Here is a 72,089-nt window from a genome sequence, read left to right as displayed (position 1 = left end):
ACACCATCAATTCATTCAAAAAAATAATTGAAAGTGAGAGTTGCAGCACTCTCTTAAAAGTAGTTAAAACTTTCTTCAAGACTCCAGTTTGTCATCCTGTTGAGCTCCCAACTCATGCACCGCTTCTTACTCGTCTTTAAGCGGTTTGGTTTTTCTCCCCCGCATTCTTTGAGTATTATATTGTTCTCTAATCTTTCAATCAGAGCGGTTCAGAGACTGTAAGTGCAAAAAATGCTCCCAAGACTGAAAGGAAAACTAATTATTCAACAAAGTGGAATATACGGGACATTTGGTGGCTGATCTTTAGATATGGGAAAGGACATAATTGGATGTTTGGTATGTTTAAGGCCAACCCCCTCCATTGTTCATTAACTGTTGCATGCAAGATACTTAAAAATGAGTATGCAGCAGGAGCAGTGACCCGAGAAGAATGTGTACATCTAAGTACAGTTCAGGACACGCTGTACTGCTCTTGCTGTTTACGAGCAGCACACTGTGGTTGGTAGAAATCCCAGACGTGGCGAGTTTTAACCCTTCATTTCCTGTTTATCGTGCATGTCCTCTCTGCTCAGATGATCTGCGCTGATTCTCGTCAGTGTTGTGTCTTCTCGCATCACAAGGTGCCACATGTATTCGGCTTCGAAAACTTTCACATGCAAATAAATGCACAATCTAATCACAGGTTGAGTCAAACTTTGACAAGTTTGTTTATTTTTGACTTCCTAACCTACAGACCATACGCAGTCATTCAGCCACTTGCTTTTTGTTGTTGTTAAATTCTCTCCTTTGTAACTTTGGCAGAGATCTGATTGGCAGGAGTGATCAGTTACAGCCTCTGTATTATTTGGCATGAATCCATATTCTTGCAAAGATGCACTGTATCCAATATCAATAATAAATATTAAAATAATATGGTGATCACAATTGGAAGTTCTCTTCTACTTAGGCGTTTAAGTCAGCGAGAACATTGTTTATTTATATATAGTTATTCTTTATGCCTGTCATCATAGTCATACCTGCACAAAAGGTCACAGTGACATTTATTTTTCTACTACTTTTATGGTCCTTCACAATAAGTTATCCTATTGCAAGGTACCGCAAAACATATTACAAGGGAAAAAAAGAATGGTCCGAATTTCACGCAGTGACCTTTCAGGGATTCTTTTGAATGGTACGACAAAAACATCCCCCAACAAAGTATATGGGTATACAGTAAAAAAAAAAGAAGAGATTTTTGCATCCAGTGAGCATTATCATTGATTCTTGGCATTTATGTGTGTTTGCAGAAGCTGGAGGAGCAGGACAAGAAAGCTTTAACCACAAAGGAACAGCTGCAGAGAGAGCACCGCTACCTCAAACGCCGCCTGGAGCAGCTTTCGGTGTCCGGATCCGTTGAGCGCATCCGCACCGACAGCTTGGGCTCCACCATCTCCACCGACTCTGAGCAAGGTACGGCGGTTTCAACCAGCAGCACGACAGCAGGGATCAACTCACTATAAATCTTTGTTTGTCCAAAATCTGGACAATCGTTTTTTCTGGGTATTTGCATTCTCCCATCAGTGATGTCCCCTGATGAACTCTGAGCCACTAGACGATAAGCCCTGGCCTTGTTTGCAGACGATGCCCCTGGGGTCAAAGGTTAACGCCTCAGAACACAGATAAAGATATCTAGCCTTCTTCTTAAGCTACCGTTGGTGGGACATGTCATGACATGTGGTCTGCCGAGTACTGGTGCAGGTTGCAGGAGCGCAACCGATTTGTCACGTTTCATCTGTCGAAATTACAAAAATACAAAGTAATGCTCCCCTCCGATGTGAGGGACAGACAAGTATACTTCATTAGAAGTTGAATTAGGGGGGGGTCTGCATTAAAAACAATTTTATAACTGACTGCCCGACAATTATGCCCAAGCGACTGGCCAAGTGTGCAGAGCTATTTGTCATGAAAAGGTGTGCCGTCACGATCCATCGGGTTACCTCTCTTTAATGGTCGTACAGAACAGCTAAAAACACGTTTTCCTTTTAAAGTCGTATTATCTCATTCTTTTCAAGCACAACCTGAGTTTAAAAGGTGCAATCTGCTGCTCACCAGTGCCACAGACTCCCCTAAAATGCTTAGTTTGGACTGTTACAGTTTATTAATCCTGGGTGAGGTAAACACACGTGCAGTTGTTTATCAATGGACGGGGATTAGCTGTGGGAGCACAAAGATCTGCCTGTTTGCTCAGAGTTTAACGGCTGCCTAAATCTGGGTTTAATCCACAGGCGCTGCAGGCTCCCTAATAAATATGCCCACAGTTGGGTGGAAATAAACAGTTTCCCCTCACTTTTTCTATTTGTGAACAGCGCCAAAAATAACCATGTGTATTTTTCTTCTTTTTTTTTGCGTGCAGAGGTGGACATCGAGGGTATGGAGTTCACTCCTGTCGAGGCAGACAGCGTGGACAGCATCAGCGACGGCGAGGAGGAGGACCAGTACAGCCTCCAGAGCAGCTCCAGCGACACCAGCTACACAGCCACACATTCCCACAGAATGCAGCCGCACCACTGTTAAACAGCGCGCGGCCATCGATCTCCCAACCAGCTTCCTCGGCCGCGCCTCCCTCCCATCACCTTTACCTTCCTCGACTATTTGCAATCGTCGACGCCGCCCGCTTCCAGCATCCGACCGGTCCACGACGGTGGTACACCCTGAACATGTTCCTCCTTTCCCGGCCCCGGCTCTCCAGGAAGTACATGGGGCTGAAATGCCACTCGAGCCTTCCTGACCCCCTCCTGACCACTGACCCTACCTCACCCTACTGTATCCTGCCTGAACCTGCCCCTCCAGACGCGCCCCGCCTTCCCACTGCCCTCACAACCCCCTACTTAGTGTTGCCGCAGGCTCATAGAGCAGAGCAGAGTTTGTAGTTTTAATGGGGAATTTCTGTAGTGTGGTGGACAGCTTTGACTTGGTAATCAGGATGTGTGCATTCATGTTTGTGTGTGTGTGTGTGTGTGTGTGTGTGTGTGTGTGTGTGTGTGTGTGTGTGTGTGTGTGTGTGTGTGTGTGTTTGAAAGAGAGAAAGAACAAGCGAGGGAGTTTAAGAGAGGTCAAAAACAAAAGCTTCATGTCTTCTCTATGAGACAATAATACGCGGACGAGGCTTTGCACCAAGTTTGCGAAGTAAAAGGTAAAGCACTTCTGTTGGTTCTGCAATATTTGCAACATTGAAAGTTATTTACATCACAGTATCTTCCCTTTACACAATAAGATTTACAGGATTAGCTATTGCAGAAGTCCTGCACTTTGCTTGGAACATTTGACTGCTGAAAAACGATGACGATTTAAGAAATATTTTTGATATTTGAGGAAATCTATTTATTTGCTTTTCGTGCCGAGCTGTTTCCAGCCGTGATGTTCTAACCGACCAGGCTGTAGCTTCACATTTAGCAGTTCAACAGCCGGGGCGTGATATCGGTCTTCTCATCTAACTCATCGCAAAGAAGCAAATAAGCTTTTTATCTCAAAACGTTAAACCAATTTCCAAAATGTTTCCACTTTTTAGGAAGTGCTTCTACAGCTGCGTTGACCTAAAACAGGACTTCTGTACACAAAGTCCCATCTTTATGACCAAATGACAAACTGAAAAAGTTGCAGAGCAGTAGCAGAGAAGAAAGAATGTATATAGATGTACAGTTACTGTCCAAACCCTCACGTCTCCCTCTGGTTGGGTTGCCTAACCACTACTCCACACTACTGACCACTACACTATACCACCCTATGGTGTGGATGGACTACTATGTCAATAAAAAAAATAAAAAAGGAGTTGCCTCATAACTAAAAACTCTATTCCTTAAAGATTGATTCATATCTTGTGATTCTTTCTCAGTAGCGAATTGATGTAGCAAAAAAATACGAGAGGCGGGTGCTTCCTCTGAGTGTTGAAATGATTCTGGTGGACCATGAGGTTTGGATGGAGACTTTTTCCTTTACCTTTTACCCTGTAAATGGCCAGTGGGTGCTTTCGGAGGGCGGACCTTCAGAAAAAGGGGCAGTTCTCCTTTTTCTTTTTCACTAATGGATCCTTCTCTTTGCTCACCAGGCTATTCAACCAGAATTAGCATTTCTCTACGGCTTTGTTACTTTTTCAAGCAGTGTTCGTGTGTGTCTGGATTTTTGTTTTGTTTGTTCTGATTAGCAAGTCAAAGTTGTAAATGTGAAGAAAATATGTTAAAAAAAGAAGAAAAAAAAGGGCCCACTCTAATGATTTGTACTCTTTAGAGGCCTTCATTTTAGCTAACTTTGCAAACTAATCACATTCAGTTAAACTTTTAATTTCTATAACAGGACTAATAATCATATTTTCTGCTATCTGCTACTTATTTCTGGAGCTTCTGAGCACTGCAGAAGACAAATGTAGATGACACGTCTTCTCTAACTTGTCTTCAATTTATGCGCAATAGTTACTATCGACGGAGGAGTCGCTTCTGTCGCTCTCTGACTATTTAATAATCAGTAGGCCTCAGTCTCTGGCGGTCTTTAGAGCTTGGTGTCCCGACACTTAAAAAAAAAATGAAATAGGGCCAGTCCACCATGGCAGGTCTGACCAAAAAAATTATAAACTACAAAAAGACTCATGAACACAAAAAACTTGCATACAAAAGAAGCTACTCGTCACTAAAAGTGATATTAGCCAGTGCAGTCTATATTTCTTGTATTACATTTTGTATTATATTTTCCTAAATGTTCTCTTGTAACAAAAAGACAAAAAAAGCGAGTATATCTATCAATATATAAATATAAATATATGAGAGACAGACATGAGGTCAGGCTTGTTGAAGGGAGAGTGGGGGGGCAGGGGAGCTGATACACTGGCCCCTCTCCCTTGGGTGACTCCTGCTGTCATTCTGTGCCTTTGTGAGCCTACGACCTCCCTCCTTCTCTTCCTCCCACCTCCTCGCCCTCGCTCCCTACTCAGGTCACACTCCCCTCCTCTCCTCTTGATCGCATCCTCCCTCTTCCTCTTCGTCTCTGGCGGGCTGAAAGCTTTGATTTCAACCCTTTACCATGCCAAAACACTTCCACGAGCAAGGGGCACTTGAAGAGAAGATCTCACTAGAAAATACATTGTTTAAAAAAAAAAAAAACCCTTTGGTCTCTACTGAGCAGCCGCTGTTGTTGTTGTTGTTGTTGTTGTGCACCCTGTCCAGGCACTCCCCACCCTCTTGACGCCCGATCGTCTGCCAGTGTCGCCTCTGTCACAGAAAAGTAAAAGAAACCACACACTGGTAAACTCCCATGGCAGCTTCCAGTCGCCCCGAATGGTCACCAATGGGGTTCAAAACTTCTGGGCTTGAAGCGTGTTGATCTTTTATTTTTTTGTTTGTTTGTCATTTTACTATTATTGTATGTTGACTATGTGTTTGTTCAATGGAGTCACTGGGATAAGAGCGATAAAAGAATAATACAATCAATGGCAGCTTATAGGTGTAATCCTCCGCGTTCCCAGTGGTCCGTCCCAAAAATAGTGTTACCCATTGACCAGAGGACCTCTTGAGACACAGCAATATTACCATCTTGTGCTTTCGGAGGGAGGGTGGGCGGGCAGGGTTTTAAAGACAAACAGGTGGTTTTGTTTTTTACTTTGTGGTGCATTTTTTTGGTGACCTCCTAACTGCACTCTCTCCATACACTGCAGGAGGACAAAAAAGAAACTAACTTTTTTTGGAAAAGCTGTTTTCTATTTTTCATCAAGAGTTTACATTAATGTCAGAGGATTTGTACATGACTGTATCAGAAATGTCCTTTTTCAGTTTGTTGGTCAAATGAACAGCCTGGCAAACCATATTAATGGCATAAAGTTATTCTCTTGCACAGAACCTCCCAGCAGAAAAGTGACAGAAGGAATGGAATCAGGACCAGATATGAGATTACAATTATTCAGTGGCGTCATTGAAAAATGTACATAGCACAAACTTATATTGGCTTTGAGCAGCTGACTGGATGCGGTAACATTTTGTTTGAATGCTGGATGGATAGTGTTTATGGAATACCTTTTCATGATGTGCCTTGGAAAACGTTATCTTCTCAACAAAAAAAAGCAGAGATTGTAGAAATTAATGAAGACTGTTAAATCAGTCATAGTTGCTCAAGTGTTTAAGCCCTAGGAGAGGAGAGAGAATATGTTACAGCCTTCTTCATCATTGCAAAAAGGTAAACATTCATGTTAAGCTCTTCATTGAAGTCCTATTGAGATTAAAGTGTAATTTAAGAGATCATCAGAGCAAGCACAGACAAGATGTGTGGTTTGCTTTGATGTTTCTGTTGCGCAGAGATTTAATTTGGTGTGTTGGGTTTTCTAAGAGCACAAAAGCACAGTGTGATATTTTGGGGAGTTCAGCAGACAGAGGGAGAAAAAGAAAAAGTCTGAAATCAGGCTGAAGCACAGACCAAGGACAGCCTGCACAGAGAGCAGGGTCAAAGCAAAGAAGTCTGCACACTCAGATGAAATCAGAAGCACAGAAGACGCCATCCTAAGCCTGCTGAATAACGGTGCTTATGTAAAACCAACACAATGACTTCCATGAAATGTCATTCCTGCCAAATAAGTCACTTTTAAACCTTCAATGCTGAATGACATGTGATTCCAGACAAGTAGCTTTAACTACATTTACGCTTTAGGTCAGAATCCCGCTTTCCGGACCCCCAGGCTTTATATTTTTTCTCCTCATTTTGCATCTCTATGTGCAGGGTGACGCTCCAGAGTCAAATGGGTGTCACACCAACATTGTGGTTCATATTTTATTCCCACAGGAGCCTCAAGCTGTAGAGGAGGCCGAGCTGGCTGGGTTGTATAGTCGAGAGGAGGATGGTGGGGAGCTTGTTTGGGCTGATATACTGTGCAGAGTAGGGAGAGTTCTGTGCCAGAGACCTGTGAATATGTTCCTTTTTAGCGGATGTGTAATATGCATTCAAAAGATGTTATATAAGTTCTTTTTTTTTGTTTTGTGTGTGCGAGTGTATGTACATGACTACCTGGTGCTGGCTACATTTTAGCAAACACTTGAAGGTATTGTGTATTGTACTCTCATTGTAATATAATTAAAATGTTTTATACATAAAGTGGCTGCAGCCTCATCATTGCCTGGTAAATTATTTTTAATACACTATATGGTACTACTATATATATATATATATATATATATATATATGACACTTATTGTGGGTGGGAAACTTCAACTGAAAAAGAGCAGCAGGAATATGCAGATACAGATGTTAATAGACTGTTTGGTTTGTGCTGTGAAACTGGTCTGTGGAACAGAATATTAACTAGTTTTTAAAAGGTCAGAGTTCACTTGTAGAACTGACCTTTAAAAACTAGTTCATATTATAGCAGAAAAAAAGGTTAACTGGAGAAATCAACAAATCAACTCAATAACTTATGACATTTTATTAAAGCTTAGTTTGACAATGCGCAAACACAAAACAACAAACATTGGACTTTAACTTTAATGGATTGGTTGAAAATGATTTTGAACAAAAAATAACATTCCAAAGTCCAATGTATCCTGTTCTTACGTATATTATTACCTGGTAAAAATATGTCTATGTACATAAAACATATCACAAATGTTTAATGGGTTTAAATATCACCGTTTTTGGGATAATAATTCAATAATTCTGTCAATATTCAAACTATAGTCTTCTTGAAGTAGATAAATCCAGACAATTCCATCTAAAAAGGAATGCCATCACGGAAATCTTTACAATAATATAGCATCTTTATCGCTACTTAAACTTTAAATCAACAGGCAGGCTGAAATAATCTATTTTAAATAAAATCTATCGTTAATAAATATTTCCACAAACGCACCTCAGTCACACAGTTTCAGAGTAAATCTGAGCACAGAGATGTGAAAACTTTGCTCAATCTGACTTTTTTTCCCAGAAGTCATTTGATTATCAAAGCTTCAGTGCAGGCCGTTCTGGCGATGACAAACCAGTAGCATTTCTTACAAAAGTGTATTTCATAATGTGCGCAATATTACAGAATGCATTGAGTGCCGATCCAGAGTACCACACACTTTATGATGATGCGTTTGAAAGTCGGAAAAATGTCAAACAAGGAAGAAATCATGAGGATATCGAGCAGTACAATTATACCGTTTATATATCCCCTGCGTGCAACCCTCAATTCATAATCCTTGTTCTTCCTTCTTCAAGATTAATTAAAACTTCACAGTATTATGATTTGGTCAAATGAGGAATTTAGGCAGGACCCATGATAATAATAATAATAATAATAATAATAATAATAATAATAATAATAAAATCACTGTTCAAGAGCTTTGTCATGTTGCATGAAAATATGCTTAGATAGATATATAAGCATGCTAAATAAATAACATATTTGGCAAAATATGAAAATGTGCATTTATATCCAACGTAGTTACAGCATTAAAAAGGTGCTGCTGGTCACAATCTGAACTTTATCACAAAGGCAACATGTTTTAGACAAAAGCTCAGCACCTGAGATTCAACGAGGACAGAGATGAGAACAGAGGGGGGGGGAAGACAGTCCAACCGTAGAGAGGAGAGGCTGCTTCATACGAAAGAAAAAACACGGCGAACGAACAGCGATCAGCTGGATCCCAGAAAACTTCCGTCCAGTCATCGCGGTGATCAAAAGGCATTGTGTTGAGTTCATGTCACCTGTACAGCGCTCCACGCACTGTCCCGTCAGACGTACTGCGAGGGCTTCTGTGGGACGGCAGCAGCTGAAGCCAGGCTCTTCGCCGTCTCCTTGGCCTTCTCCGATGCGCCCTTCACCGAGTCCCTGAGCAGCCGCTGGGGCGTCTCTCCTGTGAGAGCGGGGACGCACAAGACAGAATGAGGACAGTATGTTTTCTGTAGCCCTTTTAAGACATGGTATATGCAACATTGCTCTGGCTTCATCGAGCTGTTAAAGGGACGTCTTCTTGTTGTTCAGAAATAAAAGTTCCCCACGGCTTTGTTCAGACATGACATTTGCAGAAAAAGGGCCCTGTGGCAGAGTTTTGGTGCACAAGAACAAAACACACTACCGCTAGAGAACAGTTTTAAAGTATAATGATGAGGATTTCTCAAAGGAATTGAAGGAAGGGCACCACCAGGAGTGGAGCCTGCGGCTTAATTTGACTCAACACGGGAAACCTCACCCAGCCGGACACGGAAAGGATTGAAAGCTCTTTCTCGATTTGTATATATTTGGTCATTGAAGGCAAAATACACTTAACTCTGCCTATTTCATAGTGTCTAGCACACAAACACGCTGCAACTTGTTTTTGTTTTCTGCTGGATATTCATTGGTATGAAGGAAAGTTGAAAATGTAAAAATGGAGAAAGCTGGTCAGATTATTACTGTTTTATAGAGCCTAACCTCTTTTGTTGCGGGCACACTGCGAACAGAAAATGATCTTCAGAGAGTGAGCCGATCTCAAACTATTCATTGAATTGTCTGAGAGGGGACGTACTAGCAGCAGATTTCACTTGAGATCGTCAAACTGGTTTCAACATGTTCCCTTTTCCTCACTAAAGTTGAGTTGATTTCTTGTATATGATTTGATTCACGCACTGTGTCACAGTCTGGTGCAGAAGCCCCACTAACTCTGCTGAAAGGAAAAGACAACTGAATTCACCGCTTGAATGAAAGCACTTTTAAAAAGTTAAAATCGGCCCACGGGATCTTTCACAATATCTGAAAAATCTCAGCATAAACAAATACAATGTATTTTACCTGGTGCTAGAAGTAGGTCTATCAAAAGTATATAAAGTGGTTACTGGGATTTTAAAGTACACTGATTGGTGAAGTAAATGCGGCTATAGAAATGTTTAGTTGGTGATACTAGTTTCTTTTGCAGCTTTGTGAAGTAGGAATAGCAGGATTGCTTTGGATTGATCTCTGTAGCTCATTATAACAGTTAATAGGAATAAAGGGAGCTATATAGGGTGTCGTCAGGAACGCATACATTTAAATTTAAGAAAATGTGTGAACTGACATTTGTTCAACACACTTGTCTTCAAACTACAGCGTCAAACCTTTTAACTTCAAACTATAAACAATATTTTTTTTTTTTAAAAACAGACACAAGCATCATGGCCTGAATGGGACCGTGTGCAACAGAACTCAGACACTGTTGGATTCTACAAACTGCTGCTTTACTGGACTACACGTCATCATTAATATCAACTGGGAGAGATTTGTTCCAGCAAGCCGAGGACGGACGTTCAAAAGCTCGTGCTTGTGTCTGCAGCGATCTCTGTGTGCGCGCGCTGTGAGTGTCGTGTGAGCGCTGGAAGCCCCGCCCCCTCGAGCCCCGCTCTGCATGCAGGTGGACAACAGAGTGCCATATTGGCACCGGTTCTCGGTACCCAACCCTACTCTTAACTTGCAGTTTTCATCCCTCACTGCCCTCTTCTCTTCTCGCCCATGTTAACTTCCTGATAACATCAAGTGTTGATTATGAGGAAGAAGCGACTAACGAGCTGGGAGCTGCTGACATTTAACTATGACATGAACTGGAGAAGCCGAGTCTGTGATCAGAGAGGAAGTCAGCCAGCGACGTAGAAGTACCAACACACGGAATAACAACTACAAAGGCAGCTTGTAATTCTATTTAAGGATTGGGGTAATAGTTCCATATAATCAATTATTGTCTCAAAATAGTCTTATTAAAACAATATTCCCATATTAAGATTCATCATTCTTTGTTTTTGTATTTCTAAAATGCACACCAAAAAAACATGAGTTGGTTTTTTATTGTGAGTTTGAATAATGAGCACCAGTTTCTCCGAGTGAACATATTTCATAGTTTTGCATCAGCTCTTTCTCGAGGGCTTAATAGCAGTTGATGAGAGCAGCCATGCCAATTAACTGAATTAACGAAATGTATTCACAGCAAGAGATCAGGAGAAGGCTGCGTTGCTAAATGTGAAAAATACTTGACTTAAAAGATGAGCATTATCCATCCGACATGCAATTTCATCCATAAAGTCAGACCAAAAAAAGCACAAATTTTGTTCAACATCCAGTTTAGATGACAGAAGAGACACACAATCAGAAAGGATTGTTTTAAATTGGATGGTTCCAAATAAACTCTATGAAACCAAATAAATAAAGCCTTTGGGTTTTTTAAGCAACAACACTGGAGGTCCTCTCTGTTCTACAGCGCATATTATTGACTATACTGCCATACAATGGCTAAATGCAGTAATTGACACTACTTTCAAAGTCACAAAGGTTTGCCTCTATTGGATAATAAATGTAATTATGCAAAACACAAGGACGAATGCACAACTTTATGTTTCATACTGGTACCTGCATGAAAATAAATCGAAATTAACATTTTGATCAACAAACACAAAAAAAGGGGAGGGATTGTGATTTAAAACAATGTTAAACAACAAATACATTGTGATATTTGTTGTTTAACATTGTTTTAAATCACAATCACAAAATAGATGATCGTAAACGTCAGTTTATGACATTAGCTAAAACTAAACTAAACACTATCTACATACACGACACACGAGGGGAGCCGCTCACTACCTCAGCTACACAAGTCTACTGTGTGAGGCTCATAGAGCACCATGTGACAACTCTGGACATGGCCTGGGTTGGCAGATGGATGGCATCCATCTGCCAACCCAGGCACTGCTACCATACTTACCACAACGCTCAGCCTGATCCCAATCCCTGCAGTGCCATCAACAAAGGGGCAGTGGGACAGAATCACAACAATGGGAGAATGTCCTTTCAGACAACAGCACGCTGGATCAGCACAACACAGATATTGTAGCCAAACAAGGCACAACGTTCTCATCCAATCGCCTCATCTAGTTCACCTCTCTCATGGTTCAAATGGAGTTCGAACTTAAATGTTTTGTATTGCATTTGCCTTCTTAATAAAGTCTCTACAAGTCAAGTCAGCCAAACACTGTCTCTAAAGATTTTCATCAACAGGTGAATCAATAATGAGAAGAATCATTCATTTCAGCTGTAGTAGTAATGAAGGACACAGACTTTGTAGGTACTGTCGTCTGCCACTATTTGCTTCTGAAGACCCATATTTTACAGACTGCACCTTTAGGTTTTTTCATGTTTATGTTATCAGGTTATTAATGTTTTTCCCCTACAGGCTTATTTATGTGCCTCTCATGTGACCTAGTCCACAGTATTTTGTTTAGGTAACACTGCTTAAATTGTTCCAGCCTGAGTCTAAATTCAGAGGTCCAAGCTGTTTGTCACTGTGGTTACCATGGTTTCACATCCCTCTGCAGTCACATGGTATTTCTAAGCAAAAACAGGGACCTTTCGGCTGCTTAAATTAACCTGTTTCTACATGTAGGAGTACATTTCAAGGCAATGCTGATAACTTTCCAATGCCAGAGTAGTTACTGCTTCAAACTTAGGTCAGGGTAAATGGTAACATTTGACTGCCACTTCAGTTTTTACTTTCACCATGAAAACAGAGAAAAAAGTATAAATTAAACCATAAATAAGTCAAAAGAATTGCATAAAAAGTGTGGCAGTCTCACGTTTTGAGGAAAGAAAGCCCTACTTCTCAAAAAAGCTTCTCCTCTCCAGAAATAGCAACAGTTAAAAATAACCTGTTTTGTTTCCCTCTTCTCTTTCCCTTGCACTTTTCTCCCGTTTCTGCTGGAGAAGCGTACGTACCCTGTAAGTTGGACAGCGCGTATTCCAGCCCTTTCATGGACTTCACCTGATTGCTCTTGAATCGGGCCAATCCGAACTCCTGGGAAAAGACAGAACAGGAAATTACTTTAAATCAGGGAGACATGTGAAAAAAACAACACTTAGCCAACAGTCCTCCCTCTCCTTTTCTCTGGGGGTATCACAGTCTGGCATCTTCCACATCTAACAATAACAATTATTAGTTGACATATTTTTGGCACAGTTTTCACTTCTCTCCTCCAATCTCCCTCTTCTTTATTTTGGCATTTGGACATAGGATCCCACGCCTCTGATGCCTACAAATTAAACAACGGTTTTGAAAATTAGATTCTGTACGTTAGCCTCTAGGATAAATGTATTTACTCAAACTGAAGCTTAAATATATATTTCTACACTATCGGGTGGATAGAAGTAGTTGATTGTCAATAAGTCAAAATGTCTATCTTGCTACTATTAAACTCTCTAGGCTGATGAATTCAGTGTTTTTTTTAAAAGAAAAGAAAAATAAGAATATGATGAGCATGAACATTACACAGTTTAACTGTTCATTTAAGCATGGGTAATTAGAAGCTGCACACAGAGGGTAAAAGTACCTGAATAGGTCTAGAGAAGCCATAAACATTTGAGGATATCCACGCCTCCCGTTTCAGCTGGGTGGTGGCTGGCTGCTCCGCTGAGTCTCGGAAAATACAACGCTCTTCAACTGACTGACATCGGGGAAGAGAAAAGTGACAGCAAATGAGGTAAGGGACAAACGCTGTCAGGAACAGAAGTAGAAGAGCTGAATAAATGTTGTTTTTCATGCAGAGTTTTGACATACTGAATAACTTTATAATAAAAACACATGCTGAATCCACAGATGAATCCACTTTTCCTGCATGATCTTCACCACTTTATATTGTGTGGACAACACAAGCTGCAAGCTTCTTTGTTGGGTTTAATGAGTACATTTAAATTCACAATATATCAAACATACGACAACAACAACATATAGGTAGGAATAATTGAGGAATTTTGCCATTTGATCTGGATGCTTTGATCCGTCAATTGCTTTGATTACGACTAGTTATTTAGCTTAACGTCATGTTGTGGTAGATTAAAAACAAGAGAAGCTTAACGCCATCCTGCATTAGTGTGTAGTGCACAGCGGTGAGAGTGTGAAAATAGCACATCGTAAAGCTGCATAATGTACAAGTCATGTCAAGGTCCTTCTTCCCTGGGAGATTAATACATCTGAACAGCGTTCAAACGCTTGCCCCCTTTGAAGATCAGGCTGGTTGAATTAATATTACCGCCTCATGTCTGGGGAAAGCAGCAACACCTGACTGCACTGTTCACGGCACAGAGTTCAGTCTTTTCTACTTGCCAACATATATAATAGTGTCACGCGAGGAGAAACAGAACATCATAAAATATTTTTAAATGGAAGAAAATACTACGGTAATCTTGATTCTGGTACAAATCATAATTGAACACACTGCATATATGTTGTGTGAGTGTGGTAAGAGGTATGCAATACTGCATCTGTAATGATGTCTAATAGCAATGTCAGTACTTTCCTATATCACTGAAGCAACGTGATAACTTTAACCACTGGAGATCGGCGAAGCCATTTCTTTTGTCCACTTGGGGGCAGTTGGGAGCAAACAAATTGCTTATCTATAACACACTATATGTGTTACTATGTTTCTGAGCAGCTTTCCCTCTCTTTTAGTTTAGTCTGTCTAGTCGCTGCAAAAAAGGTTCAGAAACCAAGAAAGGGAAATTTTACACCAAAAGCAACAAACCACAGATAAACAGACAACTCACCATGAGAGTTGTATGGTTGAGGTTCCAGGTGTAAGTAGTCAGACTCCTGTTGACAGGGTCCACAATGGAGTCCTCGATGATGTACACAGAGCGAGACATGCCGCCGGGGAAGAGATACTCCGCCCAGCGCGGCAGCCGATTGGTCTTCATCAAGAGGCGCCTGGAGAGAAGCCGGTGGTCCACGGTCACCTCCCGGTACACAACATCCTCTGTGAGAACATGGGTGCTGATTGATATAAAAACAGAGTAAATGATGAAATACACTCAATTGATTTGACTCACCCACAGTTCAAGTTTGGAATAAATTCTTTCTATGGATTTTCCACTCGAAGCATGTTAGAAAGGGATCTCTTAATCTCAGTATGAATATTAGCAATGATTACAACAAGTGTCAACTGTGTCAATATAATATGGTTTAGTGTGTGCTGGTTTAAGGCCAATAGAAAAAAAAAAAAGGGAACCTATCCTTTCAGGTTATAATTTCAGTTCTCTTAAAACAAGCGGTACACTTTCAAACACTCAATTAAAAGAGAATGTGTACGTTTGTTTTCTTTGTCCCAGAGCGACTTTTAAATGCACAAAAGGTCACTGATGTCTGTGAGATACAACAGAGAAAATATATCTTAAGATGTTGTTCTCTATTTGTATCATGACTGTGGGCTCTTTTTAGTTATAGGTTCTTAAATGCAAAGCGAACATAAGGATTTATATAGTAGGGTTCAGCAATACACTCTATTTCGTCCTAATAACTCAAAATTACAAGAATATTCCTGCACAACAACCCTCTTCACGCCATTTTAAAAGGTCCTCCACTGAGTTAAGTATTAAATGTTAACAGTTAAATGATATTGATGCAATTTATTATCAGAATCACAAATTGAAAATTGTATTTCCAAACCATCAATATTGATCTGAGAATGTAAACACTTCCCATCATATTTAAAATAATGTTGGTTGCACATTTCTGTAGCTCGTTAAATATTACATGAAAAGCAGTTACTCATAACAAATAAAGGTTAAAAACACAGTCTTGTTTTGCCTGATTTTCTGGTCACTAATTTGAATTAAAAATGTTAAAACAAAATGCAATCTCTAAAGGGCTGTGATTTGTGTTACTCGCCACATTCTTAACAATGGGCCTCTCTGATAAAATACTGACAATTAAATTATTACCTGAATGGGTTTGGATACCTCTGCCAAAAAGCAGAGACAACGTGGTCCCAAGTACTCGTAATGTCTATGTTATTACTGAAATACTTGACCATTCTTCACACGCTGATGTACAGAATGGCTTGAATCTCGAGGCTCGAGTGCCCTGGCTGCAACTACACAAGGAAATGAAAACGTGGGTGCTGACTCCATCCAAAATCTGGCACAGTCCTGTGAAGGAGAAGAGAAAGAGTGTTACCAAATCTATCAACCATCAGTGAGCCGTAAAATAAAAAAGGTACTTACATATTATGTACTTACAAATTATGAATCCGGCTACATTTTCACATAACATGTACATACTATCCCTTTTGTTGTCCTACAAATGTACTTGACAGTAAAAGGGATATTGTTTTAATGACAATAACAAAACAGTCAAGCTTCAGAGATTCCAACATACAGTTGTACCGTGGTAGCTATCTTATCAGCATTTCTGAGTATATCAGGCCACTGTAGTCAAAGTTACATGTCTATAACCAGAACTGCTTTAAGGCAGTATTTGTATTCTTTTTAATATGACTTTTGCTTCAATGCGATTATGTACATTTAAATGTTATGTATACATTTCTGGCTTACTCCTCAAATTAGATATATTCTAGAAATGTTTCTTTCTCAACACATCTATCAATATCATATTATAAAATAATATCCTTCATTAGATGTCAAAAACAACCTCTCTATATAAATTAACTTATTTCAATAGCAATGTAATAATTATTCAAACGTTCATCTAACAACCATAACATCTTGCAATAACTGTATACAGTACCAACCATACCACAACCCTGGCCTGTATACTGTTTTATATACTTCCACTTCCATACCTACTTGTCCTCCATAATAACTAGATTATGTGTCTTTTATATTTTAACTGCAGAATGTCATTGCTTCTTAAGTACCATGTTAGTCTTCCTAATTAACTGGAAGGAGAATCTCATTTTATGTTTGAGACAAACAATCCTTTTTTTGCCATTCTACGGCATACCATAACACGTCCTTGGTTCCATGTGTTTGTTATTCTTCACAACACATCGTAATATCAAAGTCTCACGTATTCCAACAGCTAACAATACACTGAAACAGTGTCTGAGTAAAGTCACTGTCACTTATGCAATCTGTCCACGTGTCACCTTGACTTATGGCTTTACATCGTAGGTAATGACTTGTTCTTCGCTCCATGGCTAATGCTCCTGCTAACAACACGTTGGTCCCATAGACTGTGACGCACTAGGTTAGCTCCCTGGACAGCTAGCAGTGACCTAGCCTCTTAAACGACTGTACTGCGACAGTGGGCATATTATTATTTGGGTATTGTACAGTTCAATCGTGACTGCGTGGATAATTTGACAGCTGGTTTACCACAACAACAGCTCCACCAAGGTTAATTAAGTTTAGCTGTGGTATCTAGCTAACTAACCGAGAGTCACTGGAGTTTTAACCGGTCCTGAAGAAACAAGAGAAATCTCACCTGACGTTACCGCCAATGAAATATCAGGCTGCTAAACGTCTGCGGAAGGTCTGGTTGCTGTGCCTTTTCTTCACAGCTTACAACGTTAGCCGGTCACATTCATTATCCTCCATGTGACAGAACCAACAGGCTGAGTGAGTGAGCGGCGGTGGATCAGACTCTCCGGACCAGAGACGCGTCGGACCGCTTACCTTTCTTCTCTTGGTCAATAAGCGGGCAACACACCAGCGTGAAGGGTGTGTGTGGCCCCCTACTTTACCGGAGTTGTATTGACCACATGAAGAGTTTATAATCTGGATATTAGACATGTTTTCTCATATAAATCAATCAATCGATTTTTATTTAATGTACAGAATCACCATGCAGCATGGTCCCATGGTTAAAGATACTGAAACTTTAGAAATCGGAGCCATGGTATCCAAAATGTTATTTTTGACTATGTCAAATCATCACTAAACATATATTCCTTGCTTTAAGTTTGTCACTGAACCCATACAAATATAGTCCCTGAATGACAAAAAATGACGAATGGAGACATGCAAGAGACCTGCAAAAGTCCACTGCTCTCCGCTGGCCCATTGCGCTATCCGGCACAGACATTAGTCAGTTTAATAAACATGAACTGCATGCATAAAAACCATGGCACACTCAAGTAATACGAGAGAATTCAGCCACAGCATAGTTTTATCACATTGATTTTTAGATTTACATTACAGTCAATTATATTATATTTATAAAGTCCAATATCATGAATACAACATTTGTCTCAGCCTTGACAAAGCTCCTCAAGAACCACAGAATTAATTGCAGAACTGTTTTTTTTGTACAGGCAGTGAAGAACTAACCAAGACAGGTAAACTGACTTTGACATCTAAAATGAGCGGTGTCCTTAATGTCCCTTTAAAGGCCCAGTTGCTCATAAAAAATGCACTAGGTTCCTTGGTTTTCTAGTGGATACAACTGGGCATGAACACCAAACATGTGACATTGTTGATGAAAGGTTATTAATGCACATTGTCATCATGCTGATCACTGATGTGTGACTCACATATGTAAAAAATAATTGATGTTATGAATAGCCTATGGCATAAACCAATGGACTGAATATATGGACTGAACCAAGGTAATGCAAGACAAGTTGTGAGCAAAGCTGACTTCCTGAAGGACTTCACTGCTTATGGCTCTCCTCGCACTCTGCTTTTTTTACGAGAAGAAAAAAGAAAAAAGAAAAAAGATGTACCATGTTGCATGTGCTCTTCCAGGCCAGTAGGTGTCGCACAAAAATATGTCGACGGGTCCAACTTGTGTCTCCGTTTCCGGTTCTTGTTCTTCTTCATGTGCCTGCAGAAGGAAGCGTCCTCCATGGTGTCATTGTAGGTCTTCGGAGGTTGAATATCCAGAAGAAAAAAACAAAACGATGTCTGGGTACACACCAGACGAGAAGCTCCGCGTCGAGCAGATTACGACGCTCCGGAGGAAGTGGCTGAAGGACCAGGAGCTCAGCCCGAGGGAGCCCGTAATACAAGCGAAAGCTCCCGGCGCCGTCGCCAAGTTCTGGGCTGGATTTCTGGAGCCCAAGAGCCTGTGGAGACTTTACGTGAGTCCCGGGGCACAGATAACGCGAGCTAGCTGGCAAAACAACCACCGATGCTGACTGAACACACGCAGGAAACAAACTGACGGTTTACATAATGTGACTACTGTCATATTTACGTATACAACGTTAGTTACAACAGTTAAACGTTCACGATCGTCCAACGTGGAGAAACGCAACCTCCTTCTGTCTCTCTGAACACGACAGGGCTTGTTGTTATTTCGACCAATTGATAAAACAATAACTTGTGCGTATTGTACGTAGTTTATCGTTTGACAATAAAGTATGAAGGGTCTTATCAGCATGTCATATTATCCAGGGACTATATGTGGTTACACGAGGTCAAATAAACCCATGAAGTAGCTGCAGTCTTGTTGTAGAGACAAGTGACGTTGTTATGAAATGCCATCTGAGGGGGGGGAGTTGAAACCAACACGCCTGGTGAAGTGTTCATTAATATTAATATCCTTTTTATTAGTTTTTAGTAAGAACTGAAACAGTCTTACGTTATCTTAGTCCATCTTACTTGATTCTACATCTGATACTTGTCAGAGTAGTTTGGGTCCACTTCATGTAAAGTCTAACACTATTCTGATTCAATATTTTAAAAAAAACACACTATTTGTGAGTATTTTACATCTGAATATTTTGCATGCATAAACTTCTGACCTACTCCTAGTTAAAGAGAAAGCACCAGCCTGTGTTGAAGTATGCATGGTCTGTTTGGAGCGGTCTGAATTAACACTGATTAATTATGTACTTTTACTGAACTATATATACGATAACCTGTCTCATGTCTATCTCCCTGCAGACCTACAACGCATACAAAGGTGGAGTTTTCACATTAACACGGCTGTTGATACCGGCTTGGATTGTCCACTACTGTGTGAAATACCATGTTGCTGTAAGTCAATATAAATATTTTACATTATTCCTGATAGATGTTACATTTGACGAATGTGGTACATATCTGGGGAAAATAACTGTATGAAGTAGGACTCCTGTCTCCAAGAGTTATGTGCAATAGAGTTAGACCGACAGTTGTGTGAATGCTTAAGTTTCTGAACGGCGACAGATTGGCTGATGCTATTTTTATTGTGTATTTCCTCTGTGAGCTTTTCTTTAAGGAACTTGTGTATGTGCCTGCATACAAATGTAAATGTTTAATTATCTAAAGTGTTATTTAATTATTTAGGTAGCATACAAGTAGCATTTTAAAAACAAGGGTGCCATATATCACTACACACATTACATACTCAATGCATGCAGGTGTCAGCATACTAAATAACAATGCCATTCTCCCTTACAGCAAAGGCCATATGGCATTGTGGAATTGAAACCCAAGCTGTTCCCTGTAAGTATGACTCTTTTATTAATTGCATTTGTTGCACATGCAGTCGCATATTGGCTTGATTTACCAGTAAGATCTGATTGTGCCACAGTCTGATTACATGCAAACAAGCCACAGTCCTGAGAAGCTCTGACAGTGGCCTCAGGGAGCTGTTCTATGAGATGTCTTAGTGGAGGAAAAGTGTATTTCTTAATTGTTTGTCCTTGTTTATGTTTCAGGGTGACACCATTCTGGAAACGGGTGAAGTTGTTCCAGATCTCCCTGAAAGCCATGGCCATCACTGAAGTTGAACTAGTTCAATGATTTTCTGTTGTAAAAACTGTGTATATGCCAATAAAATATTATCAAGTAATTTATGAGTATGAGTGATTACAAATGAATGTAAATAGATACACATGACAGTGGAAATTACAAGTATAAATATTATTATAAATATTTGTATTGCTTAATGCTAACCACTTAATATCTTAAAATACACTGGTTTTCCAAATTACAGTTGTAGCCGAATGAACATAAAATGTTTTTTGTGTGCAATATTGTTATGTAGTATCATGTAACATAAATACTAGGCTTTAATGCTCTTATTCTGTTGACTATTGGTTGGAAGTGTGCTTCATGCGGATTACAGTGCGTACACTGCAAAATAGCTATTGTCACTAAACTGCAAATAGGAAATAATCTGAGTGTTTTAGTTTGTTGTTTTGTCATTTTCATTGTAGTCATGTTTACTGTAAAAACTTCTTCAAAATGCAAAAACTGCGCTTTTATTCTGAAGGACGGAAGTGGTTTGTAGTTTGAATTAAAAAAAAAACAAAAAAAAACTACTCTTCGGTATGAGTTGGAAGCAGTGTTATGAAGCCATTCTGCTGGTTTAGTGTCGCACCTGAATGATAGTTATGGAGAATTGAATGGGTTTCGACGAGACGGAGGAGGCTGATCGGTTACCTACAGCATTCGTGTTTTAGGAAGCCAAACGTAAATATTGCACAACTTTTCTCGGTCGTGTTAGCTACCCGGAGTGGTCCTAGCCTCCCTTGCTAATGCTACATAGATATCACGTCCTAGCATGCTAACTTTAGCGAACCAAGTCCGTCAGTTCGTGAGCTGGAGTTTGAAGCTTGAACCGAAAATTGTAGCTTTGACAGAATAGCGTGTGTGAACGTCAGGATTGTTGACGTAATACAAACACGTATATCTGACATTCGCAGCTGTTTAACGTGACCGAAACTAACACTTAACTAGCGTTAGTCGCACAAACTGACGGTGGTTGTTAGCCCGACCTGCTAGGCTAACCAACGTTAAGCGACACAATCGAAGGAATAAACGAGTATGGATTTAATTGTAGTGTTATTCAGACGTGTTTTTTTCGGTGGTGGCATGGCTGTCTAAATTAGCGGCCTATGAGTACGGTGCTAAATGTGTACAGCGCATGATGTAACGTGAGGATCGTGACAGTTGTTACTTATCACAGACGGCCATAATGCTAGCATAACATAATCCATGATCTGTTTGATTTAAGCATCAATTTCTGTCATTAAGTCTGCGCCATTTCTCATTATAAGACATGTTAGTTGGTATAACTTCGTTTCTTCTTGTTCCGACAAGATACTCTCGTGATATAACAACATTTTCAACCCGTTTATGTGTTGTTAAAGTGGGACTGTGTGGTATTCTTGAACGTGTGTCAGGTTATTTATGTATCGGTAGGCACGCATTCAGAGAGAGACAGTCATGTTAACTGATATGTCATACTATTGAAAGTAGATATATACTAGCCATAGAGTATTTTATTATTTTCCTTTACGATGATACATTGTTCATTGTTATTAATTAATTATAACATGATAAAGAACACTCATGGACACACCTGTCAACAATAGCAGGTCATAATCCACTGCAATGATTCACAGTGTCCACTTAATTTGTAAAAAAAAGACAGTTTATTTTCATGACGCAGCATGTGCAACTTAATTTGGCACAATAAATAATGTTTTCTCTGATTTGATTGAATGGTTCATATGTTTCATTTTAGACATATCTGCAGCACCTTGGCAGAACTTTACAGGTTGTTGTATGGCTGCCTTACCATTCTTGTTTCGTATAGGCAAGAATTCTCATAATAATTTGAACCCTTTTTTTTCTCTTCATGTCAGATTATGTCAGCAATCAAGCTTGCCCTGCAGCAGAGCCAGAAGAAGAGCAGAAGGAAAATCTCTGAAATGATGTCTGGAGAGGTGTCGCCGGACTCCAAATGTCCTATCTGTTTAGACAAATTTAACAACATTTCTTACCTGGACATCTGCCTGCACAAGTTCTGTTTCCGCTGTATTCATGAGTGGTCCAAGAACAAAGCCGAGTGCCCTTTATGCAAACAGTCCTTCAATTCAATCTATCACACTATAAAATCAGAGCAAGACTTTAAGAAGTATGACCTGCTGCCGGTGGATAATGCCTCTTTCGGGACTTTTGGAGGAGTGCGGTTTAGATACCGCACAACTCTTACTGGAGTCCATCGACAGATGCTAGGAAGGACCTCTCCACCTCCAGACAATGGAGTAATGTTTGAGGCTTCAGCAAACGCTCCCCGACAACCGCAGGACCGCTACTTGCGGCGGATGATGATGAGGCTGGCAGCCAGGAAAAGAGCTGCGAGTGAAGGCAGGGCATTGAACAGTCTCAGAGAGACAGAAATGGTGAACTTCAGGAGGGAACTGTATCGACAGGGCGTGAGGATCCGGAGTGTCCGTGATGGTGGCCGCTTAAGAGAAACCTCGGCTGAGTTCTTCCGAAGGAATCCTGCCTGCCTGCATAGACTGATCCCCTGGCTAAAAAGAGAACTGATTGTGCTTTACGGAGCCCACGGCTCTTTGGTCAACATAGTTCAACACATCATCATGTCACGCATTACACGTTATGATATGGAGAATGGAGCTATTCAAGAAGAGCTGAGGCCGTTCCTCCAGGGGCGCACAGAGCACTTTCTGCATGAGTTCATCAGCTTTGCAAAGTCTCCCTTCAATATTGAGGCCTATGACCAGCATGCTGCCTATGACTGCCCAGCCGCTTCTTCAAACGAAGACAGCAGCTCCAGTTCGTCTGTAATAGCTATCTCAGAGGATGAGGAACACTCAGTGGATTTGAACCTGCCAGGAGACTCCACGTCTTCGTTAAGCCACTCTATGTGGGACGATGAGACGCCTGGGCCATCGTATTCTACGACGGCAGAGCAGGGGAGGGCAGAGTGTCTGTCGGTCCTCGACTCAGACTCAGACAGCAGTTTAGCGGAGGAGACACATTTGGGGTTTGGGGCCTCTCCACAGCAAATTAGTTCTCATAACCAAACAGACGAGACTCAGGCTGAAGTTAACAATGAAGAGTGTCTGTCCTATGACAGCGATGACTGTGTCATTATAAGTTGTGTTAAGCCAACATTAGAGAGGACTCCGGAGCTGGTTCAGCTGTCCTCTGACTCTGACGAGTCTGCCAGTGAAGATATTAAAGCAGTGCCTCTTCTACCTCAACACATCCGCTTCCCTAGCCTCAGTCCTATGGCTTCACAGAGTAGTGATAGAAGTGGCGCTGGACAGTCAGAACATGTAGAAACTGACCACTATCATCAGTTGGATTCAAAAGAAATATGTAGCTCTTCAACATCTAGCAGACACAAGACATCCAGTAAGTCGGATAGAAAAGACAGATCATGGGAGAGGCCCTTGTCAAAGGACAGGGACCATCGGCGAAAGAGGAGGTCAAGAAGTGCAGAGCACAGGCACTCCAGCAGGAGCCCGGTGATCTCCAGGAGGAAGGACCGTGATCACAGCTATCAGTCATATAGGCATTACAGCCAAGAAGGAAATGATAGTGGGTTGCATTACACAGAGAGGCGGTCCTACTATTACAGCAGCCGCAAGTACACGGATCGTCACTCTTGCTCCAGGAGCCGCAGCAGGGACAGGCGTAGACGGGACAGGAGGCATTCTCGTTCTAAGACTTACTCCAGCAGTCGTTCCCCTTCGATGAAAAAGAGACCTCACAACAACAAGCCGGGTGGAAAGAGGAAGTACAAAACCAGACATTTGGAGGAAACGTCCCAAAACGCACTCATGAACTCAAATGCTGAAGGTGACGCCCCCATTTTATCCACAAAACACAAGAAAAAGAGCAAAGAGAAACGCCGTAAAAAATCCAAAGACAGGTCGAGGAAGACGAGCAGGAGCCTTAGCGTGGAGCTTGTCAATGAGGAAAACTCTCACGAGCGAAGCAAGCGTCACCATAAGAAGAAGAAGAAACACAAGAAGAAAAGCAAAAGGCACAAGAGTAACGAACGCCCGGGGAAGCACTCGCCCACTGTCATTACCATCGACAGTGACGCCGATTATTTCGCAAACGACGATGCCGACCAGGCCAGCAGTACTAACCAGGACAACCCCATCAACAGTACCACTGATGGCCCACTTGACGCCGCCCCTCCGGACTCTCTGGAGTAGTTTTCTGGAAGTTCAGATTCCTGATAGTCAGGAGGGAACTGATGGATTCACCCATCAACAGCTAGTGGCTGCCAGTAGTATTTTCCATCAAAATGTTCAATATGTTGAAGACCTCCAGACCTTGAAGGATCTAGTAAATAAACATATCTGTAAATGCCACTGCAAGTGATTTCTATGGTGATAGTTCATTGGATAGTGGCAAACATGACTGTGCCAACACCTAAACAAATGATATTTAATGTGCAAAGTGCCACTATGAACAAGGCAGAATGGATTTATATTGGGGGTTGCAAATCTTTTTTAAGTGTCAATTCTTATTCAGGAAAATCATTTTCTTTAAAAGATTTTTTATTTCCACGGTGCTCTCAGGGATGGTATTGATTACAGTGATTTTGTTTTAGTTTTTTGTTGTGATTTTTTTTTTTTGGTCATAAGTCAGCTATCTTATTGAGAAACAATGTCTACCTGCTACACACAGAGTAGTACTTATCCGCGGATGGTGTTTGGATTTCTGAATGGACTCTTTTGTAGTGAACATTATTTAAAATAAACTGTAATAAGTAACTGTTTGCTGTCGGTTTTCTCAAAATAAAGTAAATTACTGTAAAATATTTTTGAATATATTACAAAGGAGGAGTGATCATAATTCTGCATTAAAATTCTGCAATCTCAAACCTCTTATTTAGTTCCTGTACCTCTCAAAATACAGCTGTTGCTATAGAATTAACTTCCTACAAAGTGCTGATTGCGCTGAAAGTAAAACTTCTCATTTCTTGATTATAAAGCCGGGAAAAGTATTATCCTTGCAATTGAATTTGTGTTCTTTATAGTTTCAAGTGTGTGTGATGTCGGCCTTTTGAGCTCCCAGCAGTTTACATTTATGACAAAACTGAGCACTGGAAATTTCCTAAAAACATCATACTCTGCTTTCTAAATTGTCAAGATGTGAAATGTCAAGGCCTAATTTAATTTTAGTAAGTTTAATATGTCTATATATTGACTATACCACTGTTTTTGGATATTTTAGAGTGCCTATTACTACAAATACACACTATTCTTCACGGGGTTGCCGACCATTTCAAAAGTACGTTCTTTCCAGGATCTATTTATTTTTCATATTATAATGAAATTCAGTTTGATTGTCATCTTGGAAGAGATGGTTAAATTATAAAAGTTATAGTGTTGTGGTAAACAATGCTTGAAGTGCATATTAAGTTGAACGGTATTCCCCTCAGCTGGCTGCAGAAATACAAACAAGGTAAGGTAAGGATTATTGTCATTGTAAAAACATACAACGAAATTAAGTTGCCGACTCATCAGTCAGTACAGCAGTAACCGGTAAAACATGTATAAAAACATTAAGATGGGACATTCTAATTTAAAACAAGACATTTAAAAATAAATAAAACATAAAACACAGGCATCAATGTCCCTCAGCCTGTTAGTCTGGGTTTTAATAGTAAACAGCTAAAGTAGACAAGTCCACTGTTGGATTACGTCACAAGCATCAAGTGAACTTAGGTTTCATAGTCAAATAAGTGGAAACAAATTGCTTGCTGCAAGGTAAACGGATAATATTTGCTTGGAAAAATGGGTCCAAAAGACTAGATGAGTAGCCTAAAACCACTAGGCTATTATCTCATCTAAAATGTTGGTTCAGCGCCATGCCCTTATTATGAAGGCTAACAAGCCAAACCGGAAAAGACGTGTCTGATGTCCGTTGTGCTAACGGATGTTAACGGTTGTGGCGACAAAGGGTCTTTCCTCTCAACTTCTTTAACTTGAAAATCATTAACATTCTCGCCATGGCTTCCGTGGTGCCCATTAAGGTAATAACCCGACATGTATTGTCACACTGAAAGTCCTCCAAACTGACTATGTTGGTTTAGAACGCAGTGACGCGGAGACCTGAACTAGCTCGGTCACGTTATTTCATGCCAGGTTTGCTGCTGTGACAAACGTGGAAGGGCGGGAAACACTCCTGAATAACGCTCGCTGTTGGCGTCGTACTGTTTTAGTAAAGCCACGCTTGTAATCTTTAGTAAACCAGCAAACGGCCATAGCTAAGGTAAATAATACAAGCTAACGTTTGCATGCTAGCTGCAATGTTGCTCTACGAGGTACTGTTGAAACAGCTAGTTAGGGTCAAAGGTCATCGCTGGTTGAGTTGATTTGACACGTGACACGCTATGACAGCTGTCAGCAGGTAGTTAAATAGTGGTGGGATATAACTAAGTACAATTACGAAAGTACTCGAGTATTTACTTTTCATGCTACTCTGTACTGTTACTCTCCCGCATTTCAGCAAGAAACACTGTCCGTTTTAGTTCACTGTAATGTTTTGGCGTCTCTAGTTAACAGTTATTTCACAGATTATAAGTGATGCATACCTAACATACCACAATCTTAGAAAATGTGATGTCTTAAGATATACAACAGATTATACAAGTATATGTGGAACAATGAAATGAAAATAATCATTGGTTGCAGTCATAGAATATATCTATAATAATATATAATATTAGTTCGCTCCCACTCAACCAACAACAGTAGAATCCTGCTTTTACTTTATTCCATGAGTAATAATACTCTATTGATATGATAAGTGGTAGTACAACAGTTACAAAGGCCATATTTCTACATTGAGTACTTTTTCTCTCGCAATATGCCGTAAGTAGATTTTCGTGATTTACTCCATACTTTAACCCATGTGACATTTTGATTGCAATACTTTTACTTGTGTATTCTTACAGGATCTGAATACCCTTAAAGATTTTAATAACTACAATTAGTGTCAACAAAATATTCTACACAACAACAATTTGATGTAACATTGGATTATAATTGTATGTGGTGGTTTCAGTGTAACCAACCTAAACAATGTAACATATTGGTAGTAGGTTAATCTATGAATTTATATGATATTTTAGAATATGCCATCCTGTCTTTGGGTTTTTCAGTTGATAATGAGGTAGTGACTATTTTAATGTGTGCTCATTGAGTTATAAACCCCACATTTTGTTTTTCATCTTGAGTTTTGCTCATGCTGTCATTCCCTATACTTTACATAAAACACATTATGAAAAGTTAAATAAAAAATGAATGTGTCTACAATTGAAGTGTTTTGGCCAGATATTAATTCTGATGTAATTGTGTGTTGATGACTTCATTTTTTGTTTAGATTGGAATAATTGGTGGTTCAGGCCTTAATGATCCCGATATCTTGGAGGGAAGAACTGAGCGTTATGTTGACACACCGTATGGAAAGGTTTGTCAAAAGATCCAAAGATGTTTCTTGTTCAATAAAGTGGTGTAAACAATACGCTCTACTGTTTTACTTATAAATTAATCCATGTTGTATAATTTGATTATTCTGCTCCTCTTGAACAGCCATCCGATGCTCTGATACTGGGGAAGATAAAAAACGTGGAATGTGTGCTCCTTGCAAGGTAAGAGAGGATGTTTTACTTTTAACTTAAAATATCAAATGTAAAAATGTGTTTGAATACCACCATCTAGTGGATTAATATTTCACTCCATTTAAACAATGAGTTCCCAAGCGTCTACTACTACTACTACTACTACTACTACTACTAATAATAATAATAATAATAATAGTACATTTGATAATAATAATAGGAAAATCAAACTTTATTAATATTGTACCTTTCTAAACATTGTTGCACATTGCTTTGCAATTAAAACAGAATACATTTAAATACACAAAGAAAATGAAATGTACTAAAAGCCCAATCAATTGAGTAAACTGAACTAAAATGTCTTAAAACACAAAAGAAATAGCTGAAAAGCAATTCTAAAAAAAGAAAGAAATATTTTAAAAGGGATTTGTTCGTAATCTATAATATCTTTTAAATCAAATTTAAAAAAGCAACAGGTGGTCAGTGTAAGGAAGCCACGATTGGTGAAATGTAGTCATGTTTCCTATTCTCGAAATCCAGGCAGCAGAATTTTTGATGAGCTGGAGGCAGGACAGGGATATTTTGTTGACGCCAGAGAGCAAGCAGTTACAGTAAACATCTACTAATTATGATGATTTCTAGATTTTTGTGAGAAAGAGATGGTCTAATCTTTGAAATATTTCCAAGATGATGAAAGCAGGATTGATCCATTGATTTAACAGGTTGTGTAAGTTGAGGTTGTGATCGTGGTCTTGGTAGTCTCTGAGTATATTTGCAGGTTTCAGACATAAAAATCAATGGACATGAATAAACAATGTGTATCTTGAATGTTTTTTTCCGGATCTTAGGCATGGGCGACAACACACTATAATGCCATCCAATGTGAACTACCAGGCTAACATCTGGGCACTGAGAGAAGAGGGCTGCACGCATCTGTTGGTTACCACGGCCTGTGGCTCACTCCGGGAGGAGATTCAGCCAGGAGACATTGTCATCATAGATCAGTTTATTGACAGGTGAGTGGACTGTAAACACAACAGCAGGTTATGGTTCAGACAGATTTGTTTCTTCTTTACTTTAAAACTTTACTTGGACTTAGAGTAAACTATCTGATCACATGTATAATCTAAGACCCTTAAATCACATGAAATATATATTCATATACAACATTCTTATTCATATTAACAGAACTCATGAAATATAACATGTCATAATCTGTGACATTGCACACTCTGAAGTGTGTTACTGCATATGTGTTTATTTAAAAGGATTACATTTTCTGAGATTCAATTCAGAAACACTATATGCTGCAGTATGAAGTTCATGTGAATAGAGTGGCGAAATTGTTTGTCATAATGTTTTATGAATGAAACTCCTTTTAGTTAAGATTGTATTGACTGTCGTGTTCCTTTATTCAGTTTGCCATTGGTTGTCATCCTGCAACAACTGTACAGGATGTGCATTGCACAATAATTCAAACATCTTCCCACACGTCTCACGTACAGGATTCATGTTATTGTGTGACAAGAGTGTTCAGATAGCTGAGTAAGAAATGGGGACGGACTTGACTCGCCATGTTTGACACATTTGACAAAGCCAATATTTGTTAACTATCATGTTTAGCTGGAAGAATTGGAAACCTTTGCCGGATGTTTGTTTGAACTCTCAAGTGTCATAGTTTGGTCACAGCCTCAGTGAGAATATAAAAATGCTTTCACTGTGTCGTTCCTCCTCTAGAAATAGTTGACACGAATATGATAATTAACAGAGATATTCTTGTCATCTGTCGGGGCTCCTGTCTGTTTGTCTTATGTTTCATTTTGGTGTATCACTTTCTCTTGAGTTGTGAGAATTTTAGCCTCCAGTTCTCATTCAATTCACTGAGCTAATACTAATAATACCCATGTTTTTGTGACTGTCATGGAGAGGTCTTGTCCACATAGAGATGTGCTCATGTTTGAAACTGTAATACAGGTTTATATTGAGATCCGTGGATCGAGCTGTTATGGCTTTAATACTGATTTTGGTGTGAGTTAAACACAAATTAAACGGGCGACTGATTCCTGTTCATTTAGATTTGTAATAATTACCCATATTTTTTGCTTCCAAGTCTTCAATTGCAAACATGCTGTTTCAGTAGGATGGCCTATTTGTTACCAGTGAGATGGCATACAGCTGGCTGTACTGAGATACTTCCTTCCCACAGTCGTGTCGGTGTGTATGACTGCATCACGTAGCCTGTGGCTTTGCTTGGCCGTGTTGTTGGATAACTTCACTACTAGCATTCAGCACAGACGAGATCTATTTATCAGAAATGAGGAAGTTGCTTGTTCAGACTTGTTCAGACTTGTCCTGACTTGCTCAGACTTGTCCTGCAACATGTGACACCATGTTTCTGAAAGCTTCACATTATTGAATCCACAATTGTTATGTCACCTCTGCCAACTTGTTTTCTATAGCGAATCCAAACGGAACACTTGGTCGCGATAGGGTTAGTGCTGCTGGCTTGTCAAGTTTCAAGCATTACTGTCTCACATTGACCTTTTTTTTTAAAACACCTCCCAGCTTGACCCTTTATTTTGATTTTCTAATTTTCACATTGACATTTTGTCGATCTGTTTTAGTCATAAAACCAAAACACAGCTCAATCCCACATGGGTGCAAGAATAATATGTAATGCATCTTTTTGCAAACTGAAACGGGGTTTATATCAATACAATCTGAATAATGCTGGGATTTCAAAGCTTTAGGTTTTTCAAGTGTCAAGCTGTACTTATATGATTGAATTGTGTTGGAAATGAATGTTGAAGAATTGGTAAAATATGTTTAATGCGTAGTAGTCCATACCGAATTCCTTCTTGCATTTTAGGAATATATTACATATTTGATAATTATAGGCTGTAGGAGCCATTCTTTAAAACAATGATTCTGAAATGACATTACTAAGGAAATGCCAAGCCAAGATAATTGGATTTCTATAGTATAAACGGGCATTGTACTGTGTGATCATAGTCCCACACACTGCTGCTCTTTATTTTCAGCAGGGTGGAGCTGCAGCTGGCAAACTCTATTTAAGCAATGACTTGTGTCCTCCAATGCCAGAGTTGTGAGTAAGAGATAGGGTTGGGCATGAACTTCAAAATATTAGCCTACTGCCGGCGAATATTTTAGATGTCTGAGATGATTGTGGTTTGACTAAGCAGTCCCTGGGAAAATAAAGTAAATCAAACACCACTTAGAAATCTACCTTTTCATTACCCCATCATGATGATGAACCTTTTATGATGTAACTAAACACTGAGGGAATACAGGGAGACCCCTGATCCCTGATGATTGCTGGGCTAAGTGAGTCGGCCTCTTGTATACTCATGATCCGGCTCCATAACGTGCTGAAGCTGGCAGGCTGGCCTGGTGGAACCACACTGACTCAGCAGAGCTGGAAATCAGATGACTGTTGTTGGCGTGATGTTAAAGACCAGGTTGCTGGTGTTCTCTGTTAATGCTTTTATAGTCCTGAACAGCTGTGAAAGTAAAGTACTGTTCATAACATATTGAATTAAATTCAATGCTGGAAAGAATTCAACCACTCTGGAAAACGTGTCGTTTATCACTAAAACTATGGCTGCTTTAGAAGTTTTCAAACGGGCAAAATTATTCTATAGATTATGACACAATTAACTTAATTTGCCACTCGGCTGTTATCATAGTGTTTATGTTGACTGACAATGTTTCTGTCATTGCTGAACATACATACAGTATTTGTTCTTTTTATTGTTTTTGTAACAAATCAAACCAACCCATTATTTTTTTTGGATTTGTTCTTTTTTTATATATGTGTGTGTGTGTGTGTGTGTGTGTGTGTCCTGAATTTGCATCGGTTGCCTTGATTCTAACTTTCAGATCTTCCTTTGTGCTTTTTTGGCCAGGACTACAAAGAGAGCTCAGACGCTGTATGATGGGCAGCCCACCAGTCCTCCAGGAGTGAGTCATATTCCTATGGCTGAGCCGTTCTGTAGCAGAACCAGAGAGGTGGGTCCTCAAGTGCCTGTACATAAATCCCATTTCATACATGTCACTTCCTGAAAAAGCTGCACCGCGGCTGCACAGTAAAGAGTCAATTTGCTTACAGCTAAGATACATCTCATATTCAGGATATAGCTTTTGAACTTCGATTATAGTTCAAGATGTAGGTCATTCTCTTTTTCGAACAAGAAAAATGCAATAGCATCTAACCAGGATTTATTTAACATTTTTAAAACTTGAAACTCTTGACTATGCAAGTTATTATTATACAACTTGTATTACTTTAATTACTGCCATTGTGTTGCTTATTATTCAGAAATTAAATACAGAATGTTCAGTGCCAGCAGTGAGATTACTGTTGTCATGCAGTTTTTTTTTTTTAAATCTCCAGTTTATTCCTATTGAAAACAATCACAAAAGTCACAAAAATTGGAGGTCCACAAAAAAGTGTTTTACAATAAATATCTGCAGAGCTGCTGTATAATGGATCAGCGGATGCCACACAGTATAGCAAGTAGTGTTTTACTCCTTCAACACCACAGTTTGGAGAATGAGATGAACGGCTAATAAAACCATGTAAACACACATAAACACATGGTTTATGGATACAGTCACTAACTCTAAATCCTGGTGCAGGTCCTGGTTGAGGTGGCGCGGAGCCTGGGGGTCAAGTGTCACGTTCGAGGGACGATGCTGAGTATCGAGGGGCCGCGGTTCTCCTCGCGGGCCGAAAGCCTGATGTTTCGCCAGTGGGGCGCTGACGTCATCAATATGACCACCGTGCCAGAGGTGGTCCTCGCCAAGGAGGCCGGCTTGTGCTACGCCAGCATTGCCATGGCGACAGACTACGACTGTTGGAAGGAGCACGAGGAGGCGGTGAGTGGCAGACTGGAGGTCCGAACAGACGTTTTTATTTGTTTGATGTCCCTTCTGTGCTTGGTTCAAGGTTCTTAGTTTTTTATTTTTTGTGCCATTTGTGCCTATACCAACAGTCCAGAAACATTGGAATTTGTTGTGCAGGGCTCTGAGTTTTGGAAATGTTTGAGTTTTGGAAAAAAAAAACACTAAAATAAGAAAGCTAAATATTGGATCTCATTATTTATCTATAGCAGTGGTTCTTAATGTTTTCAGCCTAACCAGCGAAAAATCCTTTTTGGTTGAAAAATAAGAAGATGTAATACACAGCACTGTGTCATCAGTGTCTGATTTAATATATAATATGGATATAATTCAGTTTATGAACATACACTTATATTTTATTGAATATTTATTAAATAACACATTTTAAAGGATTTTTGAATGGATGCTAATTTTAAATAACTTTAAATAATATCTGGATCGTTTTAAACTGCTTAATTTAATATGATGGTTCATATACATGAGCACACTCAGAGGCATCTTAACTTCACTTTTCATGACTAGGTCATAGTATCCTAAAATTAGAGAAAGCTTTGTTCATCCTAGTTGTAATGTTATATAGTTATTTACTCTGTATGACCATCTCTTTCCCCAGATGATTTCACCCTATTCCTCTACTGTTTCGAGATTCTCTCTTTCTTTTCCTTATTTACCCGATTCCCTCTCATCAGACTGCTGATTCTCTAAACTGTTTGATTACCTAAATAGGTTACAGGAAACCCTGAGGACAGATTATTTCCTCAGATAAAATTGTGTTGAACCAATAAAATGCACATTGCTCTCAATGAGAAAAATGTTGATGATGGCAGCCAGACGGTCACGGTTTAAAAAAATATGTACCAGACTGTTGTAGTATGAGCAAAACATCTTTGATTGCTGTAATAGGACCCATTATTTCAATTTTCACTTAATGAAAAAAGTGCTGTTATCACATAAAGAAACAGAGGACTCACTCACACGGTCAGGGTAAAATATTTGAGTATGCATGTATGAAATTATGTGATAATAGACATTATTCAGCCAGACGTACAGTAAGTAACAACATTGTTTCCTGCTTGTGTTTTCTCCTGGGACCTTATATAACCCCTCTGCCTGCTAATTTATTGATGAATATAAATCATTTAAAAACATTTGTTTCATTTCACTTAAAGAGAGGGACTTCGGTGCAGAAGCTTGTTTTTCTCCTCACTTTCTGTGTTTAGAAGATTTTCTGAGTAGTGCTTGAAACGAGGACCTTGTTTACTGTAAACCACGGTGATCAGTGTCTTTATGTAGCAGAAAACACAATGTTTGGGTGCACAAGGTCCTCACATTTTTTATGATTTTTAAATTGCTTGATAATTTAAATAGCCCTATATTGTTTAAGTACACATTAATGTCTCACAAAGTGTCTTTGATTTGACTTCTATTTCTTTTTCAAGAAAACATAATGCTTTTTCAGAATGTGTAACAAATAAGCATACATTCAAACATAGCAGGGAAAGGAAAAATTTACTTTTTTTCTGTAGTAGCCAATATATCACTTTTAAGGCAGTCCTGTCCAAAGTTACATTTTCCTCCCTTCCGCTGTGAATTTCAGAAGATTGTTAAATTATAGGTGGGGGGAAAAAAATCTTTGCTTATATAAAGTTGAAATTACTTTAAATACCTTTTTGACCTCTTTCTGCAGTGTCTAAAGTTACTAACTCACTAAAATGTATCTATACGATTATTGTGTTTCATTTCATTAGTTTCATGGGGTTTTGACAAATGTTTTCACCATCTGTTCTCTGTAAGTAGACGAGAGCATTTGTGGCTTCTTTTGGCTTCCGATTGACCTTCACCCTCAGACACTCTGGATAATGCAGTTGATTTACTGTGTGTGGGCTCATTTGGGCTCATTTGTCACTGATCCAACCAAACTCACAACTCCACTTCCGAGTTCCTGCAGCTGACCTCTTCCCCCTCCTGTTGCAGAACGCTCACCACATCCTTCCGACTCCCTCTCATGCTACCCGCCCCCCACCCCCTCAGTCAGCTTGCCTGCCAGCCTCCGGTGGAAGCCCTGCCAAAGGGAGGTTGAGTCATCAGCTTCACTGTCTTCATCCTGGCAAACACCACAAAAACATGAACCTATCATTGAATATGACATGAAAACAAAGCTTTTAAAGGGAGGGGTTAAATAAGGTCACAGGAGAAAACACAAGCACAGGAAGGAAACAATGTTGTCACTTACTGTACTTATACACTGTACGTCTGGCTCAATGTCTAACATCACTTAATTTCATGCAGGCATACTTAAATATTTTACCCTGACCGTGTGAGTGAGTCCTCAGTTTCTTTACGTGATAACGACAGATAAATAAGCATGAAATCTGCTCCATTGCTCAAAATGTCATCCTTTTCTGGCAATCTTCAAGTGACGTCTATTGAAAATATTTGAGAAAAAAAAAAACTGTCTGTCTGAAAGATATTTAGAAACCTCACCACAGCAGCAACTGCAGGATAGCTTCCTTTCATGCATCGCTGCCACAAATGTCCATGGAGATCTTTTTATTGCACACAATTAGGGCTGCAACTAACGATTATTTTAATCATCGATTAATCGGTTGATTATTTTTTCGATTAATCGATGAATCGGATAAAAAAAAATTTTTTTCCAACCCTTTATTCAAAAACAGAAGTGACAGTGCAAAACATCTTCAGAAAGTGCACAAACAGGTTGCTCCTTAACATCCCTGAGCTGTTAATTAAAACAACAAAATGGACTAACACTAAAAACATACACATCTATGCTTTACATCTGCCAAATGTGAGCCCTTTTTACTGTAATTGATCCCTCCAGAGGCTGCATTTAGCATACCCTGCGTTATCAATATGTATGAAATACTGGGACAGAGGGAAGCTGTACTGCTCCATATAGAGCGTCCTCTTCCTTAAACTCTTTCATTCTGGGTCTCTTATGACCACGACGTCACGTTGTTGGCTAAGCCCAACTACGTGATTTGCTTCATTCTACTTTGAGTAAAAAAAGAAGAAAAAAAAACGTGCAGCCAGATCCGCCGGTGTGCCGGTTTAACGTTAACGAGTGACAGCGTGAACTGAACCAGACCGGGGGGTGACGGCATGTTTCATCACGTTACGTTTTTTTACAAGCAAGACTGAACTGTAACGGAACATAACGGAACTTTAACGACAATACACAACCAAACACGTTAGCTAACGCGATAGCAAGCTGACTAGTAGCTTCCATTAAAAACAAGTTTGAGGAACATGAAGACGCTGATTGGCCAAGACTCGACTTGTCAAAGATCTTCTATTTTTGAGAACATCACAACCTCAGCTTTTCTCGCGTCTCACTCCAATCTCAGAAACGCTGGCCGGCCAGTTGCTCTGCTCCGCTCTTTTTTTTCTTCTCCGCGACTTATTGCCCGGCGTAATAATCGCGCGACACAACGAATCGATAATGAAATTCGTTGCCAACACTTTTGATCATCGATTTTTATCGATTCGTTGTTGCAGCCCTACACACAATGTCCCAACATTGTCTTATGCATTAGTGAGGATACATGTCATCGTACATTTTTAGGGAAATACAAAATTACTGAAAGGAAGGGAAATTTGCTTTTCTGTAAATGATTCATATCACACGCCAGCTGTTTGTCCTCCAGGTCTGTGTTGACAACGTACTGAAGACGATGAAGGAGAACGCCAACAAAGCCAGCAGTATCCTGCTGACTGCAATACCTCAGATTAGTCAGATGGACTGGGCTCAAACAATGAAGACTCTAAAGGTAAGTTATCAACTTCATGATGACTCATTTCCATTTACTAAGGCTTTTGGGAGGTTATGAAAGGGGGTCTGCCTGTCTTTTTAGCTGCTATCTTCGACTGAGATCTCATTTATGCGGCGTCCCGTCTCACCGAGCCACCTCTTAATTTAAACTGTTTCAAAGAAGTAATCATACCATCTGGAGCTTTACCACTCAAAACACCGCTCACCACAGGGCACAAGTGTGAGCAATGATGCCTCCATCTGCAACGCTGACGGAAATCTGTATTTGCAAACATTGTACATGAAAACACACCATGACTGTAATACATATTAGTCTTCACTTAATGTGTTAATAAAGATATTAAATGTGTAAATAACAGTGCACCAGTTTGATAAACACAGTATTTTGCATCTATTTGCAACAATACTTTTAAACATGCTTGAAGTAATTTGAGGTTGCAGGCAGGTAAGAAGTTACATTTCTATTCAAAACTTTGTTTTCACTTTGTTTATTGGAAACTTTTACACTTGATGTACATTTTCCAAAAAGCTCCCGACTAATTACTTTATTTGAATTGTGGTAATGGTAACATCTGTTTTTAATAAAAAAAAAGAAAAAAAATGAACTTCCTTTTCACTTTCTAAGAACATTAACTTTTGACCACAGTTTACTCTGAAACAAATGCTTCCGTCACGTGATCGAAACAGTCATTGTTGCTGTACATCTTTGAGACGTACATAAGGGGGGAAAAAGCTGTTTTGTTCCTTCTGTTTCAGTTGATGGCCCAGTCTTCGGTCATATTACCTAAACACTAAGTGTGTCAAAGGATCCAAGACACCACCCGCACCGACACGAACAACAGACTCGACTCCGCCTGTGGATTTGTCATCAGTGAATCACAAAAAAGTGCCTCACATAGATAATGCATGTGCTCTGTCTTCAGCTGGAGTCCATTTCTTCCTGACTCAAAGTACACAACCCCCCCACAGTTCACTCATTTTTCTCTGGAACACTCAGTGTCCCACCACATGTTCGGGTACGAAACTTTTAAAACATCATCAAAGAAGTCTTCTAAGTATTATACTAGATATATTTTGTTGTTGTTGTCTGTTAACTTTCAAATGTATATATTTGCCTGTAAACCATTGGTGTCTTTATTGCTGATAATGCAGGATGCAATAAAAATGCTTTGAGAGTTCAGCACATGAATACTTTGTTACTGCCTTAGTTACAAATAATATAGTTTTTAAGTCAAATCTGATGTCTTCAAGTAAAATATTGTAAATGCCTGGATACACGTCAGGCGATGTCTTATCAATATTTTTTTTATATTTTGTCACACTGCACCGTATCTTAAAATATGTGTTACCTTGTGTTTCCTCTCTGTTGGCTTGTCTCTACAATATGCATGTTTTACGCAGCGAACATTGGCTCAAGAAAAAATATGGTGAGTTGTGCTATGAAGTTGTTTGTAAAACATTAAAATGCTTAAAGCAACTTGAACTGATTAAATTAAATCTTTTCATTTGCACTTAAGATATTTTTTAATCGCATGCTATGACATGCAGGGTGGAATACTCCTGTGTCTGTACTAAAAAAGAAGTGTACAACAGAATAAGAATTAGAAAAGAAAGAAAGGATAAAGACAGTGCATTTATGTCCCCTGAAGTGTTGAGTTCAGATTTGAGATTTTGGTCATGATGCAATTTGGCCAATGATTTTATTAATTTAACTCTTCTAAAACAAAAGACATTTGGTGAACAGGATTCATTGTTGAGATACAAGATAATTGTTTTCTGGTAAAGTTAAAATACCAGGTCTAAGACTGTACACTGGACCGATGCATGAGCATTTATCTCGACAGAAGAACAGCGTTATTTATGCTCATCGTGGTTTTGGGGACTTTACTGTGTTATTGCTTTTGACTCGTATGCGCGACCCATTCAGGGTGCAACAATAACCTGACGTCCATTAATATATAGAAAGTAATTTCTAAACATTTACTTCACACAAAAATCTACTTTGGTACTTTAAGTCAACCAACTTATCAAATGTAGCCTAATCAAATAATGATCTTTTTTATTTGTTATGTCTCGTACATTTCAGAAATCCGTCCTTCAGAAAAAATGTGAAGCATAAAGTCCTGCTTCTCTTCTTCTTAAAACACTAAATATTACATTTTATTAAAGTGCATAATAAACGAGTTCTGAATATCATTTCTACAGACAGGAAGTGGGACTCTGCAGAATAAATATAATGCTCACAGCACAGTGTATCGTTTGACAATAATGTTCAAAGTGCAAACACATTTTGAATGGCTTTGGTTAAATATTTGACATGGAAAGATATTTCAAATCTGGTTTATGACGAAAACCAACATTAATCCTATTTTTTTAAATACAAATTACTACACAATATAGTAAAACGACATTATAAAAATGATACAAGGGAACATAAACCAACATGCAACACATGTTGTTAATATCATTAATATCCAAAATCGCTGCCTTTAAATCTGCATAATATTGTGGGCTATACATTATTTGTCATAACAGCGACCCCGCGACTATCAATACACCTGATTTCGTTAAGAAATTAAATAAAGATGCCTACAAGCAAAGAATATGGCATATAAATAAAGTGTTATACAGCAGAACAGTCTGTGCATAATTTCGGCTGCAGGCCTCTTCAGGCCCCGTTTCTCAGAGTCCCGAAATCAAAATATAAATATCACAATGTCACTGCCCATTTCACAGAGACTGGAGCAAATCGACCACATCGACGTGGCCGTTCTCTCTGGCCAGATCGATGGGCTGATAGTGCATATTGTCTCTGGCCTGCGGGTCAGCCCGAAACTGCACCAGCAGCCGCACGGTGTCCACGAAGCCCGCCCGGGCCGCGTCATGCAGCGGCGTGGCCCCGGTGCTCCCGTCCCGCACGTTGGGAACCGCTCCGTGCTTCAGTAACACCCGAGCCACCGGCGAGCTGCCCATCATCATCACCTTCATCAGAGAAATAGCCGCAAGTTAGAATCTTTTTGATTTGACATAAACGCATCATATATGTCCGAACTAAAAGAGCACGAGGACCAGAGTTGACCTGGAATTTAATACAACCACACCGACAAAATAAACATAACATTTTCTTCCAGATATTTGTTCAACCGGATTAGGAAATGGGCCTATAAGGCAAATCATGTTTCGAGGGCCGTGCCATTAAGAGCTTTTGTAAACTGAAGCTAAAGGTTATACACTTGAAAAATAAAATAAAAGTAGGCCCTATGAACACCGCACTCAATTTGAGTGGAAATAGGAGAACGATGAGCCACTGAGCACATTCAACGCACCAAAACAATGCACGGATTAGCATTACGTCCGATTTGAGCAGCAGCCCATTAGAAGCTCCGCACCTATTTTGTTTCGTTTTCTTAGATCTTGAATATAAATTTCATTCTATGAAACTACCTTGAGAGGATAAGAGAGTTGTGTTATTCCTCAGTACAATCTCGGTGGCGGCAAGTTATGATGCAAGCAGTCCCTTAGATGAGTCTGAGTCTGCATATTGAGACGCGTGATCCTTTTTCATAAAATAACATTAGATTTTCAAGATTGTGCGCGGTGGGCAATACTGTTTGTGAGTGGAAGGTGTTATGGTGTTAATTGTGTTGCATAGCCTGAGATTTGTTTTAAAAATACCGACTTAATCCCACTATAAGATACTTATTTTTGTGGGAAATGGGGAGAAGTTATGAGGACTTTGAAGCACTTTCATAAGACTATTGTATACCTGTAATGTAGCCATAATGCGCCATGAACAGGTCGTTAACCACACGCTGAAGTGTGTGGCCTGATAAGGAATAATCCAAAGTAACAACATTTATATCTGTTGTAAATCGTGCAGCCGTCTAAAGGCTCCATACGAAGTTATAGTTTCGTTTCATTTAGTTTAATGATGACTTATCCCATCTATAGGAAAGCTGGATAGTGCTATTTCCTCAAAAGATTCCAAAGTTACACAAAGATTCACGCAGCTGCGTCATTTTTTGAGGTGAGTTGCTTTTTTTTAGCGGGCGAAATAGATAAACAATAGCACTGGTTGAAAGACTCCCCTGTGGGCAACATTTGGTGTCATTAAATTACATTAATGACGTTAACTTCATTCATAAAACACATGTAAGTGCGAAAATAAATGCGCCTGTCGTCGGACGAAGCGCATCTGACTCTGACCTGGAGAGCGGTTTGTCCGAAACAGTTCACCCCGTTAACTTGAGCTCCTGCCCGCAGGAGATCCTCCACATCTGCCGTGTTGCCCGTCGCTGCGGCTGTTGTCAGTTTATCCTGCAGATTCATGTCCAGAAATCTGCAGCGAGAACGTCCGTGAATCTGTCACTTTGTCGTTGTGACAGGTATGACAAATATTTGAGGAAGCCACCGATCGCGAGAGGAACAGTTACGGCTCGGTGTTGACGTGTGACGGTTTGTCCCCGTTTTCCAAGGTCCGCCCGGTCCACAGGTCGTCTGGGTCGGACAAGCACACCGTCCAGCGATCGGTCGGTGTGTGTCTTTGCCCTGGCGATTTGAATGGGTGACGTCAGTATCTGTTGCTGCAGTGGTGCCATTGTGCGCATGCGCGCTGCTACAACTGGTCCGATCCTGACGTGAAATGATGGAAACCGACTCCTCCCGACGAATGTGACATGTTCCCAACAAATTCAAACGCCGGTTCGGGGGCGGTTCGTTCCGGGAACGCAGCTGCGCATGTGCTATGTATCCTACCGGAGGCTGCAAACGGTTGATGAAGATCATGTGATATGAGCAAAAGCTCCAGACCAGATACTAATTGGACGTTGGGGGGATTGTTTCGTCAACTGGTGTGTTTGTAAAGTTGATGAAGTGTGTGACAGCTAACTGTAAGGGGATCAGGGGATCTTATTAATGTTTCATTTTGATTGCAAAATAACAAGATAATATGATAACAGTAATGGGGTTGATGGAGGCAGGAGGAGTGTCCCTTCAGTGTTTGTTTGAAGACTTACCAGGAACACAAATAGCTCATATAGTGTCACATATAGCCTCATTTACGTATTGTTTATTATTTTTAACGATGGTAAATATGTATTGTTTTCTCGAGACGGCATGTCGTGTCGTATATATACACGTATATGTGTGTGTGTATGTGTGTGCGTGTGTGTGTGTGTGTGTGTGTGTGTGGGCGGGGTTGACCTTTGACCGTTGCGCGTGACGTGATAAGTTTGTGTGCCGTGTGCATCGCTCGCTGTCGTTACAGCCTATAGTCCGCTTCGAGGAGTGCAGGTTTGGTTATTTTCCGACGTTTGCGGGGTTCATAAAGAAAGTGGAAGCGAACATAATAAACATGTCAAATCAAATATCAAGATATACATATATGAAAAAACAAGGTTGGGTGACCAAGAAGGACTCGAAACAAACAAGTGAACATTTGTGTAACTAGCGTTAGCTGTTAGCTTAAATGAAGCTACATGGAACTGGGGACGGAACCTGCACCATCATGCCGGCAACAACGCAACAACCCGGCCTTACCGCGAGCAAGTCAGAGCCAGAAGCCGACTTTTTGGTTTAAAATGGGGAAATATGCACCTGTTCCTCCATCGTGGATGTACTTAAGAATTTAATTCACTGCTAAACGTCATGGCCAATGACACATTGCAGCATGGAGCCGCCTGCACCCTGCGATATAAACAGGCCCCTACGAGTCACCCAAGGTAAGATGAAACGCTACTTTTTATGCCGATTTTGCCCATTCAATGGCTCCTGACATTGTAGGATTATTTGTCAAGTATGTGTTGGCTTTGCATTTATCTTAACAGTGGGATTCATTTGATTGCATGATGTGGGATTTTAAGCTGCTTGGTGGTTTTTGTTTAGGCTCTGGTTGGTCTTCCTTTGGGTTTGTTGCTGAGCTCTATTCTGTACATGTCAGCTGTCTAGATGCCTGCCAAGTGCATGTTTGACCCGTAGTAATTTTGTACCAATAAAAGAACAAAAATTGTTTCGCTATCACTAGCAGATTTCAGGATGGTTTGATTGGTTAGTAAATCCGACTATGCGTCTGCTCTTGGTTTATAAAACAGAAGACAGAATAGTGAAAATAATGACGAACACCAACTGTTTTAGGTCATCTTTGAAAAACTCAAGAGTCACGTTTTTGGTAAACTGGCTGAAATAGAAGGGTGCTGTTTATGCAACTCTAGTTTTATTTGTAAACAGAGTATTGGACCTAAAGCATCATCTTAAAGGAGGCCTTTCACAAAATGATTGTCTCCACGATGGAAGAGACAGCAGCTACTGTGTGTAAAGCAGAAGTGTCTATATTTTTTTGTATCTAGCAATGCATTTAGTAATTGTGTGTTTTAATAACTGAAACTGTCATAGTGAAACTACAATGTCATGTTTAACCTGCCTAACCACTGCTGTGAATTAAGAATGATCTTTTGAATGTGAGGAGAGACAACTACACAAACAACTGTGTGCTTTGCCTGTCAGGAATGTGGCTGATAATTGATCGGAAAATGAAACGTATGTTGGGTGAGATGAGTGTGGAAAGACCTGATTGTCTGTCATAGATGGAATAATGGTTGCTCGCTGCTCCACTGTATCAAAACAATACACAACTTGTCATCAGATTGACTGAGGGTGTTTAGTCTTAAAATCTGGGGATTAAATGATGGTTTTGGATTATTGTGAGACTATTATGTCCCAATTATTCAAATTTACACCAGTTTACATATGACTAGCCTGTGTGCAATCAGCGTGGGCAGTGCTAGGGTGGTGTCTGCGACTGTAAGGCTTATTTTTGTCATTACAAAGTGCACTAAGGACAAAACGCACAATAAGCTCAGTCTTCAACACAACAAGTCTGACCTTTGTGATTTATTGTATGGGTTTTAAGATGTTGATTAGTCAGCATGGTTGTGGGCCTCCAGGTTATTTCCTGATTTAATTCTTTGTATGAATTGTCGAGCAACGTTGCAGTGATGCATAATCACACAAATCAGTAAATTTAAAGTTTGATTTCAGTCGTCTTTTCAGCCACAGTTTACAGCCTCTATTACTCCATGTAATCAGGTCAATACAATATGTAGGTGTGGAAGTAACAATCTAGACAACAGATATTAAACTTCCTATTTGATTTTACTGGTGGTGGAAGCAGTAATTAGATTCTTCACTGAAGTAAAAGTAGTCATACAATGTTGTCTAGAAATACTACAGTTATGCATTTAAAATTGTACTAAAAGTTTAAAAAATAAAATAATCATGCAGCAGAAAAGTGTGGGTGTGTATGTGAGAGTAATGAAATGATGCAAATGATTATTGATCGTCACATGACGAGCACAAATTCAGTGTGTCGACTTGATGTAACACATGTAGTTGCAGCTCTAGGAGTGTTTGGTCATACAATATATAGTTGGCGGTGTGTGTCAATAGCCTTAATTCTCAGTTTATCTGTGTAAATGTGAGCAGACATGTGTGGAATGTGTGTTTGTCTCGGGGTTCACAGCCTGCAGCGATGGAGGTTGAGTGTGGGTTGAGGTGTGTTAGTCTGGAAGTCCCCGTGTGCGTGCGTGTGTGTGTGTGTGTGTGTGCGTGTGTGTGTGCGTGTGTGTGTGTGTGTGTGTAATAAAAGGGCACTGTGAATGATTAGATGTTATGGCTCATGCCTTTTATGTTCTGTTTAAAATCTGGAAGAATAAACAGATTACTACGTTTATGTAGTGAAAAAAGGGACTTTTTAGGGGACAATCAAAGCTTTCTTTTAATGACAACCAAGGCCATCATCAAACACGTCTGACTCGGCGGTTTTTCTTTGTAGGGCTTGACTTCATGACATCAGTGCATTTGGAACGTTCTTTTGGTCAGAAAAAAACGCGCCAGGAAGAAAGTACTCTTCTTCCTTGCTAAATTTAGCTGCATAGTTTTGGAGAGTGGTCAATAGTGATGTGGGCATCATTGTAATCTGTCAGAGCTTCATGGTGTTTCTCACAGAACCTCTTACATACCTCAATTTAGCACTCGGGGCGCTTGGAATTTTGATGTTGCAACAAGTGGCCTCTGGGGAGGAATTAATGGCTCTTTTCTTCATTTTTTGTCTTCATTTATTATCATTCACACTTCACTCTACCATGCGTTGCATACCAACAGTACTGTGCAATCCAAATCACCACCACTCTCGTCGACAGCCGAGAAGGGTAGGGGAATACCTACGCTCGGATTCACAGCTAATGAAATCCCCTCCTGCTGACTGTTCATTTGAAATACCCCTTTTATTGCATGTTTTAAATAATTGTATTCTCTGCCCTTGGGATTGCTAATTAATTTAACACTTGGCACTTAACATATTTCCGTGGATATAATTATTTTTCTAATAACATGTACTAACACTAGATATATAAATGTTTAAATGCCTTATTTGCAGCAACAGGGCACATCCAACTTTTTTCTTCTAGTTCTGTTAACGCTTTCTGTCATTTCCACATCAAAGAGTGGGCTAGCCTTGTGCATACTGGAATTTTTTTCAAAATGTTATATTTCTGCCTCTTCAGAATCAGCCTTATGTAAGCAAATGTAACACATTTGTTAAGTGTGCCAGTAGCAGTCATACTTCATACTTGAGTTTAGCCCTCACCCAGTGGTATCAGCAGATAGCTTTCTATAAGCCATGTAGACACACTCCTGTGGATAGCCTTGTATTGCTGGTAAGCAATTCTTCACAATATGTGGTATTTCACAATGTTGTGATGAGTTGAGGCTCTGTCCTACTTACACACTGGCCTTTCACATTGTTCAAATTTTTTTTATTGCATCTGCCTGATATTGTCTTAACTGACTGACAATTCCCAGAGAATTAAAACAATTACACAAACAGCTTTTAGACCCAGGGTGTATCAGTGGTTTTCAAGCAGAGGTTGAATTGCACAACATTTCAATGAAGATCTCTGTTAAGGTTAAATTTCACTTGTGTCCTGATAAGACCTTCATACTGGTCTAGCCCATCCTCCACTATTTGCAGACTGCACATTACATCAAAGGCCCATCGCAAAATGGGACTGAGGTTAACCACACACAATTCATACTGTATTGCTGAAAATAACCTTTGTTATGTTATTGTTTTTGCTTTGAAGCCCTCATGTCAGAGCACTTATCATGAGTAGAGGGATACCAGCCAGACAGGGGAATGTTTTGTTTTATAGGTGAGGTTACTTTTTAACACCCACTTAATTGATCTAAATAATATAATCTCTGCTACTCGTGGGTCCTCCGCAACACACCGTCATCAGCAGTTAAGGTTAACAAACTTATTTTGTTACACACTTGAACAACAATTCACCCTGCCATGCACTCTCATGCCGCCGGCTCCTCGGGAGCGCATGCAGTCCAGTGTGCATGAATCAGTCCAACTCTCGTAGGCTGGTGTTCCTCTTTTTCTGTCCTCTCTGTGTCCCACCAGCCGACAGAGCTCCAGCTTGCTACTGCTTCAAAGGATGAGGGCTAATTAGCGACAGGTTACAGCTGTGCCAATTAACAGTGGGAGTGGTTCATGGGATCTCTCCCCTGCAGCTCAGCACAGACAATACCCACTACCACAATGTGTTTTTATGTACCTTCTTTAATCCTCAATGTTTCTGTGTTTTGTACTCTGCCAGGCTGAGAACCCCCAACTACTGTCATCTTTGCTTCCCTTTTTTTTTTTATGTCGCCGGCTTCCACTGGTAACCTTGTGTTTAACGTCACATTACTCTGTATTCTGGGTATTTCCCTTGGGAAATGTCTGCAAAAAGGCAGACTTATTAAAGTGTTAATAAAGGGCTGAAAATGTCAGCGAGAGAGCCCTCAAACAGGAAGATTTGACAGTAGGACAGTTCTAAGCCCTCGCAGGAATGCGCCTCAAAGTCTGTGAGTCCCTGAGTGTGGACAGTGGGATTAGGCCCATCTCTGTCTCACTTTTTGGAGGCCAGTTTGATCTTGTCATGGCTTCTTGGATCTCAACCAGTGTCTGTTTGATTCTTTATTGTTTGGCAAAAGTGAGACATTTCTACCAGTTACGGCATCAGAGAGGGCAATCTCCTTATATTTATCAATCACGCCACAGCATCTAATAGACTGAAAGGCCTCCTGGGAAATCAACCTCTAACCAGACTGGATTCATTCTGTAAAAAATATTTCTAAATCTATATCTGGTTATCTACCCGCAGTGTGCTATTTTGATTTCAAATCAAAATAAGAGATTCATATGGCGCTTTAGATTTTTTTCACAAGACAAATTAGCTTGACAATTTTTATATGACAGTGAATAAATATGACAGTGACACATTTAATATCCACTGGAGGTTTGTGCAAGTATTATTATGTAAAATAAAACTATTCCTGTTTCTATTGAGATGTTCATTTGCAGTCTGACTTGAACACATTGCAGCATGTGCTCATTGACTTGAAACTGCCTTTAAAAGTAAGCAAAACTAGGGACACACTAATGCAACTTTTTCAGTCCTGATACCGATTGGGATAGTGAAAGGTTCTCTGTCCTCTTTGTGAATGCTGACTCGTACTGTCATGATTTGGTGTAAGGGGATGGTGTGACACATTTCTTCCTAATTTCACATGAAATGGGTTTTCAATTATAACGGAAATAAGCCTGTTATTACCGTATTTACAAACAATAGTGGTGTCTTTTGAAATGACTTATGGTCTTTTTCTCTTCAATATAATATGACAGTTTCATTCACATATTAATTCACAGCGACAGTTGTGTTTGCTTATCTAACCTGGTAAGCACACCCCGGTGTTTCAGATTTTTGTCTGGTGAACTGGACACCATGGAGAGTAACTGCTGAGAGTAATGTGTGCGCCATCCTTGGTCTCATTTCATCACACACATTACTTAAATGGGCTGTTTGTGAGTGTCAGAGGCCTACAAGGCCACCGAGTTTGACTTGGCTTCAGATGGAGAGTAGAGCGTGGAGGAGGGAGGTAGCAGTGCGCACTCTGCCTTATCCTCGGCTGCCGTTTCCTTGTTGGGCCAGTCACGCGCACACATCAGCCACCGCCCACGTACGTATGACTGTCTCGAGCCACTGGGCCACCTTGATGCTAAAATAGACAGACATATACAAAGAACGAGACGGCAAAGGGGGAAGGACTGAACTGTCAAGATGCTAATATAAAATTCTTTCTGCAGTTGACTTAGTTTGCTGGAACAAGAAGTCTATTGTACTACCCGGTCTGCCTGGGGTCAAAGTTTGGGCACATGCTAATATTAGAGCAGTTTTAGTTCCTTTATTCTATACTGTTCTGTATTGTCGGTTTATGGCTTCCAGGATGTGGACAGGATCTAAACACACTCTTGCAGCCTGGATAAAAAGCAGCATTTAAGTAATTACAAGGTTGGATAATGATTAATAGGAGGTGACATAATTCTGCTTTATTATGACAGTGATTACAGACAGCACCTTAAGATATGCTTACACAAACAAAACCAGTGGCTCTATCGCCTATTGGGATGACTGTTTCTTGAGTCTTTTTAATTATTTGCCTCGACCATCTTATGTTTTTCAAAAAGGGAAAACTACACTTCTTTTGTACTTTACTTGTGAGGATACAACCAGACTGACTGCCTCTCTCACAGTGTCTAGTTGTAATAAAGTTGCCTTGTTTAGGTCAGTTTTACGGCATCCAGACCTTTAATGCAATCAAGCTGTAAAGCAGAACAGCACCTGGGAGAGGGTTGTAAAAGAAAAACAAAGATTGGTGACCCAACACATCACCATTAGTTTCACTTCATTACCATGAGATCTAGATGTCGCATTTTTCTGGCTCACTGACATATTTATGAGTTGTAATTGTGTGTTGGTTTAAAAAAAGAAAGAAGAAAACTATTTATTTAACACAGTAATGTAGAAAACAAGCTTTTCTGAACACCTTTGATGTAATTTGCAATAGTTGTAGAAAACGTTTACGTTCTCAGTCTCGTGGATGTAAAACTATCTTAAGGTTTTTAAGCAGACCGTTTCAACAGATCAGCTCTTCCCCTCAATGATTTCCGGCCAAAGTTTGTCATCTCGGAGGTGTGTGGGTGGCCAAAATGCTTTCATGCTCAGCCGAATACCAGCCTGATTTGAAATGTCTGACATTAAAATCACTGAAAGACTCGTCAGGAAATTCATAGAGGAGCAAGTACACGAATGGGAGGAATATGCTTTCATTCTGTAGCACTTATGTTTTTTCCCGACAGCATTCACATTCCCACCTCTTATTAGAGATTAGTATTTACAGAACAGCATAGAGAGATAATATGCAGCTCTGATATAAGGTGAGCTTCAGCAGAAGTGTTTGCACTGTGGTTAGGGTGTGGTCAGTCTCTGCCCTCGGGCCAGAGTGAGCTTGATGTCGTCGAAATCGAGGCATGAAGTGTGACGTGGAACTGAACGATCACTCCTACGTAGAGCTGCCTTGAATTATAGTTTTTGACTTTTGTCACAGCCTGCGTAAATGCAAGTTTTCCAAGGGCTGGGTCAACAATCGCAAATATAAAGACTGGTTCGCTAAGGATTCTAAATCAAAAAAGAAAGGTAGATGCAAATTTGATTGAGATTTGTCTAAAATTGTTGACATGTCCAACATGGATGGATGAGACGGTAATTGTAAGCCTAAGCAAGTAAAAGCACTGTAGTTTTGTCACCAAAAGCAATTCAGTGGAAAGTTGAGTCTGCACAAGTATGGGAGTTTGAAATGTCAAATGTGTTGGAGCCCTGGATTGTGAAGTTGCTGAAGTAAACTTGAGGTTACCGTTTCTCTTCATTCTGTGTGTTGCGTCCACATAAAATCATCGGCCTCCGAGAAATCCATGTTCTGCACACACCACTGCATGCAGACTTCCTGTGGTTGAGGGGGCGTTCATTGAATGGATTTGAGACGATTACTCAGACGAGATACAGTGTTTGGTCTGATCCTGTCAGACCAAACGCCTAAAATATTATACAGGCACAGGAAGTGAGGACAATGGCTTTATAAAGAGGTTGGCAAACACCATAAGGTATATTCACCCAAACATTACTTTGATTACATTACAACATTTTAATGATATTAAGCAATATGTAAGAACATTTAAAAAACATAGCAAGCCAAGATGAGGCCTAAAGCTCAGGAAGAAAGAATAATACACATTATAATAACAATAACAACAATGGTAATAGTAACAACAGTAATAGCAATGTCTTCCTGTGCCTTTTTTGGCCTGCAAGAGTAACAGAAAGAGAAACCTCTCTTAATCAGAATAACATCACATGTTAAGTCCAGCGATTGCTTATATAGTTTCATGAATTTCATGACAGACCTTTGCCTTTTGACTTTGATTATTACAACATGTCCTTAACCTTACAGTCATTACATTTTAAATGCCAATCACCTTTATGATTATTATTTTACCATCCCCTTTATGTGTAATCATTTACCTTTTGTAAAACAGTTACATTTGTGGATTAGTTATCAAATCACCACCAGGGGGCAGGGTTGATTCTAATATATAACCAAGACGATCTGATTGATTTGTGGTGAAATGTAGTTTTTTTTTCTACCTGTGTGGATAAACTCACAGCTCTATTATTGATAGATGTATAATTATGGATTAATTATCATGCGTTAAATGGGAAGAGAGGGCATTTTTTCCCAATAAAATATAGCTTAATACATTTCTAAGTACAATAGCACTTGGAGCACAAGATTTGCCACAAAATCACCAAAAGCTTTTTCATTTATTTATTTAACACGATTATTTGACTTTAAGCTGCGAAGATGCTTCTCAAATTTGCATCTCTCAACACTGCCTCTTCACTAATTTGGTCTCATTGAATAAAAGCAGTCATTGCCTCTCAAAATGAACAATTGCCAGAGGCCAGTAAACAAAAGAAATGTAAGATTATTGGGACCAAATGTTAGATGTTGAAGTCAGCAGAGAGGAGATGGAGGCTGCGGCCGTGTGGTTTGAGCTGCTCTCAGACAGATAATGTGTGTAGTCACCCGCCCTCTCCCCCCTCCCTCTGCCTCCCACATCAACACCATCCCTCCGGGCAATATGAGACGTCTGGGAGAGCAGAGGGGTGAAACTGGAGAGATGGCGCAGTCACTGGCCCATGTAATAGAACGATAGAGGAGTGCGCACGCACGCACACACACACACATGCGCCCGCACACACACACACACACACACACACACACACACACACACACACACACACACACCTTTGTAAGTTACATGTGAATATGCTGAGCGGATTGATTTAAGTGTTTAGACAGCTGAGGAACCAGAAGTCCAGCATTTAGTTTGTCAGAAATTGTGTTCTTTTTTTAATGCTCTTACCGTTTCCTTTTTATATTCGGGGGATAGTTCAGTTTTAATAAAAAATAACTTTTCAGAGTAGAAAATGGTCAACATCAAATACAGATCAAACAAAAATGATAAAAGCAATGCAGACCCACAAGTGAGGGGGGATTCTGTTTCTCTTTTCTCGTCTATATACAATGGATGATTTACCAACATCTTGTGTGCTTTAAGTGCGTCTGGAAACTACATGTTTATTCTTTTTAGAAAAGCTCAAATTTATTTTATTTTCACCCTCTCAGCAGGAAATGCATGGCACGTGTGATGCATAAGAAAAATATGCCTGTATGGTAACAATACGATACCTATATACGTACTAAAACTATTTTTTTTACTCGCCACGTTCCTCATGGAAATAGTAACTTTTATGAACACACACCTGTAGTTTGGTAGAAGAGCTGCTTAAAGCTGCACATGCATGTATTAGTTGCATAGGCCTTGTAAATGCAGGTTGCGGATGTTTCCCAGTTCCCAGGATGGTAATTTGTCTGTGTTTACAAGTTGCTCAGAAGCTTTAGCAGCTTCCTGTCATGTGATCTGACTGTCTCCAAGAGGTCTGGACCAAACACCTGTCGTCAGGAAACAGGGTTAGGAGGCCTGGATCTCTCATTAGGGGTTAGGAACTGCAGCATTATACTAGCAAACATGTAAACACAAGCATGACTGCAGGCAGATAGTCATACAGTATAAAGACACTGTCTATGTATCTGGCTGCTGTTTTTATGTGTCTCTGTCTGCCTCAAACTCTTGTAAAAGTAGGTGTTTGCCAATTTCAATCGGCTCATCCAAACAATCTACCAGGGTATAGTTTGTTACCATTAAAAGTCATCATCGTTTTAAGTTTTATATGATTAAAATCAGCTGGCCAACAGTGCAACATTCACATGACGATAATGAACAAATGCCACATTGTCTGGCAGCGCACGCGACAGCAAACCTGCACAAAGTTTGAGAAGCAAAGCAGGCAGAATATGTCATAAATCATTGTTAACTTGATGCCTATTCATTCCACAACTGTCCACCTGATGATGATGAGGCTTCATAAATACGTCTCTCTACCACTAGATGGCACTGTGTTGACAGCGATTTCCACCTCTCAGAGCACACTGACCTTATTCCCTATCTATCTAATTACACATTAGACCTGTAATATGCCATTCCACATCCATGGGTCTCAGATGAATGGTTTCCCCCTCCCTTCCTTTTCTCATCTTTCTCTCTCTCCTCCTATCCTTCCCTTTCCCCCCCCCCTCCCCCATCTTCACACTGTTCCGGCCAGCTTCCCTCAATTACTGTCACGGGCAGGCCACAACATCGGGGGAGGCTCAATGTGTAGATTTGAGGGGTGGGGTGGGAGAGCAGGGAAGGAGGAGGAGATGTGTATATGGATGTGATGAGAGGAGGAGACAGTTTGTGACTTACCGGTGCACGGTATACGTTTACAGGTGTGCTTGTATGTGTGTGGGCATGCGTGCCTGTGAGTTTGTGTGATATGCCCATGGGGCAGTTGCTTGCCACACACCATGGCTGTTGTAGCAACGGCACTGTGACAACAACAGTTTGACATTTGTGAAGGATAAGCACATTCGACTTAGAATGAAGCTCCTTTGCTAGTTTTGTGTTAAAAATATAAAAATATGTAGAATATAGTTACACCAGCTGCAATGATTGTTGGCATTAGACTGTATGTTTAGTGTTGAAATCAGGTGGAGAGCTCCATGTTTTAGATGTTTTTATACTGTGCAGTACACAGGTTGATACTTAAAGTTCAATATGGTTCTGACATAACGCGTAGTGCAAAGTTTTGACAAATTACTTTTATATTTGCGCATAGCTCATTATGATGTCATTTTTATTTATTTCATTTTGTACAATTTCAACCTCCATTTATCTTCTTAAAAGCTCTGTTTCAACTCAGCTGCCAAATGTAAAAGTAAGTTGACATCACATTGTATAATACATTGTGAACCTTTGCCATTTTGTGACTGCCTTTCTAAGATTTGTCTTTCTTAATCCCTTTCTAAATAGTAAAATCTCAATTTAACGTCAGCTTCATGAGATAAAGCTTAGATTTGAGTTTTTAGACAGCCGACAATAAATATTTATTCTTTACCAAATCTATCCTTTTAATCTCAAAGGATGTAAAAGTTCTTTAAAATACGCAGCCGTAAAACATCTTTTGATGGTACACAGTACAGAGGAAGACGGGAAATTTTGACTGGTGATTTTGCGGTTACATGGCATCCATCCCCGGACCACTTTTCCACCATGATGGTCCTATCTATCTAGGGCTGGGTAATATAGAGAAAATCAAATATCACAATATTTTTAACCAAATACCGCTACCAACATTGTGGTTTGGTTGACTACTGTTGCTTTCACAAAATATTTACGCAATTACGTTTTTTAATAGAGAGTCATTATATCTAAATGATTGATAATTAAGTGGGTAAAGAAATCCAAAATTATATCTAATCACACACACGGTCTATTTATTTGTTTATGTATTTGGTGGCATATTGACATTTTGATGTCATATTTTGATAGCTGTCTAAATGTTTTCATACTGAGAAGGGACAAATCCAGTGGTGTCCAGAGTCAAAGCCCCTGACTATCATCATTCACCCATTTTAATACATTAAATTTAGTTGCTTTTAAGACCGTAATGGCGACATGAATGGTTCATTATTTGATGTCGGCATCAAAGGTGTCAACTAATCTTACATTTCTCTCTTTAGTTTTGTTTTATTGCACAACTTGGGTTGCTCAAATACTTGACTGTTTTGTCACTAAACAGCAGAGTCAAAGAACATGTTAGCCGGAAAATTAAGAGGCACTTAAGATGAATGAACCATTAATAGAGGGTGGATAAGGGTTTAAAGATTGAAATAGTTTTAGTTGTTACAAAAATAATTTTCCAATAGACATAAAATAAATTCATAATAATATTAGCTCTGTTATTGTCTGAATACCAACACCTGAGACACTGTCTTTCCTTTTCCCAATGGAGCAATCATTCCTGTGTGTGTGTGTGTGTGTGTGTGTGTGTGTGTGTGTGTGTGTGTGTGTGTGTGTGTGTGTGTGAACGTCTCTTAAAGGTCTACAGGTCAGGCAATAATTCTCCCATTCCTCAGATATCTTCATAATAAACTGAGGCAGGCTTGCTTCATTAAGAAGCCTGTTCACGCCTCCTACCCCCTCAAAATACTTCATACATAAAATCCCTAATTTCCTGTCTGGGTGAGTGTAAGTAATTGAATCATTTGACACAGAAGAATAGATAAGTATCATTCACTGGAGGTGTCTTCACAGCCTCTGCAGGGCTGTGGCCACAGATTTTAGTGCGTACCCATCGTATGGTGTGAGATTCTGGCTAATGTTAAGTTTAGATGGACCCAAAAGGGAATTCATCAGGTCATATATTCTGTACATCATTTGTATTGTTACATATAAGGTGAAGGAGTTTGTGTTACATTTTAGAAGTGTGATTCAGTCTTTACTGCAATCTATTTTACACTTATCTGTATCTGTGACACACTGTGACACACTTTTTAACATATAAACATACATACATTTTAGCATACATATTGTAATGCTACTGCTACTAATTCTAACTACTGCTTCACCTTTTGAATATCCGTTTGTCCCGGAAGAGGAGTCCCTCCTCTGTTTCTCCTCCTAAAGCATTCTCCCTTTTTATTTGAGCTGCGCCTGCGGCATGGCTCTAGGGATGCCAATGTTGGTCTGTTGGTCCACCACTTTGGTCCGGACTGAAATATCTCAACAACTCTTTTGTGGGTTGTCATTCATTTTTATAGTCATGTGTGTTCTCCAGAGGATTAGGCTGGCCGACCTTAGTGAACTACGGACTTTTCTATTAGCGCCACCATGAGGTTCAGATTTGTGGTTTCAAGAGAAATGTCTCAACAACTATTTGGTGGATTGCCATGAATCCCTCTTGTCGTTACTCAGATGCTTATGTTCTGCTACGGATCTATCTATCTATCTATCTATCTATCTATCTATCTATCTATCTATCTCTAATAGCTGAAATTGAGAGCTATTTTTCTGTGTGTGAAGATGTGTATACTGTATATTTGCATATTGATGTGTATGCATATTTCATTATTTACCCATTATATTGCTAAACTGAAAGCACTCTGTGCATGAAAAGTTCTTTTATATAAAAAATATATATTATCATTATTGTTAACGTCTGTGATCTGCTGACTTTCACTCGCACGACATCATCACCAAAATGTCAGTGTGTCCAATAGGTTTGGTTTATGACCAAATACATAACATTTATTTAGCTGAAACTTGTATCCCAAATTACTTATATTAAGTGCATTTAATTATGTTGGTACAACCCCAAAAAGTGCAGGAATTCCACTTTATGAAATATAGGGAGACAATAGGAGATGGAGAAAGAGCTTTTCTGTTTTATATGTATACTGTATGTATTTTCGGGGCCAAGGTGCAGTCTAAACAGATATTAGTCTGTAAAATAAGATGTCTTGGTGTCAAGGGTGGAGTTCCTTGCACCATTGTGGAGTCAAGACGGCAAACAGTCAATCTTTGGTAAGCGGTAGCTGAGCCGCCTTCGTATTGAGGGAGTAGCAAGTTGATTGGCAGGAGCAGAGTGTCGTGGACGGTAGGGGTCGGATAGTTTTACCCTGTATGGTTTGACCAAATAAGGGAAATAGCATTCAGCCTCAGCTTTACTTTGTGTTAAGAATTGGTAAATGTTAGCTTCTTAGCATGCTAAACTAAGATGGTAAACATTTTACCTGGGGCCTTTCCCATTTCTTAGTTTGTACATCCTCTATTGCTTTCGCCGCCTCCTTGCCTTGTGTCTTAGTCCCTCCCATGGGAGATGTGAGCATAGGAGGCAAAGAAGAACGCAAGGAGGCAACAACAAAATGAGACATCCTTATCTGAGGGTCTTCATTTTAAAGCAACGTCAATTAAATATGACCTGAGGCACAGCTGCAATTTTAGAAGAATTATACACTCACCTAAAGGATTATTAGGAACACCATACTAAGACTGTGTTTGACCCCCTTTCGCCTTCAGAACTGCCTTAATTCTACGTGGCATTGATTCAACAAGGTGCTGAAAGCATTCTTTAGAAATGTTGGCCCATATTGATAGGATAGCATCTTGCAGTTGATGGAGATTTGTGGGATGCTCATCCAGGGCACGAAGCTCCTGTTCCACCACATCCCAAAGATGCTCCATTGGGTTGAGATCTGGTGACTGTGGGGGCCATTTTAGTACAGTAAACTCATTGTCATGTTCAAGAAACCAATTAGAAATGATTCGAGCTTTGTGACATGGTGCATTATCCTGCTGGAAGTAGCCATCAGAGGATGGCTACATGGTGGCCATAAACGGATGGACATGGTCAGAAACAATGCTCAGGTAGGCCGTGGCATTTAAACGATGCCCAATTGGCACTAAGGGGCCTAAATTGTGCCAAGAAAACATCACACCCCACACCATTACACCACCAGCCTGCACAGTGGTAACAAGGCATGATGGATCCATGTTCTCATTCTGTTTACGCCAAATTCTGACTCTACCATCTGAATGTCTCAACAGAAATCAAGACTCATCAGACCAGGCAACATTGTTCCAGTCTTCAACTGTCCAATTTTGGTGAGTTCTTGCAAATTGTAGCCTCTTTTTCCTATTTGTAGTGTAGATGAGTGGTACCCGGTGGGGTCTTCTGCTGTTGTAGCCCATCCGCCTCAAGGTTGTGCGTGTTGTGGCTTCACAAATGCTTTGCTGCATACCTCGGTTGTAACGAGTGGTTATTTCAGTCAAAGTTGCTCTTCTATCAGCTTGACTCAGTCGGCCTATTCTCCTCTGACCTCTAGCATCAACAAGGCATTTTTGCCCACAGGACTGTCGCATACTGGATGTTTTTTCTATTTTCACACCATTCTTTGTAAACCCTAGAAATGGTTGTGCGTGAAAATCCCAGTAACTGAGCAGATTGTGAAATACTCAGACCGGCCCGTCTGGCACCAACAACCATGCCACGCTCAAAATTGCTTAAATCACCTTTCTTTCCCATTCTGACATTCAGTTTGGAGTTCAGGAGATTGTCTTGACCAGGACCACACCCCTAAATGCATTGAAGCAACTGCCATGTGATTGTTTGATTAGATAATTGCATTAATGAGAAATTGAACAGGTGTTCCTAATAATCCTTTAGGTGAGTGTATACTTCAGTTCACAACGTGGCATGTGTGTATGTATTGTGTTAAGTGCGACACATGTTTATAAGAAAAGTATTAATTACTTTTTTAACACTATGTCTATTTAGTTTTTGCTTATTACATGATTGATCCCTTCCTCACACCTCTAAACGCAAAACACCTGCAGTCAATTTTGAACCCATAGTTAAGCAATTAATGAATCAAGGACCTAACAACTTACAATCACAACATGGTTTGTGCCAATTCCAGCTGTGTGTCACGCCTCTTTTAAATGTCTTGGGTGCAGAGAAGACGTCCACAAAGGATAAACTGTTTCATCCTCGCTTATTGCTCTTCCGGCAAGATCCCTCGCTCCTCTTGATGCATTTTACGGAATTTTCACATTCTTCAAGATGGAGCGGCGAGACTGATTTATGGGTCACATTTATCTATAAATTACCAAAATGCGAATGATTCTTAAAATATCTGTTGTCCGCAGTGGATGTAAACCGTATGAGAAGCTTCTTCTTCAGCTCATTAAATCCCTGCAGACATCTGAAGACTTGACGGATATCTGCAGCCTTTGATTTGAGAAGTGCCTTCATTGAGCAGTGGCATTACACACGACCGTCCTCTGTGCTTAACTTGATTAAATTATTAAGTCACCTGGAAATGACCGCAGGCTGCTACAGAAAAAAAAAACACACCACACACCTCGAAATACATATTTTATTCTTGAAATGCAAACAGTATGAACGCTGTTGTGATATATTCTATGATTTGATGTGACCTGCTGCTGTGGCTGATTGACGCCGGCCGATAGCTGTGAGTATTACTACAGCTGTGGGATGACATCGCTTTGGCCATTCCTGTCGCTGTGATTGTGGCTGCAAACATGGTTGTGCTTTTCTATGATTATGGCTGTGACACAATAGTTTATAATGGGTTAAGCACTAACCACATGTAAGGGTTGTATGTGGGTAGTAAATAGACATGGTTGTGCTGGCTGAGCGTTGAGAAGCAGCGTGGATTAAAACCCGGTGGAGCAGAACAATGCTCTCTTGACTAAGGTTAATAAGAGCGGTTGAGAGTAGTCGCAGTACAGCTACCTAGCCATATCCATAGCCTCATAGATTCAACCACAAATGCAGGCAGTCCAATCCATAACCCTATCCAGAATCCACAGCCTCAACTATCACAGCCAGGCAGAGCATCTGCAGCTGGGCTCACAGCCAGTGGCTGTATGCTGTCAGAGCTCGGCCGTTTGAATGGAGTAATGAGCAATAAATGCATAATGTAAAACATCACGCCATCTCTCCGTTCTGTAGGATATGCAGAACGTTTTCCTTCACCGGCAGTGTATTCAATCTGGACTGGACCAACACAATCAACTGGTCTTATGGATCAGGAGGAATGCAAAGATTATTATGAAGTAGCGCAAAATGTAATGCAAGTGAATGCAAAATGCAAAATCACACTGTGAATTTGACCCTTGGGGCCTCCGTACTTGGAGACGTCCACACTGTGAGTGTATCCGAGATCTACTGCTTGACGTTGTGCTTGCACAGTTAAGTTAGGGGCCTATGTCTTGTTCCCTGTAAAAGGGTATTTTGTGGAGTTTCTACTTAAGTATGCAAACGTTCAGATTGTAAATTTGCTTGAGAAAAATTTGAGTTATTTTTTTTCACAAATAGATTTGAATTTACTTAGATAGCTAGAGAGGAAGAGGGAGATCAAATTCAGAGTTTGATGAATCATTTGACTTTTTGCTACCTACTTTAAAATACATTTTGTCTGGAGTAATACATTGTAGTCTGTCGGCCACTGAACTGCTCCATCAGAACAGCTGGAGGTTAAGTATCTCACTGGAAGCCGACGTGCTGGGATCGTATTTGCAGACACTTTCTCGCTCTCATCCCCCTGCCCAGATTTTCACAACAAGTCCAGGTACTTAAACTGGGTCCATATTGGAAACGAGCCCATTTGTCTTTTTGCACGGCCAGTGTGTCATGGCTTCAGTTGCCCTCATGCAAATGCAGTATGACTGCACACATGAGACCTCTTCATTATGTCATAATCATGCAGTGTGAGGAATGCAAAAAAGTAATTATCCTCCCGCAGTTCAGGTAGAGAAAGATATTTAGTGATTATTTTACTGTAACTGTTTAACCCTTTTGCCGCCAGTGATGACATGAATATTACAGTTTTTATGACAATTTTTCCTATTTTAACAGCAGATTTTTGCTAAACTAGCACTGGTTTGTTCCACTGAATTTACCAAAAATCATTCCTGTATGCTCGACGCAATTTTTTTTTTTTTTACATCAGCCCCTCTAAACTGTGCTTCTGCCGCAGAAAGAGGTTGGAAAGGGCTTTTTTGGGGGGCTACAGGAGAGGGAGTGAAAGGGTGAAGAGTGGGGTGAATCTGTAGTGCATTGTGGCTGCACATTAATTGAATGGGCTTGGGTCCTGAATCCCTAATTAGGGACAATGGCTGTGACATGGGCAGCGCAGAAGCAGGCAGCTCTTCTGAGAGGTAAGTGGGGAGTTGAAGGACAGCCACGGGAAAGCACCTCAGACTCCTCTCATACGGCGTCCTCCAAAAGCCTTAAGAGACTATTGTGTGAGTGTACGGGCGCACACACACATACAAATGAAAGGGAGGTGGGGTGGAGCAGGGGGTAGAAGCGAGATGGCGCTCCAGCAGCCTCTTTTCGTCTCTTCCTTCTTCCAGCTCATTGACTGATGTCACAGGGAGAGACGGAGAGGGGGGAGCTGCACCACTGGGGGGAAAAAAACTGAGTGACGTGAGCGAGCCAACCAACGTCAAGGGAAGAAAAATAAACACCTTGCTAAGCCCATCAGGCTGTGGCGGTGTGTTTATGAGTGTATGTTCGCAGTTGTATGTATGCACAACATGAAATTGGTCTTGTTATGCGAGTGTCACATTTAGTTGTTGTCAAATAGGTGTCTTTACGCCATGTTATAATTTAACAAGTTCATTTGGAAATACGTCTCAGTGATGGACACAATTACACAAATAGCTTTAAAACCCCCATTTTAAACCGTTTTTTATTCTACTCCACATTTTGTATCAGTTTGAGTCAGAGATGATTGTGTACTAGAAATTCAAATCCAACTGAATTGAAGCAACCATGCGTCTCGAGATACACATAGGGACTGCAGATTCTAGAGATGTTTTTTTTTGTTTAATATCCTGATAGTAAGTTCGTTAAACCAGTCAAGTTGCATTGTGGATAATATAGGCAGAAGTTTCGACAAGGAAGAAGAATTTGCCCAATATGAAAGGCGATTTTTTTTCCGCCTCAATTTTGAAACCTTTTTATGCATCTGTCTGTTCCGTTCTCCTAAACGCGACACCTCAGGAACTCCTTGAGGCAATTTCCTCAAATTTGACGCTAGCCTCCAACTGGACTGGTTAGATTTTGGGGTTCAAAGGTCAAGGTCATTGTGACTTCACAAAACAAGTTTTCAAGAATTGATATGTCGATGATGACAATTTCACACAAATGTCTAATAGGATAAAATTATGAAGTGATGACATTTTGGACACACAGACCTCACAACACAATTACCACTTCACCATTGTGAGTTGGGAATTCTAGCTTTTTTTAAATTGTCCTTTGTGAGTTGGACAATGTTATGGATGCTCTTAAGAACACTCTTATAAATGATCCCTATGAAGTACACGCCACTCTTTCAAGAGCATGCCTAAATCTAAGATGGCTTAATTAGATGTTTCTTGATTCTGTGCCTGCCTGCGCCACAAAGATGAGGAAGTTAGCAAGGTGCCAAGTGTGGCGTTTGAAAGTGTCGTCACTAGTTGGCTTAATTTAAAGGTGTTGTGATGTTCCTACCAACATCACAAGTAAAATAGGGTGTATCAAGCTGCTTTTTTATTTTAATAAAGATGAAAAACCTGGAACACACCCGACTCTGAACACAAACAAGTTGCTTTATTCCACTTTCTTTCTTTATGGTACCATTGCGATGTGCCAGATATTCCTCCAGACATTTATAACCCAGGTTACTGGAAGAATCAACTTTCTTTGAACAATGTGAACACACTTTAGGTCTTGGGTTTTCACAATACAATATTTTAATTTTGTGCACGAGAAGAGCAGTGAGGATTTGAGAATAGAGTGTTTAGACGACGACATCCGCTGTGTGTTGTAATGACTGTGAGACATGACAGGATTTACAAACCGCTGGGGAAAATCAAACGTTGGCCAGAACCAATTCATGATTCCCAGCAGCTAGTTTGTGTGTGTTTAGCCTGGTCAATCAATACGGTCTCCAATACTGTCTGCAGCCCTTCAGGTGTGGTATAACGAGAGGACGTAGAACAGCAGCAGTGAGGATCTAGGTGTGTGTGTGTGTGTGTGTGTGTGTGTGTGTGTGTGTGTGTGTGTGTGTGTGTGTGTGTGTGTGTGTGTGTGTGTGTGTGTGTGTGTGTGTGTGTGTGTGTGTGTGCGCATATTTGTGTCCCACAGAGAGACACAGCTGGATCCTCCAGGCCAAGGGTGTCAGCCAACCAGCCGGCTCACCCTTCCCTCCGTCACTGTTCTCCCTCCCCCTCCCTCCTACGGGCATCATTATGAGCGGGAGAAAGCTCACGGAAACCCTCTCCTCCCCCAACTCCCACTGCACCATGGTCGTGGAGAGAGACAGAGAGAGGTGGAAAAATAGTCAGGTGCTAAATGTGAACGTGGATTAGTTTCTATGCCAACGGTGGGAGGACGCACTCACGCAGCCAGCCAGCCAGGGACCCTGCAAGACACTTGTTTTTGTCCCTCTTGTTTTCTCTCCTCGCCTGCCCTCCCCTCTCCTCCGTGCTCTCTCTATCAGTAGGGGAGATAAGGCTGGGCCCTGTGCCTGGTATTAAACCTTATCTCTCCAGCTGGGGCTAAGGCCTGCTGGATTTGGCTACACAGGCGCTCCAGTTCAACTCAAACATGCCTTTTTTTTAATGGCCACCCATTAGCGTCGCTTGCCACCAGACGGCTCGACGTGGTTTAAAATGGGTCTGTTGAGTTTTTAGTTTCTATGCTGCGCATGCTGTGGCTAGTTATTATGTCTTAAAATGTGTTATCTCTCTCTAAACTTTTATATTCGTGCAGATAAATGTTTTAATTGATTGATTTACTTTCCCCATTCCGTTCACACTGTCTTTCCGCTGGTGCTACAACCACCGTTTCCTTTGTGTGATATTTCCTCCTGATGCTGCTGTCCCCTCTCTCTGTAAGGGTTGAGAGGGAAGGAGAGCGCCTGGGTGGGTGGGTGGGAGGGTGGATGGTGAGCGATAGACAGGAGAGAGAAGACAGACAGAAAGGAGGCAGACGGGGGCAAAGAAAGCCAGGGGAGAAGGAGACAGAGGCGAGGAGAAGGGAGGGGAGGAAGGTACTCACACATACACCCAGGCAGGCAGGCAGGGAAGCAAGCAGGAAGGGGTTAAGGTGAAAACAATAACAAGGGGAGCGGGGAGCGTGCGTCTGTGTGCGGCTCCCTGGAAGTGTCAGGCTCTCTGTTCATTGACAGTGTCGTGCACCCGCCGCCCCGAGAGCGCCGGCAGCCTCACAAAGACAGACAGCTCGAATTAATCCCACGGGGGGAGTGCGTGACAGTTTGGCAGAGCGGAGAATTGAAAGGGAGGAGGATGCCGAGAATGGGGAAGGCGCGAGCATTTGTCAAATCATAATTAAATGATGAATCACTATTCCGTTATTAACGATATGCCCACCCGAACCTTCCTTGTTACAAAAAAAAAAAAAAAAGATGGAAATGGAGAAATGAACGACCACCGGCATTGTAGCCACTGAAAAATAGAGGATTTATTGCCCGCTCTCCTTATTTTACAGGGTTGTGGTCACACACAAAGCACTAGTTTTTTGTTTATGGTTTCCAGTCTTTTTTATACACAGAATGAAGATAGTTAAAACACATATTATTAGAAAAAAATATCCTGAAAAATGCTCATTCATAAACAACAAATACAGGGGTTAGATGTTAGTTACGTAAAATATCTTAAATATTTTGCCATGTAACTGTGTCTAATATCACTTATTTGAGTGGAATTGTGCCTCCAATTATGTAGCCAATTAGATGGCATTTCTAATGCACAGTACATACTTATCATTTTTTTGTTAAAGTCAGCGTCTACATTGTTTAGGGAGTGTTACTAGATTTGAGACGATACAAAACAAGGAAGTTCAGTTTGACTTACTCATCAATGAGGTGCACAGTGGTTTAAAACAGTATGAAGTAACATATTACAACTGTCAAATTAATCCAGCAACAATCACTTTAATCCCATTTTGTTAATCGTGTGGTAAATAGTGCTCTTGTAACATTGACAAAGTAACCATTACCTGCACATTAGTAAGCACACCTGTAAATTACTTTTTCAGATCCCTGGTCACGTTCTTTTGGCACTGATACTAGTCAGTGTACAACATCAACAATTCTAAATGTTGTACTTTTAGTTATAGTCATTTATAGTGTTTTTTTCTTCATAAAAACACAATTCAAATGATTAGATAATAAAAGATATTTATTGATTAAAACAAATCTTGTCAAGTAGTTTTAATGATGTATTATAAGCTGCTTGGATGTAATGTAAAAAGTTAAAAATTCATCTCTAATATATATTTATGCTGTTGTGAAAACATCAAGTTTCTCATGAAACACATCATGATAACATTATAATTTACCTTTGCCCAATACTCATTTTCACTGAACAGACCCCGAACGCATCATAAAGTAGTGACGCTGTCATAGTCAACTCTCTCTCCTTCGGTCAATTTAAGCACGGGTTGGTTGTTTCCGGTGTAACATTATCAGAGATCGGTGACTAGAACAGCATAAATGTCGATGTCCCGATCGCATATTTCACTGAATATTGGCAGATAACGATCATCAGTAAAACCTTATTTCACACTGTGATGGGTACCGTTAAACTGTAAATTAATCCGCTGTTCCCTCGCCTGCCGAACCGTGAGGGCGGATCCGTACGGATCGCCGATCGCCTGTTAGACCACTATTGCACATGTTTGATTGGGCGTTGCCTTGCGGCGCTGGATTCTGCATTTCTTTGCTGGAATTCTTTTCTAATAAAAATGGTATTTTGTGTGTTCACTCGTAAAATGTGGATGTACTACTTTTATACATCTTAATTCTTGTAATGTATTGCAAAAGGCTTCTCTTCCACCCCATGTGCCTTTGTGGCCTGATGGGCTGCCTTTGTCTCTTGATCTGTGTTTAAACCACACATCACCTTTTTAAATCTATTCTGCTGTAAATCTCAGTTAGGCTCATTGTTGGTTACACCCTGAAGGCCAACAGGAATGCTGGGAATAATGTAATCTGTAATGTGATTTTCACGTTCATCAACAAGCAATCGCATTGGAAACCCAAAAATCCTAAATCCCTAAAACTAGTAGAGAAAGAGCCACAGTTCTTTTCCTATTAGTGTGACTCTCTTCCCTCAGGACCACAGCTGACTTGTTTCCTCACTAATGGAGCTGTTAAGCCGGCCTGGACCCCTGGGTTTTATCTTTTGGATTTACAGACATTTACGCATGCATAGATGGACACATACAATTTTAGATTATGTACATGACATTGCTCTCCTCTTTCATCCGGACACATAGTCGCACACATTTAGGATTTGTTTATTGTTCAATGAGTGTAAAAGTGGAATGGAGAAGAGAAAGCACTCCGTTTCAGGAAAAAAATTGTCAGGATGAATGCACCAGAAGTCCTTGGAGATGGAAAATGAAATGTTCTCTTTAATTCAGAATCTGGAACATTATTAATTAACTATGTCCAGATTAGGATGGAGCCCCTCACATGTCTGATTGCTCACTGAGCTTGTTTGCAGAAGTTGTTTGTACACCTGTTACCACAAGCCTCAATAAAAATGATTTCCAATATTCCTCTACGTGGCAATCAATACGAGAAGAGGGAGGGTGAATCATGCTGCTTTACGTGCTGCAAAAGCTGAAGATTAGCATGTTACATTATATTTTTCTCTGATCCTTGATGTTTCTTATAATTTCATTTTTGTTAGATTTTTCTTTTTTTTGTGCCTTTTCTGTTGTCTGCATGACGCATGCGAACTGTGTGGCCGATAGTGCACTTTTAATACCAGTAAATCTGTGGGGAAGCTGGTTCCATTGTTGCATTTACTTCTTCGGTGGTGGTAGCCACAGTTCAAGCCGGTGTACTGATGATAGATGACCGCCATGCCCTGCAATGCGTCTCGGTGCTCTCTGCTTTATGACGGCAATGAACCTCCAGATAAGATAAACTTTTCGCCGAAAAACACAACAATGGGCCTGCTGCATATTCCCCCTGAACCATGGGCACAGATACTGGCTAGGGGATGGGCTTTCCCAAAATCAATTCAGTGTGCGTCTGTGTGTGCGTAAATGTGGACATCTTTATGTTTTTGAGCAATGCTTAATGGAAATATGAGTTTACGAACGAGCTTGTGTGATGCAAAGGCTGTACAATATGAAACTTTCTTTTATATGCTCTTTTACAAATCTCCACCAGCATCATGAAGAGTGGTTTCAGTGCTTTGTCCCCGACAAGCTTCTCCACAAGTTAACGTTTCAACATAAGCATACCTGGCCAAGAGAAGCACCATAGAAACATATTTCCCCCATCCATGCCATATAAATGGCCTATTTTCCGCAGCGTAAGGAGACGGAGTAGAAATCCTGGAAGCTTAGAGAGGAAGTAGGACAAATTAAAGAGCCATTAACACTACCTCAGGAAAAGCCATTAATCAAGAAGCGGCAGTGCCGCTCACAACGTTGTGCACAATGTACACCAAGGAGAATGAACGACGGATGATAAGATATCACTGTTTGTGTGATTAGTGTCTCTCTGAGAAGCACTATAATGATTATATATTTACACAGGGAAAAATCTGGAGAGAAGTCCTATGGTACTGTCTCTGATTTCGCCAAATGTAGTCAAGCCTACTTTTCCAAAGCATGTTTTGGGATATCACGGGGGGGCTACAAATTAAAGGTTTTCTCACTGAAGTTGGTCAGAGTGTGAACCTCTGAGGTTTAGATTTACAATATTTTAACCACTCATAGCTATGGATGGGTATCGTTAGGATTTTATTGATACTAGTTGATACTGTTTATCGGTTCGGTTCCTTATCAAAACTCTTTTCGGTTCTTTTTGATTATATTGTGATTAAAAAAAAAAAAAGACAATAATTAAGAAAATAATTGACATTTCTTTATTATTCTTGTATGTATACTAATGTTCTTTTCTGAGCAGCAATACAAGAAGTTAAAAAATCTTAGCAGTTAAACAGGCATGAAAATCACCGGCATGAAACAGGCATGAAATTCACCGTTTTGAAACCAAATAATGTCATCCATGTGAATCACGTAGATCCGAAGAGTTTTTATTTTTGGGAGAGGGGGGGGCGGGTCAACTGTCCGCCGTTTCTGAGATTGGAGTGGGACACGGAAAAAAAAACTGAGGTCATGATCATCTTAGCAATAGAAGATCTTTGATGTCGCGAGTCTTGGCCAATCAGCGTTAAGATGTCTACAGCGGCTTCATTTCCCTCCCACCAGTTTAATAATAGCAAGCTAGTCAGCTAGCTAACACGTTAGCTAACGTTGTTGGAGAGACAGCGAGTGGGATTACTGGCAGCGGAGAGTCCGTGGCAGCGTGTGACGTCAGACAGGAGAGCGGCGAGTCAGCGGCAATGCAGTTCTACCTACCGACACCTCACTACATATTTGGAGAGGACAATGTAGATTTTATCCAACTTTTATTTTAATAAAAAAAACGAAATGAGTTTCCTCCGTAGGGTGGCCGGGCTACTGTTTCTATTCAAGGGTTTAAGATCTACGTGTAGAAAAAAAGTGTATCCTCCAGTTAATTATAATCTATATAGTTATGTGGTTATAATCGCTGTCACAATGTTCAGGTTTACCTGGTGGAAACATTATTCAGTGTTCTAGACTAACAGTGACGTCTCCTCAAAGTAAAGTGGTATAACCGTATGACATAATATGGTCAAATAAAATAAAAAGGCTAGTACATTATACATATTATGGCACATAAGTGTAATATTATGAAGTGAAATGTAGTAGGAGCAAAACAATATTCAGTATAGTACAGCAGTATTGCATATTGTAAGTATTAAGTCTACAAAATATATATACACACACACTACCGTTCAAAAGTTTGGGGTCACTTAGAAATTTCCTTATTTTTCAGAGAAAAGCACTGTTTTTTTTCAATGAAGATTACATTAAATTAATCAGTAATACACTATACATTGTTAATGTGGTAAATGACTATTCTAGGTGGAAACGTCTGGTTTTTAATGAAATATCTACATATGTGTATAGAGGCCCATTTCCAGCAACTATCACTCCAGTGTTCTAATGGTACATTGTGTTTGCTCATTGCATAGAAGACTAATGGATGATTAGAAAACCCTTGTGCACTTATGTTAGCACAACTTAAAACAGTTATGCTGGTGAGAGAAGCTTTACAACTGGCCTTCCTATGCATAGCATCACATGTGTGGGTTCATTATGTACACACACTTGGGTATTGACAAAAGTAGAATTAAAACCGATAATGACAGGCTGGCATGAAATGGCTTGCATAATACTTAGTAAGGAGGCCATAATAATTTTTGACTCATGGCTGACGTTAAGTTTCTCCAGCGCTCCCCAGGTTGGCAAAAAAAGAATCTCAAAATGCATCAGATTGATGCTTTAAAATATGGAATATTAAAAAATTTCTTATGGGGGAGCATGCCCCCGGACCTCCCTAGAGGGGTAATATCCTTCTCACCTTTTTCATCCCTGACCCTGTTTTCATGCCTGCTTTTCATGTAATATTTCACGAGCTACAGAAATGTGCAACCAACATTATTTTAAATATGATGGGAAGTGTTTACATTCTCAGATCAATATTGATGGTTTGGAAATACAATTTTCAATTTGTGATTCTGATAATAAATTGCATCAATATAATTTAACTGTTATTTAATACTTAGCTCAGTGGAGGACCTTTTTAAATGGCGTGAAGAGGGTTGTTGTGCAGGAATATTCTTGTAATTTTGAGTTATTAGGACGAAATAGAGTGTATTGCTGAACCCTACTATATAAATCCTTATGTTCGCTTTGCATTTAAGAACCTATAACTAAAAAGAGCCCACAGTCATGATACAAATAGAGAACAACATCTTAAGATATATTTTCTCTGTTGTATCTCACAGACATCAGTGACCTTTTGTGCATTTAAAAGTCGCTCTGGGACAAAGAAAATAAACGTACACATTCTCTTTTAATTGAGTGTTTGAAAGTGGACCGCTTGTTTTAACAGAACTGAAATTATAACCTGAAAGGATAGGTTCCCATTTTTTTTTTCTATTGGCCTTAAACCAGCACACACTAAACCATATTATATTGACACAGTTGACACTTGTTGTAATCATTGCGAATATTCATACTGAGATTAAGAGATTCCTTTCTAACATGCTTCGAGTGGAAAATCCATAGAAAGAATTTATTCCAAACTTGAACTGTGGGTGAGTCAAATCAATTAAGTGTCCTTCATCATTTACTCTGTTTTTATATCAATCAGCACCCATGTTCTCACAGAGGATGTTGTGTTCCGGGAAGTGACCGTGGACCACCGGCTTCTCTCCAGACGCCTCCTGATGAAGACCAATCGGCTGCCACGCTGGGCGAAGTATCTCTTCCCCGGCGGCATGTCTCGCTCTGTGTACATCATCGAGGGAGAGAGAGACGAGGTTTGCAACGCTGCTATTTTCTGAGGAGATCTCACTCTGTACCTTCTAATGTACCGATATCGGAACCGTTAATTTCAAACCGTGTTCATTTAGAACCAGGTTTTAGGTTGCATCCCTACTCATTACCTATTTAATTGTCTATTTTTGTCAGCAAATCCCATGAAACGACCAAAATGACTTCCTTTATGACTTCCCTAAACTCAATCCCACTGTGGCTCATTTATTCTTGTGTACTTTGAAATGGATCGTTTCATTTAAAAGTAATTTTCAAACGCAAATGGGCTTTGTATTTTCAAGCAAATGTTAGTCAAACAGAACTACTTGTAGCTGTAGAATAGTGCTTTAACCCTCGTGCCTCACTCGGGACATTTTTGACGTTTTCATTTTCAGATCATTTTGTCTGTGTTAATGCATGTCATAAAATGTGATACGGTTGTGAGTTTTTCCCCCCTCCAAATTCTGGAAGTTTAACTTTATCTTCTATAATAAACTGTAGCTGGGAAAAATGCCTTACGGTAAAAATGTCCCAATTAAAACACACTTAAACCACAATTTTTGATCCCACGACCATCACAATACAAAATCTTATATTCTATTATTTTAAGCTTTCAATATAGAGCCCTGGCTTCAAACATGTTTGTTTTTACCATTTTCCACCATATTGAGCTATTTTCCCATGTTTGCCCTAAATCGGGAAAATATGTGCTCTATCCGCTAGGGGTATGGCAGCGGTATTATGGGGCTCTCTCTCAAATGTAACTAACATGATGTATGTGCGTTGATATAGATGTCAGAGAGAGAACACATATTGTGTGTGTGTGTGTGTGTGTGTCTGTGTCAATATGTGAGAATGTAGAGGTATGGAACTTATAGCAAATCACAACTCCTTCCTCCTCCGCCTCACACATACACAAACACACACCGTCACCCACCCCTCACACTTACAGCCCTGGCTTCAAGATTTTAGTTTCTACCAGTTTGAGCTATTTTCTCATGTTGCCCTATGGGGTAAATAACTGCTATTTTCCTGATTTCCACAAGGGGTATTGCTGCTGTATTGTGGAGCTCTGTGGGTCAGTGGTATACAAAAGCATACTACTAAATGGACCTGTACTTGTATAGCGCTTTTCTAGTCTTCCGACCACTCAAAGTGCTTTAACGTGACGTCATTCCCCCATTCACACACTGATGGGAGGAGCCACCTGCCCATCAGGACTGACTAACATTCACACACATTCATACACCGTACACACAGCTACGAGAGCAACTTTTGGGCTGAAGTGTCATGCTCAAGGACACATGGGCTAGCGGAGCCAGGGATCGAACGCCGATCCTCTTATTGACACAGTGTGTGTGTACTTGCAGTTAAAATCCCCAAAATAAATAAATATTTGGTAATTATGATCAGGACTGATGTTAGTTGAAAGATTTAACACCCTGAAAGTGGGAACAAATATTCATATATAATATTTTTATGGCTGTGGTTTGACGAAGGCATTTTTGTCTAACCACACCAGAGCACACTGGTGGAAGCCCTGACGGAGTATGCCAGGCAGACACATAGATGACAACCTTGCAGCTCAACTAACTGATGTGGTGGAGAGATTTTGTGGGTGGGTAAGATGCTCGTTCTGCTAGAAATCCAATTTTGGTAACAAACCTACTTGGTTAGGTTTAGTAGAAGACGTGTGCAAAGTTCTGCCCACTGTGGACGTCTGCAGAGCCCTGAAGCTCCGCCCCTGCTGCTGCACAGAGCGCCGTTTGCTTGTTTTTTTCAACGTTTATCAATATTGAACATATCTTGTGTCCAAATTGTGCAAAAATAGAAAAAGCACTCCTCGGGGTCCCCAACAATTTACCCACCCGGTGTGAAGCAGATCGGATGAACACCTCTCGAGATATGCAACTGGTGTATGTTAGAATGACTCAAAATAAACTACAGTGCCCATATTCATTGTAATGGCGGAACATGCCAGTCAGTTTCCAAAATTAACATTTGCGTCTCGTCAAATATGAGTAATTTCAACATTGGCTACCCGCCACTGGCCGACTGGCCGGTAGAAAAAACATGTGGAGCTGCATTTGTCTTGCGTGGTCTGTAAGGATGGGTACTGAAACCCGGTGTTAAATGGGCCAGCGTTAAATCCGGTTCTTTTATCGATACGAACATGTTGGTGTAAATTGGTGCTGCAGCAACTCCTCTTCTGTCGAGGCGGATCTCCTCCAACTACTGTAAGAGCAATAAAGCATACGCGTGTAAAAAGCCAATACTTTATCAATACACCTATACCAACAAGCATAAACATGATGTAAACATGTAGAAAAGTAATATCTGAATCTCTTCTGTCTGTAGTCTGTCATACTCCACTGCTATAGGTTTCACAAGCAGTTAACCCTAACTGTTACAAACACGCTCAAAATAAAACTGTCTGTTGGTAGTCTGATTGTTTAGCTTACTTTGTCACATATCTTAAAATTCTGCAAATTTAAATGTAAGCTTAGCTGCTGGCGGAGACAAAGCAGCCCCTCCTCCCTCTGCCAGCGGTACCTGCAGACGGTGATTCACATCAGCAGAGACGGGAGGGCAGACGACAGGAGGAAGGACTGGAGCCTGTGTTGCTCCTTCTTTCTAAACCTCGCTCAGTATTCAGAATGTTTTCTAACTCCTTAATAAAGGATCCATCTTGCATTTAAAGGCGAATACCACTGAATGTATCAATCCCTTTAGTGTTGAAACAATTGAATTTAATATTTCTGCATTATTGTTACTACTATTGTTAATGCACACAACTATAATATTGATTGAGCATTATGCAACAAAGATGTATGCTTAATAGTCATAATAGCAAATTGCAATAGTAAAAATATTTAAAAATCTGTCTGATTGGTAATGTTT

General features: G+C 40.1%; 6 protein-coding genes across 6 annotated transcripts in view; 4 read left to right on the top strand and 2 right to left on the bottom strand.

Annotated features, from left to right (window-relative positions):
• mxd4 (MAX dimerization protein 4) overlaps window positions 1–2,661 on the top strand; it is a gene marked incomplete at its 5' end in the record, with an annotated part of 18,643 nt that extends 15,982 nt beyond the window's left edge. Inside the window, 2 exons of the mRNA XM_079219703.1 lie at window positions 1,287–1,449; window positions 2,393–2,661. Coding sequence (XP_079075829.1) covers window positions 1,287–1,449; window positions 2,393–2,553 — 324 coding nt within the window. The 3' untranslated portion in view covers window positions 2,554–2,661. The remainder of the gene's footprint in view (window positions 1–1,286; window positions 1,450–2,392) is intronic.
• A 4,765-nt stretch (window positions 2,662–7,426) lies between these two features.
• On the bottom strand, window positions 7,427–15,789 carry prelid1b (PRELI domain containing 1b; the record flags this gene model as incomplete). The annotated part of the gene is given in 7 exon segments (XM_079219324.1): window positions 7,427–8,843; window positions 11,691–11,703; window positions 11,705–11,754; window positions 12,698–12,776; window positions 13,309–13,422; window positions 14,525–14,750; window positions 15,698–15,789. Coding segments are annotated over 7 exon segments (696 nt in total). The 3' UTR covers window positions 7,427–8,721.
• Window positions 15,790–18,544: 2,755 nt separating this feature from the next.
• On the top strand, window positions 18,545–20,498 carry ndufb6 (NADH:ubiquinone oxidoreductase subunit B). The gene is made up of 4 exons (XM_079220220.1): window positions 18,545–18,798; window positions 19,607–19,699; window positions 20,105–20,149; window positions 20,365–20,498. The coding sequence occupies exons 1-4, from the start codon at window positions 18,619–18,621 to the stop codon at window positions 20,428–20,430; spliced, it is 384 nt and encodes a 127-aa protein (XP_079076346.1). The 5' UTR covers window positions 18,545–18,618; the 3' UTR covers window positions 20,431–20,498.
• A 499-nt stretch (window positions 20,499–20,997) lies between these two features.
• Window positions 20,998–25,143, top strand: toporsa (topoisomerase I binding, arginine/serine-rich a). The gene is made up of 2 exons (XM_079219653.1): window positions 20,998–21,121; window positions 22,300–25,143. The coding sequence occupies exon 2, from the start codon at window positions 22,303–22,305 to the stop codon at window positions 24,631–24,633; it is 2,331 nt and encodes a 776-aa protein (XP_079075779.1). The 5' UTR covers window positions 20,998–21,121; window positions 22,300–22,302; the 3' UTR covers window positions 24,634–25,143.
• A 1,242-nt stretch (window positions 25,144–26,385) lies between these two features.
• On the top strand, window positions 26,386–38,235 carry mtap (methylthioadenosine phosphorylase). Its single transcript, XM_079219654.1, has 8 exons — window positions 26,386–26,462; window positions 27,815–27,901; window positions 28,024–28,082; window positions 28,901–29,068; window positions 31,979–32,081; window positions 32,712–32,951; window positions 36,644–36,766; window positions 37,525–38,235. Exons 1-8 carry the CDS (start codon window positions 26,439–26,441, stop codon window positions 37,561–37,563), a joined length of 843 nt encoding a protein of 280 aa, XP_079075780.1. The 5' UTR covers window positions 26,386–26,438; the 3' UTR covers window positions 37,564–38,235.
• Window positions 38,236–38,732: 497 nt separating this feature from the next.
• Window positions 38,733–41,097, bottom strand: cdkn2a/b (cyclin-dependent kinase inhibitor 2A/B (p15, inhibits CDK4); the record flags this gene model as incomplete). The annotated part of the gene is made up of 2 exons (XM_079219080.1): window positions 38,733–39,750; window positions 40,975–41,097. 2 exons carry the CDS (start codon window positions 41,095–41,097, stop codon window positions 39,499–39,501), a joined length of 375 nt encoding a protein of 124 aa, XP_079075206.1. The 3' UTR covers window positions 38,733–39,498.
• Window positions 41,098–72,089: the final 30,992 nt, after the last annotated feature.

Source organism: Taurulus bubalis, assembly GCF_910589615.1.
Source record: "Taurulus bubalis genome assembly, chromosome: 6".
Lineage (NCBI taxonomy): Eukaryota > Metazoa > Chordata > Actinopteri > Perciformes > Cottidae > Taurulus > Taurulus bubalis.
This window is presented reverse-complemented; position numbering and strand designations above follow the sequence as displayed.

Bases quoted from the DNA above. Each gene is read 5' to 3' on its own strand.
- ndufb6 (XM_079220220.1), top strand. From the start codon at position 18,619: ATGTCTGGGTACACACCAGACGAGAAGCTCCGCGTCGAGCAGATTACG. The intron at 18,799-19,606 runs GTGAGTCCCGGG...ATCTCCCTGCAG, and splicing joins AGAGCCTGTGGAGACTTTAC to ACCTACAACGCATACAAAGG. The intron at 20,150-20,364 runs GTAAGTATGACT...TTTATGTTTCAG, and splicing joins TGAAACCCAAGCTGTTCCCT to GGTGACACCATTCTGGAAAC.
- toporsa (XM_079219653.1), top strand. From the start codon at position 22,303: ATGTCAGCAATCAAGCTTGCCCTGCAGCAGAGCCAGAAGAAGAGCAGA.
- mtap (XM_079219654.1), top strand. From the start codon at position 26,439: ATGGCTTCCGTGGTGCCCATTAAG. The intron at 26,463-27,814 runs GTAATAACCCGA...TTTTTTGTTTAG, and splicing joins CTTCCGTGGTGCCCATTAAG to ATTGGAATAATTGGTGGTTC. The intron at 29,069-31,978 runs GTGAGTGGACTG...TTTTTTGGCCAG, and splicing joins ATAGATCAGTTTATTGACAG to GACTACAAAGAGAGCTCAGA.